The sequence below is a fragment of the Wolffia australiana genome, chromosome 5 (genome assembly GCF_029677425.1).
Source record: "Wolffia australiana isolate 7733 chromosome 5, ASM2967742v1".
NCBI lineage: Eukaryota > Viridiplantae > Streptophyta > Magnoliopsida > Alismatales > Araceae > Wolffia > Wolffia australiana.
The window spans coordinates 11,232,933-11,305,021 of record NC_135839.1 but is presented as its reverse complement, the minus strand read 5'-3'; the positions used below and the strand labels follow the sequence as shown (position 1 = coordinate 11,305,021).

The following is a 72,089-nucleotide window of genomic DNA, read 5'->3' as shown; positions in this document are numbered from 1 at the left end:
AGAGTGGGCCGTAGCCATCAAAAGGGGTTGCACTCGGTGTCCAATACCTATACCTATACCGAAACTTCAGTACCATCTTGATTCGGTCAGAGTTGAATTTCAGTTCGGTAATACCTATAAGTTTGGTCACATGCCTCTAAAAAAAATCATATTAAAATTTAAAATCAAAGTAAAAATTTTGGTAAAATTCTAACTAAAAGAGTTAAATAAATGTACTAAATGAAGATTTCATTTTTTGCCATGGATTCACCATATAATGAAAGGCAAAACTGTATTTGTGGCACATTTTTATAAATTTATATTTGAACTTATGTATTTACATTGTGATAGATTTACATATTTAAATTCTCATAAATTGATACATTTAAATATTTAAATATTAAGGTCTTTGCACAATTACATATATAGGTGTTTACATTTTTGTGTAGTAATGTATTTTCATATTAACATATTCATGATATTTGTGTATTTGTATATTTATGTTATTTTTGTATTTATGTTATTTGTGAATCTATGTTATTTGTGTATTTATGTTATTTTCATATTTATATATTTTGAATATATGTGATTAGCGCATTTATCTGATTTGCTTGTTTATTTATGTTATTTGTGAATCTATGTTATTTGTGTATTTATGTTATTTTCATATTTATATATTTTGAATATATGTGATTAGTGCATTTATCTGATTTGCTTGTTTATTTATGTTATTTGTGAATCTATGTTATTTGTGTATTTATGTTATTTTCATATTTATATATTTTGAATATATGTGATTAGTGCATTTATCTGATTTTCTTGTTTATTTATTTATTTATATTTTATTTGGATATTTATGTTTTTTTTATATTTAAGTATTTTTTGTGTTTGTTATTTGTGCGTCTATCTTATTTTCTTATTTATGTTTGTTTTTTCTTTATATTATTTACCTAAAGATGCTTAATATTTTATGAATTTATAATAGTTTGGTTAGCATTATGCAGTGTAAATATGAATAGGGCAGTTGGGACAAGATCTTTGTGCACTCGTGACCAACCCAGGTTCACATCCATTTGCCAACACATAAATATTTTTTTCTCATACAATAATGGTTCAGTTTTTGGTTCAGTTTTCTCGTGAAACCAAACCCGATACCAAACTTTCGATAAACTCAATATTTCCAAACTGGTAGTACTGCTTCGGTTCAGGTTTACCAAATTTCAGTATAAAATGGTGAACCCAAGTTGCATTATGCCTGCAGAATCCCTGATCATATATCACTCTTCATGAACCAGCATAATTTGCTTTAACGCATTCACTGCCCTGACATCAAGAACATCCCTGTTATCGATGCTTGAAAGAAGCATCTCAGACTTGTTGAATTCTTCACTATCATTGGTGATAAGACTGTTATCATTATCAAACTGACCTGCTCTGATGGTGCCTCGGTCACCCATAATGAGCTCACCCCGCCTGGACTACAAGGTTGATAATGTGTGCCATGCATAACATGTGCCTACTTGCCGTGAAATAAAGTTTGAGTGTGTTCATTTATCTTCTAGAATAGTAATAATTCTTATGTTATTTCAATCATTGACCGTGGTCACTGTGCACACATGCATAAAATTAAATCATAACAGAGGAAATGAAAGAGTATAAACTATTATTGATGACAATATGATGCATACCTTTATTTTCAATTCAGATTATGCCTAAATTTTGAGTACAGTCACGCTCATGTTTTCCCCATCGTGGGGGGTCCTTTAAATTGGTATACCCCATGCACACGCTCGTTCAGTTTTCATTTTGTGCCCACCCAATGCACAATCATCCTTAAGAATGCAACGTTGTTCTAAGAAGTCCATGCGTCAAGTGTTATTGATACACGGGCAACATAGGCCAATTTTTGCCATATTTTTGTTTTGATATCCTTTTATAGTGCATGTGCTTTTGGTTTGATAGCCTGCATTGATGGGATAGATGTCTCTTTCTGTGCGATACAATGAAGAAGTTTTATGAAGTTCTTCTTCCTTACAATTATCCATGGTGAGTCGGAAAGACATATGAACGACACCAGTTCTTCCTTTGTATTCTCTAGCATAAGGCCAATATAAAACTGCTTATTACTACCTATGACATGAAAATATTTGGCTACTGACCTCACACTTGGAACTCGTGTCCCATTGCTCATCAAAGTCGCAAACACTTTCCAATGAAACCCTTCCAGATGTCTCCAAAGAGGAGTGCTGCTTAGATATTTTGGTGCCCTACAATTACACTGCTAAGTCGCACTTGAATTTCTGTCACCCCGCAGACATGTAGCACCATAGCGCATAACATGCATAAGGCATAGTTTTTTCTCTTTCTTATTCGCACCACTATCATTCAACTCATCCTCCATAGACAACTGCAAACTCTGGGATATGTGAGGACCCAATGTCGTCCATCCTAACAAGAATAGAAAATGAGATGGGTTTCATTATCCATGGGGGGGTAACTCCCTTCGTCAAGGTGCTTATTGGGTAAAGCTCTATGCTAAAGTACTACTCATTCATAACTTAAGAAAGTTCAGAGCTTCAGGAAGTCACAAATTCAGAAATTCAAAAGCTCAAAATTCACGAAGTTAAAAAATCCAATAATTCCATATGAGTTTGAATGAATTAATGAATTCCATAATAGAAGAGAGATCAGAAGAAGACAAAATAAGATATAAGAATAGAAGAAAGGTTAAGCTCGTGAGAGAAGAGAAGATAGAAAAATAGAAGAGAAGTGAAGCTTGTGGGAGAAGAGGAGATAAAATAAGAAAAGAAAAGAGCAGAGAACATAGGAAAATAAAATAGAAGAGAACCTTGTGAGCGAAAAAAATATATGAGAATAGAAGCGAAGAGAAGCTCATGAGAGAAGAGAACAGAAGAAAATAGAAGAGAAGATAGGGGCAAAAAGAGAAGAGAAGAGAAGCTTGTGAAAGAAGAGAACATAAGAGAATAAAATAGAAAAGAAGATAGGAGAATAAAAGAAAACAGAAGCTCGTGAGAGAATAGAACACAAGAAAATAGAAAAAAAGATAAGACAGTATAATAAATATAACACAAGCTTATGAGAGAACAGAAATAATAGAATAGATGATAGAAAAAATAAAAAACAATAAAAGAGACGAGATGATTGATAAACCAAAAAAGGGGTGAATTTTGCAAAAAACTTTAATCATTGTCGTTGTTAATTTAGTTTATACATTTGAATTACCTTATTAGCTACAATGAAGATCAAATCACCCTAATTAAAGGAAGAATTTAGAAAGGGGGGTAAAAGAGATGAGAAGAATAGAAGAAGTAGGGACCTTTAATTTGAATTCTTTGACCCAATTAAAAGGATCAAAGGACTCAAGTAGAGGGATTAAAAAGAAATTTTGATTTGGTGTTGGTTGATTTTGGGAATTTGGTAATTCAAAATTTACTAACTTAATGGGAAAGTTAATCTCCTAAAAATTAAAAAAAATTAGATTTTTATGGCCCAATTGGAATAGCTAGATAAATCTCACAATCTCACTTCTCAATCCCAAAAGGGGCTTGTGCATTCCGTTCAAGCCTAGCGATTTAGAAGTTCAAACTAAGATTGACAAGAACGACAAAGAAATTTACTAACAAATCATCCAAATTACACTAAAAATTCAAATACAATGAAGAAAAAAGTACCAAACAGGGTTGATCTAGGATGAAGCTCCTCTCTCTCTTGCAGATCTTAAAGAACAACCTCAAGAATGACCTCCTCCTCTCAAAAATTGGCTTTTATACTTAGGTTACATTGTAAAAACTTCCATTTTACCCTCATTTAGCAATTATTTTTATCCATCAATGTAGGCTTGATCTGAATAATCCAACCGTGATAGAAAGAGAAGGTTGAAACGAGCAAATCCATATAAAAACATCTCAATCGGACTTCAGGATCATAAGTTATGAATGAATGAAATTTGACCAATCATAGTCATTGGATTGAAATTCATTTAGTTAATTATTCAATTTCTTCACACACAATGATGTGTCGATCTCTGATTGGCTGGAAGAATTTGAATTTGCATTTTCAGGTTGCTTCCTTGAATGCCACGTACCCCCTGGCAGTAATAAAAACAAAGAAAAAATCAGAAAAACATTAGTCGTACATTTAAAATGCAATCAGCTGTGTGTTTTTCACAGCATTTCCCAATCAGATGTTGCCACGTCACTGCTCGTGCGCACGCTTCGTGTGCGCTGCGGGGGCGGTGAACTTACCGCCTAGAGGCATATTCCTCGAAGGCGGTTGGATTCTCATCTGACGAACGATATTCGTTCACATAGGTTGCCCAAAAATCTCCTTTGGCAAGTTTCATTTATGTCCTTTTTAAATCAGTTATTTGCCGCGCCCAAAAGTATTTGTGTATATGCCCCTTCGTGTTCTCTCTCCTCCAATTTTTTACTGAAATCATAAAAAAATAATAATGAATTTCACTTAAAACCTGTACTTTTTTTAATCGTATCTTTACGCCTGCCATCACGACCAAGAGCTGTTTTTAAGGCCATAATTGCAACAAAGCATTAAGAAAAACCCCTCGAAGTCTAGAAAGTACTTTAAAACTCATATTCCCCTTATAAATATATATTTTTCCTCTTTAAAAATTCATTTATTCCTCAAAAAAATCCCAAAAAAATCCAATAAAATCCTAGAAAATTCTTTCATTCGTCCCCACATTCATTAAGATGTGGGGACAAAACCACACAACTAGGTGTAATATTCCCATTAATCATGAAAGATCAAATGACGAGAAAGATAAACAATGACAAAACCACACAACTAGGTGCAAAACAACCATATGTTTAGGGTTTCAAAATACACATATTTACAAGTCAAACGTATTATAGATTGGGAGATGATTACATATTATAGATTAAAGTTGGGTCATTCATGAGGTTATAGCTGTGTGGTCTTGCGACCAAATTGGGAGATGATGGCAATGTCTTGGGCAGCACTACTTCCCTACCTGTTAGTGATGGCATCTAGAGAATCAAAGGATAAGTCAGTGGGGCTCTTGGATTGTCTTTAACAGAAAATAAGAGAGACAGAGAGCTTCTCACTAAAAATGCTTTTTTATACACACAGAACTCACACTAGCATCAATCTCATGGAAAACAATTGGGGGGGGGGGGGGGGTAAGAGATTAATTCAAGGGATAGATTTTAATTCTGAAGCACCCTTGTGATCATGACGCCTCAAACCCTGATCTAGTTGCTTCTCTCTCTACGTTGCCATTGTCTGACTCCATACATACCATTTTAAGCCCTTATTTTCAAACTCTCCGTCTCTTTGGTCTCTGAAAAACAAAATCAAAATGCAAGAGAGATATTTCACTGCTTTGGCGCAATTTTCAAGCCATTGTTCAGCATTTCTTGAAGACAATATTTGTTGATAACATATATCTGAGTCCCAGGGATTTGGAATCATGTTTTTCGATGTAGGGTAATTGAAGATTGTGAGAGAATAAATCCAGCGTCAAATTTCGCACGCCCTTGACCCTTTTGATAAGCTTGAAATCATTAATACATGTTTTATGTTGATTTTGATACTTTGAGATTTTGTAGAACTTATAACTCGCATACAACATTCACAGAAATCCAGATGTTTTGAAATCTCATCTTTGGGTTGAATTTTGTAAAATTTAAAAGGGTTTGAACTAGGATGCTGTCAAATCTGAAGGCTGATTCAGAACATGGAAAGATCGACCTCTAGCGATCCATTCAATTTGATTTTGAACATCCTGTCTGAGTTAATAGTTGTTGCTAGTTATTTAATTAATTCATAGAACTTGGAATCTCATCTCTGGGTTAAGTTTTGGAAAAGTTACAGGGGTTTGAGCTTGGACGCTGAAGCGGCTGATTAAGAATGTGGAAAGATCGATTCACTTCGAGTTTGAACTTGAGTTTGAACACCTTGTTTGAGATAATAGTTGTTCTTAATAGTGTAACATATCTGTAGAAGTTCAAACTGAGCTCTTTGGTGCACAAATGAAGAATATATTTTAGTTTTAGGCAACAAATGGGGATCAAGAAATGTCATCCAAAGAGTGACCATGAATTAGATATATTTCTGCAGGGAAAACATAATTTCCTTTACTTATTTATATCTCCAAAATTACAAATTAATGATGTGAAAGATTGTATCTGTTCAATTACATGTAGCTACAGCGTGTCTTGAATATTACTTAAAGAGATTGATTATCTACTAACTCTTGTTGAGGATAAATCTATACTGTTCACAAGTATATCATTCTTGTTATACCTTTTTGTTCAGTAAGGTTAAGGCTTTTAAGGCCACAAGAATAATGCTTTGAGGGCCAGAATAGAGAAGGCTTATGGGTCAAAGTTTAAGTAGGCCAAGCATAGTCGCTCTATGCAAGACATTGGAGATTGGTGTGCTCACAAAATATGTGTTTAATGGTGTTATTTAAGGGTTTTCAAACTTAACCAATATAATTATTTATCCCTTAGTGCTCAGGTAAGGGGTCGAACCCTAGGGAGGCGATGTTAGCATTACTTAGATTGACTATGTGTCCCTTTGATCTTAGATTTTTGGAATGTTAGCATTACTCTTCACTAAATTGTTTTAATCACTAAAGTCTAGATCAGAAGTTGACCTTTGACAATCATCATTTATTTTACCCAAAAACTCAATTCGGTTTAAATTATGTTTTAGGTTATTTAATGAATTGGAAATCTTTTAGAAACTTTATTAAATTCTAATTAATTTATTAAATATTTTGTTAAAACATGCTCACTGGTTCCTTAAGGATTGTGATGCAGGACGGACGTCTAGACGTCGTCCCGTCGTCACCGAGTATGATGGCTCGGCGACGATAAATGATAATGTATCGGATAACGGCGGTGTCGTCGTCCGACGGTACCCTAACGGGTATGTAACTACGTGAGTATGAATGCCCTATGTGTTGTACGTGCAGGCTCCGACTCGAGGACCGCCGAGCTCCTAGCTTGGACAGGTCACCGAGTGATGGCGACGGGGGCCTCTTGGAGCTCGTCGGAGCGTCGAAGGCGTCTATGGCCGAACGGACTCAATCCATTGGACTCACACGTAACGGACGTGCTCGTCCGTACCAGTAAGACACTCGCTAGCCTAGTTTTCTCTCGTTTAACCTCACTCACCTACCTAGCCCGAGCGCGGTGGTGTCGGAACGAAAATACACTGCGAGGAGTAAATAAACGAGCGACAGAGAGTACGGAGTACCTCGACGGCGGGGCTCGTAGTGCAGTGATTTGTCGACGGTCGGCGTCGGAGCGGGTTGGGTGGGGGCGCCAGAGAGATCACGGCGGCTCGACGGACAGCGGATGGCGCCAGAGCGTTTCGTAAAGGTCAGATGTAGAGGAGGTCGTTGGCGGCAGCGTCGGCAGCTTGAACCAGTGGGCAGATTGGCCGGCGCGGCTCGGGCAGCACGGCACTCACAAGATCAGGCCGGATCAGTCAGATCGGTCGAATGGACCGGGCAGTTTGGTCGACCGGATTGAATGGTTCGATCGAGTCGGACGGCAGGGTCGGTCGGACCGGTCGACCCTGTCGGGTCGATCGGATGGCTCAAGGCCGCCGGTTGGTCGTTCGGTCTCGGACCGATCGGATCGGTCTGACTGGTCGGGTCGGACCATGCTATCGATCGACCGGCTGCCTTGAGTAGCCTGGTCGATCGCGGGTTGGTCGACCGCGAGTCAAACGGTTGGGTGGCCGCCGTTCGGGTGTCGGTTTGCCCGTCGACCGAGCCGCCGGTTGGACCGCAGTTCTCGGGTGGCGGCCTGACGGGCGGTCGACGGAGTCGTGAGCTCGAGCGGGGGGGCCAGACGAGTAGGGGGGGGGAAGGAATCCCCGGTGTGCAGAGCCGGCGGCGGTGTCGGGCCCTCACGGCGTCGGTGCACGCGAGCAGCCGGAGCGAGAAAGCAGGCCGACGAGGCGGCAGCGACTAACGGGGTCGCTGCAGTGCACCCCGTAAGCGGTTGGCGTCCTTGGCCGGGGCGGTGTCGTCAGACGGCGCGACGCCGGTTCCCTTCTTCCTTTCCCTTCTGTCCCTTCTTCTTCCCTCTTCTTCTTCCTTCTCTTTGTGTTCTTTTCTGAACGAGGAAGGAGAGACCACAATCTGCTCGATGAAATGCCTCTTAGAAAATATGGTCTCTAAAAAGCCTATGGCGCCCTCTCTTCCATTATAACGGGGGAGAAGAGATGGGCCCTTACATGGGCCTTAGGGAAGTCCATTAGGGGAGCCTTTGTAAATGGGCTCCCCCAATTACAAACAAAGAAAAGGACATTAGATAATGGAAAGAAAAGAGGGGAAATGGGGGGGAAAGAAAGGCGAGGGAAAGGGGGACGGGCAAGGAGAGAGGGTCATAGGGTGGCCCCTCAACCTTGCCGACAAAAACACAGACAGATGAATGTCGCGAGCGTGACAAACACGATGAATACTAGACGGACGAGAACGGGATAAAAGCAAAACACGAGAGAAAGATAGACGAAAGCGGGAAAGATAGACGCAAGATCACCCGGTCTTCAACGTCGTGGGCGCAGGCACGGATGACGTCGATGACGATCCTCGATTGCGTGCGCCATCAGATTGGAAACCATAATAATTGTTTATGTTGTTTTTTAATTTTTATCCAAATTTAATCTCAAAATTGGGGAAATACCTGAAACTAGAAAATCGTGATTACGATCTGCTGATTAAGGAAATTGGGAACAAATGTGGGTGATTAAAGATTCAGTTGGATTCAAAATGGTTTAACCTACACTAATGAATAATAATCTATTTTGAAAACAAAGGAAAACTCGAGAATAAATGGATTGAAATAAGAATTTAAGGATAAACTTTGAATATCAGCGAAATTATGCAATTCGTAAATGAGGTAAAACGACGACCGGCCCGGAGCAGTTCGTGTTCCACTAAAAGGATCGAACAATAAATGCGATGAAATACAACATAACAATGCCTATATTTAAGAAAAATTATCGAGAAATACGACGGTCGTCGACTGATCCAAGAGGCAGATCAGCGATATGATACATGACGGTATAGTCAGATCAGCGATATGATACATGACGGCATCTCAATGACCCGTATAATCAGTTCGAAGCCAACGGTATAGGGGACGTCTCGTCCGTGAGCGTCCACACCATCGCCGAGAACGAAACTGATCCAACACCGACAATGATAGACCCTATCTCGAAGAACAATGGCTATTCTAAACAAGTTTAAATTCACTCGAGGTAATGAGCACTTGGAGATACTCACTGAAAAAAGATAATTAAGCTGTAAGTGAAAGGAGAGTGAGGAACAGGATCCTGAGGGCTTATCACCCGAGTTGATTGGAATCTTCTTGTGCTTGAAGAAGGACGTAGGAGGAATCCAGTTGAGACTCAACTGCAGGCCACGCGCTTGAAGAATTTGAGCTTCACGGAAAACAAAAAGGAATTCCGTGCTGGAAGAGGGTCGTCTGTGATGTCGGTGAAGGATCTATCAGATCATGGAGGGAAATTTCTGATTGTCAACTTCCTGTGGAATTCTCCCCTTATGATTGTGAAATATTCACGGTCAGCCTCAACAGACGCAGCTTGGATGCTGAATAAAGGAGCAAATTAGGACCTCCAATGGTCACCGAAGTTCGCCCAATTTTAGAAGAATCTAAATTAGCGGCCGTTAGCAGAGTGGAGGGCAATCGATTAAGCCTCCTAGGATACCGTTCAACACCGTAGAAGAGGAGAAAACAAGAATCGTGTTTGTAGAGGGACTCTTGTCGCGATGATCCAGCGTCGCCATCATATATATATATATATATATATATTACGTCAAGATCATGACTGTTCTTGGTGCCAACGTCGACTGAATACAAATCTATCGATTCTGCCGTAGGCGTGAAGGATAAATGAACCGAGGATCCAATCCGGGGATGCAGCAACTTGATACGGAATCCCTCCCCAATGATAACAATCAAACGTGAATTCCTCCCGTAGCAAGAAGCCCTCTTCTTCTTTGATGAGTTTCGGTTTATTCTTGTATGCTTTCTTCTTCAGCAAACAAATTCGATGAACAAGGGAAACAAAAACTACTGCCAATAATGGAGAGTGTGACGACCAACACCCGGGAACTGACGAGAAAATTCCTCTTCTTCCTCGATGAACCATTCTTATCTATGATGTCTTCTTCTTGAATGCAAACAGGAGTTCTTCGTCTTCAGAGGTTAATCACCATGAACAACAAAATAACTGCCAATGAACAAAGGAGATCTGGAATTGTTTCACAATGACAGGCCTTCCCTGCACGTCCACTCCTCCCTCTTCTTTATAGAGGGGAAGTGGCAGTTATGGGAGGCCCCATTGGGCCTCCTTTTAAGGGAAAGCCTATTGGGCTTCCCCTTAAAAGGGCTCTTTAGGGGGAGAACCCCAACATGGATTTGCTCCCCCTGAAGATGAGAATTAAGCATAATTAACATAAAAACACGTACGAGGGGGGAGGCCGGTACTCACGTAGGAGGGACCTCCCGATAATCCAAAGACAACATAAAGAAGAAACGAACATAAAGAGACGACGACACAAAGCGAGACGACGACGCCACTTCTCAAACCTGATAGTGGAACTGTAGATTCTTCATGTCGGCTTGGGCGCCGCAACGTGGCTACTAATGGATTGGGCCACGATCAACGAGATGGTCCTCCATCACTAAAATTGAACACGAAATCAAGCGTTAATTTTTTTCAGATTGAGCTTTGAAGTACCATGAATGAATCGGCTTCAAAAGATTCTGCACACAAACCAGCAGATTCTCCACGAATTGATGCTTGAATTTGGGGGAGAATGTGGCACCAAATCGTCAAAATTACAGTCCAAATTGAGATCCAACTCTAGGCTGTTCTTGAGTCTTTAAGGAAACTAGGCTAACTCTCCTCAAGCTTAGAAATCAAGAACACCTTTTAATTCCTTATTTTCCCCAATTTATCATCTGCGGAATTGGAAGAACGAGTTCTTCCAATTTTGTTACTAACCCATCTTCTTTGCTTTGTACGCAGGTGATGCGGAGCGGGTCGATTGGACCACGTGGCGCTGGTTCCCGTCGAGCTTCGTCCACATGGCACTGCGTACCTGTGATTTGCAGGTATGAAGCTTCAAGGTCAGAATGAGATCTGAGACCCTGTTGGTCCACGCACTGTTTCGCACGGCCTTAACTCGCTGCGTCACACATAGCAAGTTAAGTCGCACGGGATTGGTCCACGCAATGCTTCACATGGGGTGTGACACGCACATTGTTGTGCACATGTGTGTCACACACCGAAGACATTTTCCTCTCTCCTGATTGGCCCGCGTGTTTGTTGGTGTATTTCATGCGCACTTAACACTCAATTAAAAAAGAATTTTTATTTTAAAAAAAATTAAATAAAGTGTAAAAACAATTACTAATGAAAAAAATGATTTATTAATTTCTTTGACATGTTTTATTATTGATTTCTTTTTATCTATAGAAATAGGTCAATTAAAGACATTTAATTTCTTATAAAATTCAATTTTTAAACGTTTAAACTGTGTTAATTGACCTAATTATTTATCAAAAGTACAGTTCCACTTGAAAATTAAGAAAAGTGTTGTTTTAACATAATATTATGCACTAGATTTTTATCTTCTTAAACATTAAAAACCGACAAATATGATAGAATTGACATTTTATTAGCTCTTATTTGCATGTTATCTTAACCCCCCCTGATGTCTGACGTCATCGAGGACGTCATCCAATAGGTACTGAGGATGATGGCTCGATACCTAGAATGGGGGTGGGACTCAACGGTGTCATCGTATGACAGATAGATAAACCCTAATGGGTATATGTAACTACGATGCAATGTGAATGCGTCCTACTTGTCCTACTTGCAGGCGGTGACTCGAGGGAGATGCCGAGCTCTGTGCTCTGAAGGGGTCACCGGGTGACGACGACAGTGGACTCTCAGACCTCCTCGGAGGGGACGACGACATCTACGAGCTGAACGGAATCAATTCGCAGGGTTCGCACGTAATTGACGGACTCGTCCGTATCGGTAAGACGCTCCAATATATGGTAGTCATCTCTCAAACTTTTCTCTCTCACCTATCTAGCCCGAGCGCGGTGGAGTCAATAAAAAATAAACTGCATGAAGTAATGTAATGAGCGGCAGAGAGATGGCGTACCTCGTCGGTGGTGGCTCGATGTGCAGGCTCTTCGTTAACAGTGGCCACCCACGGGGATGCGGTGGAGAGGGGCCGGAGAGGGTCGGCGTGCTCGACTGGCTACGCGGCGCAGGAGCAATTAGTGGAGGTCGGAGTCGAGAGGGAAAGTAAGTAGCCGAAGGGGCGATGGCAGTTCGGCTCGAGCATTCGGTCAGGCACAACAAGCGCGTCCAGAGTGGAGGGATGCGTTGAGGCCTGGTAATCGTAGCGAGAAACAATGCGTGGAACAGGCTGGGAGCTCAGAGGCTCAGCGAGGTGACGGTTGCCTCACCTTAGACAAGGCACTCAATCGAATAGGTGGAGTGTGTGAGTCGGTGGCTATCGTGTCATCCCTTGTGTCCAGTACGAGGATGTGAGGCATGGACTCTCGGTTGGGAGGGTGCCCTGATTCCTTGCAGTTCCCAATGATCATGCATCCATCGGTCATGTATGTATGCACCCAAGGAGCGTTGACCGCCTGGTCAGCGCCGGGTAATGCGCGTGGCGTCTAGCCGCTCCAAGACGTGTCATCTGACGATGGATCTCCATGCAGGCTCTTGGCGCGGGCCATCCTCTAGGTTGACTATTTAACCCCTCTTCCATGAATCGTCATGGAAGCCCAAGGGGGTCGACCCGTTTCATGTGCGGGGAGAATAGGGTGCTCCCTTCTTCTTGTTTTCTTTGTTTTGAACGACTGTGGGAGTGGACACTTGGAGTATTGCACCGACGCCTGTGCAATGACGATCTGCAAGAAGGGAGGGGGCGAGACTTAGGCTTGATTCTAGTGGTCCGACCTTGCCTCGGTGCCCTTGAGCCGCGATGTGAATGGGGACGATGACCCCTTGGTGGCATTCCCCTCCTCCCTGCCCCTTCTTTCTCCTCTCTTCTCCCTCAACTCCTCTCTCCTTTTTTTTCTTCAAGGTGAGATCTGAACAACGTGGAGTAACTGCAACAAACTGAAATCAAGATCTGCAGAACATGGTGCCAATTATGGCCTTATATAGGGTCATGATGGGCCCCTTATAATGAGTCCAACAAGGGGGAAAGGGCGGGTAGTCCAACAAGAGGGGCCTTATATAATGGGCCCCCATTACAACAAAATAGAAAAACATAAAAAGGGAAAAGGGAGGGGGTACAAATAACTAAGGATTCCCTTCCAAAATAACTACAAAGACATGCAGAAAAATAACGGACAAAAATGACGGACATGATATGACGACGGCGACTAGACGAAGGGGGAAAAATCAATCAAAACACGATAAAGATCGAGCAATATTTCACCCGAGATGTTCGAAGCCGGGGGTCTTTGTTGACGCCTTGGTGTGTCGATCGGGTGGAATGCTAACCGGCGGGCCACCTATGACGAGAAGGACGGCACTGAAGTCGTCTTTGAGGGAGCAAGCTGGCATGATCCATCACCCCCGCTTTATCTATTTCTAGTTCCTTAGCAATAACTGAGGTATCAACAGTGAGACGAATCCAAATTTCCTCGGTGCATCATCATATCGGGTAGTTTAACTTTCCCCTTCGAGTGCCATGCGAATTGTTCTTTTAGAAAACAGACCTTATAAGGAAAAGATCAAGTAGCTCATAAAGGGTCCTTGCTTTGTCAACAAAAATAATAACAAATAGAAGAATTCTTCCTTTCTCATGATTTTTCACCCTTATCCTTTAGCAATAATAAGTGGCGCCAGCGCCAAATAAGTGCTCTACACAAAAGTCGGCAGCAGTAGTGAGGCATTAAGTGATCAGCACATAGTTAGTGGCTTAAACAAAAGCGGGTGGTAGATACCAAATAGTTGCAGCTCATATTAGAACAAAGGGTACCTTAGGATAATAAATAAATAAGTAAGAATGTTGCATAAATAAGTAGCAAAACTTCATCTTACTATGCCATAGGAATAATTGAGACTGAGAAACTAAGATAATCCTCAAGTTTTGTTGAATAATAGATTGGGTAACCTTTTGTGCCATTGAAGACCAGTATAGGAGTAGCTCTATAGGCGAGTCCCTTTGGGATTAAAGCTGAACATAGGTTAAAGGGTCTCAACGCCTACCTCTCCCTCTTTTTAGTCTGAAATTCTTCTTCCTATCCAATTGTTCTTCCAACATGGGAGTAGCCTATAACCAATGGTAAATGTAAAGGGTATTCTTACTCAAACTCTATTTGTGTCCTCTAATGAATGTAACTACATGATAATCAACCAATAAGAGCATAAAACAAAAATGGAAAGTTATGAAAACAAACCTTGGTCGTAATTGTGTGCTAGCACTTAGCTACTTCTTGATTTTTCCTCTTCCCTATTGATTACAGTAAAGTAAGCAAAAAAAAAAACAAAGGACAAAGTTATGCATAACTTGGCCTTTTTTTACTCTCCATTAAGCTCTCGGAGAGTATAAGTCTCTCGGAGGAGTCTCTAATTCTATATAAGGTTTTAGTCTTAGACCGTTAACTTCAAATTGAGGATTAGTTTGAGGATTTTCTACAAGCATTGATAAATTATCATAGAAGTCTTTAATGATCAAAGGACCATCCCATTTTGATTTTAGTTTATCTGGAAATAGTTTCAGATGTGAATTGTAAGTGTTTAATTAGCCATTTTTACCATCCCATAGTGACCATCCCATAGAAGTCTTTAATTAACCATTTTTGTTTGGGCCAATAAGTGTCCGCATGAATATAGGGCACATAATAATCTTAAAATATATTATATACACTGAAATGGGTATCATGCACACAATAACTCTCATTCACTAATTTCAACATCCAATTCATCAAGCAGATAATGCAAATGGAAATTACATAATTGAATTGAATTCAGAATGTAAAAATGGTTCTTTTGCATAAAAAAAAAAATTAAAGTTGATGAGAATATGATGATTTATGCATACTGAGCTACCAATTTTTAATCTTCCTCTATCCCTTAATGGGCCTTTCGCTCGTCCAGGTTTTTGGACTCAATGGGTGGTCATACTGGCATTTTAAAGTATTGAGCTTTCAAAAGAATGAAAATGCAGCCCATATTATCTTTTAAAAAGGAAAAAACTGGCCTATCGGGCAATTTTTTAAGATTCATATTTTGGGGTGACCTTAAGCGACCCCTCACCCAATCCATTGGTGAGTTTGACCCAGGTGACCAGTTCCTTAAAGTGAACACCCCTTTTTTATTTTCATTCCTTCTTTTAATTTCGAGGTGGTAGCTTTCAGCACAACAGATGGTAGCTTTTTTATTTTCATTCCATCTCCTTTTTTTCTTCTTCTTCTTTGGGTGACAGTTGTGAAAAATCTGTTTCCCTCTCATGCAACTCAGCAGTGAACTTTCACCATAGTCCTGCCACCAACGGCTTTGAGCCGCTGTCGTCGCCATAGCCGTTCTGACCAGAATGTGATGTACGACAAATCATGCATGCAAATAAACATATTTTAAGGATTTATGAAGTCATATAATGAAATGAACATGCATTTTTATGTTAAATTACATTTTATGCAATTTTTCATCCATTATGCAACATGTCCTATTTTTAATGAGTTTTTGCATTGTTAGAAAATGTTATCAAATTCTTTGATTAATAGAAAGAAGAAAAATAATAAAAGAAAATAATAATAATAGTAATAGCAATAATAGTAACGATGATAACAGTAACAATAACAATAATGATAAGAAAAATAGTATACATATGAAACAAACAAAAATATAGGCTCTTAAGAATCCGCCAAGGCACAACAAAGGAAGGCGCACCGCAGGCGCCATCCACAACCACAGCCATGGCCCCAGGCGGCATGTGCAGCGCAGGCGCATCCAAGGCCAGCGCCTCAGAGCGACACCACAGGTAACATAAGTTAGCTCCCAAGGAATAGAATTGTGGAATAGAATTGCGGCTTTTCACAACTGAATAGAATTGTGCCTCGGCTGTGCCTATTCATATGGAATAGAATTGTGGAATTTATATACCACACCAGATCTTTAAAACCAGCAATATGGGATTTGAAAGCCACACTTCTCAAACATGAGCGGGCCCGACCATTGATCATAAGAGAATGATCACGACCCATTGGGCCATGATCTTAAGAAAAATACACTTAAATTCTATCGGGCTTTGAGCCAACCCGGCCCGAAGCCCGTATCAAGATGGGCCTCACTTAAAAGCAATGTTATAATCTTGACTATCGATCTTCTTTCGGAAGATCAAACGGTCAAGATCATCTTTTTATTTTATTTATTCTTCTTTTACTTCCAGGCGACAACTCAGCCTGGAGTGCTGACTTGGACGAATGACATGTGAACACTTGGACAATTGCGCTAACATGGCGTGCCTGACAAAGCACGGATCTACCAGAATAAACGGGGTCCATGGCTCTGATTTAATCTTACCTGCTGAGCCCCACCACTTGGATCTAACAATCTAATGTCATCGTTAATTTTGTCCCATTTCTGCCATTGCCTCCATCACCAGAGCCCTTATTCTGGGGACGAGAAGGTGGATTTCCGTTGATTCCTTAGCGGATACGATGGCGGAAAGATCCCACATCAGTCAGGAAGGTCTTTGGACCATTCTTGACCTATAAAGTGCCGTAAGTCACCGAAAAATCCATCTTTCCACCAAATTCTCAATCGTGTTCCACCAAATTGTCTCGGTCGACAGCAGTGACAGTGCCACAACCTGAAGGGAGAACATGAAGAGAGTGATAGAATAAGAGAGAATTAAGAAGATTTACCAGGAGGGAATACTTTGACCAGGAATGGAGACTGAAGCCAACAAGGACTCCAAGATCGCGAGGAATTTTGGATCATCCATCTTCTGCTCATCTCTCTTGGGTCTCTCCGTCAACAGCAGTGACAGAGCTGCGACATGAAGGGAGATTGACGAGGGAGAAGAGTGTAAGAAGGAGACATTCAAGAATGCATACCTGAAGGACAACACAGCTAGAGATGGGTCAGGAACCGTCAGCAGACCCGAGCTGGTGTAGAGTGCAATAAGTAATTTAATTTTATAGTAAATACTATTACTAGAACATTAACCAAGGATTGAGGAATCATCATCAATCCATCTCCTCGAAATCAAAATAAGTCAATTTTGAGCAAACTATCAAAAATCCAAAAAAATTCCCATTAAGGCATTTCTACAAACACCTTTCGTGCAAATTCTTCAAACGATCATTAAAACCATTTAAAATATCTGAAAACCAATTAACAATCTTAAAAAATATATAACAAAATTAAGGAAGAGATACTTCTTGTTCTATACGTGTTGAGATAAAATACTGTAAAACCATTTTCGTTTATTATAAAACTACATATAGACACACTTTCTTCTTTTAGGCATTATATCAAACACCTTTCCTCCGTACATTGATTCTCAAAATTCTCATTAAAAAAACATGTAAAAATTCTACAAAATCCTAAAATCACTAATATATATCTTCTACATATATATGAAATTTGAGGTCTACATAAAATCGGTAGGGAGGACTTCCTTTATAAATCAACATTAAATACTTCAGTGTTCTCTCTTAGACATTACAACAAACACCTAGTGGTGTTTGTTTACTCATTACTCTTAGAGCCAATCCCTGTGGAGACAAGCTTACTCACAACTATACATTCCTGAGTAAGTTTACAAATTAAAAAAAATATATTTGGTTGAAGCAAAAATAACAATGACAAAATTACACCAATTTTCGCCTTTGTCAGAATGCCAATTGTCTGACGACAATGCCTGATAAGCTGAATAACCTTAACAACAATGTCTGATGAAGGTGAAAATGGGTGTAATTTTGTCGTTGTTATTTTCATTTCAATCAAATATTTTTTTTTAATTTTTTAATGACGTAGGACGACTAAGGAATGGATGACTGGAGTACGGGGAATGTTGCGGATGGATGGACGGCAGTGGATGGGTTGGGTACTGGAGGGATAAAACAGCCCATAGAAATACATGCGGTCGGATTCGAACTTTAAAACTGATGAAAAACTGGTGGTGCAGCTCCGACCCTTGTCAAGGGCGGGAGTATTGTCTTCACCCACCGCGATGATGCCTACGCACCGAAATCAATATCCAAATTTGCGTCACGAAGAAACACTCGAAAGAGAGAGAGGAAGTGGGAAATCCAAACCAAATCTAATTCTGATGGCGGTGGAAACTTCTCGAGAAAGTACTGGACGGAGAACACTTTCGACACCAAAGAGTTCAGGAGTACCTCGGCACTGTAGTGCATGAAGAGGATGCGGGAAATTATGATCGTGACGAGGCTGGGCGAATCCAAGCGTTGAGCGGCCCACTAGACGAAAGAGCCTGGGATTTTTGGGTGTTGAATGGGCCTGGTAGTGAGTTGATGTCATGGTGAGGTTTTGACAGAGGGCGAGGCAGGCGGACGGGAACAGCCGGAGGAGCGAGTACGGCCCTGGTAGGGGCAGCCTAGGGCGGCCTTGGGGCGGCCCTGGCAGGGGCGACCTGGGCATGGCCTTGGGCTGCCAAGCAAGGGCGGCCTGGGCGGCCTAGGGCGGCCTGGGCGGCCTAGGGCGGCCTGGGCGGCCTAGGGCGGCCTGGGCGGCCTAGGGCGGCCCTGTTGGGGTGGCCTAGGGCTGCTCGTGGGCGGCCCTGGCAAGGGCAGCCTGGGGCGGCCTTGGGTGACACTGGCTGGGGCAGCTAGGGCGGCCATGTTTGGGCGGCCTAAGGCTTTTCTTGGGCACCCCTAGCAGGGGCGGTTAGGGCGGCCATGGGCGGCCCTGGCAGGGGCAGCCTGGGCGGCCTTGGGTAAACCTGTTGGGGCAGCCTAGGGCTGCTCGTGGTGGCTTTGTCAGGGACAGCCTGGGCGGCCTGGGGCGGCCCTGGCGGGGGCGGCCTGGGTGGCCTTGGGCGGCCCTGGCAGGGGCAGCCTGGGCGTGGCCTTGGGCGGCCAGGCAAGGGCGACCTGGGCAGCCTTGGGCGGCCCTATTGGGGCGGCCTAGGGCTGCTCGTGGGTGGCCCTGGCAAGGGCAGCCTGGGCGGCGTGGGGCGGCCCTAGCTGGGGCAGCCTGGGCGGCCTGGGGGCGGCAGGCCTGAGAGAGAGAGAGAGAGAGAGGGAGAGAGAAGAGAAGATGAGGAAGTGGAAGAGACGGCCGACGACGAAACGCTACAGCGACGGTGGTAGCGGCGATGGCAGCGACGACTAGGGTTTGATGGGGGAAGGAGGCTGGGCAGTCCTCCAAGAAAAGTTAAACAGAAAACTCAATTCTTGAAATATGACTGCCTAATTGTTTCTTGAAACAATGGCCTATACATATAGGCCTTGGAGGAAAGAGAAAATACAACTAAAGACGAGAAATTAAAAACGAGACGTGCTTCATGTCACGCCAAGGGGCAGTTGTTGATCTGCCATTGGCGATGTGTCATGATGCGCGAAGGGCCGTGTGTGCGTGGAGACGTGCATAGCGGAGACGGTTGCGGCGTGTCCGTAGCGGGAGAGTTGACGTCGGTTGATTGTGGCAGCATATCCGTGGTGGAGACGTTGACTTCGGTTGACCGTGGCGACGCGTCTGATAGTGATGTGTTGGCGTCCTCACCATCAGTTAACTTACTCGAGAATGTAGTACCTTGTTGGTATAGAATGATTCTGACGACAATCTTATCTTCTCACTTTCTTTCTATATTTTTTGTTCTCATAGGTGGATTGATAAGCTTACAAATTAAGGTTGTAGTATGTAATTGGTATTTTTGAGTTTTTCCAATAAAAATATAAACCTGAACTCACTTAAATAAATTTATTCGGTGAAGAGTACAGATCGTCTTCTTATATAATTGTAATGAATGATTTGTTATTGTTTAAATTAGGATTAGTGAGATGGGATAAGACATGTATAAAATATGGGGTCGAGCGACAAGAAAATTTAAGGCAAGACGGTGATAATTGGTAATAGACTTATAGTAGATAGTGGATAGTTATAATCAGAATATTGAAAGAACGAGTGAGAACGAGAATGGAGTGATGATAACAAGAAAACACGCAAGCGACATGATGAAAATAGTGAGCCATGTAAGGAGGACGGCGACTGAGATAAAGATGAAATCACGACCTGAAAGTGGTATAAAGTAATTGAAAGGTATAAAGATGTAATGCGATGGTGGAACATGATGGTGAAATTATATTATGATATTTTAATTATTACCATGACATTTTAATAATGATTATTTTTTACATTATTGTAAGTAAATTATATTGTCTTCTTTCATGTTTCACAGTTCTATGGACAAACCATTTGAACTTGACCACATTTATTTAAGTCAGTTCTTTTTGGAATTAAGTGAATGAACAAGAAAGCAAAGAGAAGAAGGCAAATTTTAGAAGAATCAAAATCAACTTTCAAATGTTTCCTAATGATTCATGTAAACTAATCCCTTTGTTGTCTAATTATTTATTTTAGGCGGCATGGGTGAAAAGAAGAATATTAAAATGACAACATACATGTCATTAAATTGTCGGACACATTAAGATATATAAATTTTCTAGGATGTATTATTTATTTCAATTTTAATAATTTTGTCAAACAATAAAAAGCAGAAAACATTTAAGGATGGGCCTATGATAGCAGTTGATGTGGGGCACCTATGAGGAGGTGTTTCAACCAGCCAGCGCAAATATACGGGTCCAGTGCATTAGTGCATGGTGCAGGGTGGCCCATAGGTGGTCAAGAAGAGTTGTTTCATAATAATAGTAAATATCACCCTTGTACACCCTTCAAAGAGTTTAAATATTTCCATATGGGATTACTATATTAGCGTTCTATCTAGGGACACATAAAAAAACATGAGTCATTGGATGAAGATATAACGATCAAGACTTGTTTGAAGAGGCAAACCCCATGGATGCCACAATATGCAGGATGTGGCCTCTCCTGTGATGCCAGGTGGCATGAGCTTGAACGTCATTTTTTATTAAAAGACATGGATGGCCGAGATCTCTCACGTTCATATGAATTCATTTAACTTTCTTTCTCACCTCATAACAAATATACTTGAGAAATCCACTATTAATCAAGTGTGTACTAGTGTTTCCTTTTTTAGAAAATGGTATGCATTTCATTTTTCCTTGGTAACACCCATCTTAGTACATAAAATGGTCAATCCTTCAAAAGAAAAGAAAGACTCATCACCAACATGTCCAGTATACTCGGAAGGCCAGGAATGATGTCATTATTGAACCTTAAACTTGTTTTAAGGCCTTTTTTAAGGACTTTGGCTAGAAAGATGTAATCCTTGTTTATTTCATTTATAAACAGCTAAATTGTTTTTTATATCAGAACATTACAGATATTTTGATTGAACCCTCGCCATTTTTCCTCAAGTTACTCCTAAAGTTTTTATGGTAACTTCAGTGACATTTATCGGACATGTTCCTCAAACAAAACCTAGTGGTTTTAGTGAAAATTATTTTGGGTCTCCTTCCTGTTGGTACATAATGATTCTCTATTTGGTTGAGATTTTGACCCGTAAATATTCATTTGACCGCTGCATTCTCGTACAAGTCAATATTTTTGGGAACTGAAGTTTAAGATCCAAATCTCGGTCCATATTTCATGACTTAGTATCATCTCATATCTAAAAAATCCAATACATAAATAATAATTATTGTCAGTTTCTATTTTCTAAAACTCTATTTTTTAATAAGTTATGGCTTCGTCAAGGCGAATGATTTGAATTGTGCACGTATTTTCTTCTTATTTCAAAATTATGGAAAAGAGAAACAAATAATTCTGATAATCCTTGAATTATGCTATGTTTAAAACTACACAATCATAAAAATTTTGTCTTAAAAGCTAATGAGCTGACATGGTCATCAGTGGCTTGAATTGACTTGATCATTTACTTTTAATCTGATTGTGATATTTTTAAAATTAATTGGATCACAATATTGCATAAATATAATTATATAAATATTATTATAGATATTATGTTTAAAATTAAATATATAATTATTTACATAATTATATTTATCTAAAAATAAAAAATAAATATTAGTTTCAACCAATTTGACCTAGTTTGTCAAAGGTAACCATTTATACAATTCCAGCCTAGGTCTATATGAATTTGACTCATACTCATCATTGTTATTGTGTCTAAGCATTTCATTTAGTTTGTAGTTTTAGTTTTTGATTGAAAAATATGTTCTCAAAATGAGCGCACCATTTGGTGACATCAGTTATCTCTTCCTCAGAAGCAATAAGTGACTGTATACAACAACTTAAAAAGAAGGGAATCATCATTTAACACCATTCCCACTATAAGATAGACCCCAGAGTCACGAAACGTTGAAACAATACTAAAGTTTTCCAAATTGTTTTGAGTCTAGAGCCATTGATTACCTAGATCGAGATCTCCCTTCCATCCACTTGAGTTATCAAGTAGGCCAATCGAGTTATCAAGCACAAACTTATACCTTCAACCGGGGGCAGAAATTACAACAATGCAAATGCCATGTTATCAAGTACACCACTCAATTTGAGGAATATCACATGATATTTAAGATGAAGGATGATACTCGATTCGTCATTTCCAAAATCCAGATAGGACTTACTTCCTATCATGGGATAAAAATCCTCATTCACAATGCCGCCAAGCTGGAACAAGCCTACCAAAAAATTGAGGATCTTGAGCTGTGCCAGATTAAATATTTTAAAGTGACCTGCCATAGTAATGGAATTTCCCCGAACATGCACACCTATCCATCGCCTTTCACTAGCAACCTACAGACAACCTTCCACTTATAATATACCTTAATACATATATAAGAACATCATGGGTTGTTTAACCGCCAAAATATAAGTTAATGAGTTTTTTAAAGAGCCTAATTCATCCCCTCGTATTTCATACCATATCCACTCAACCAAAATGTGGTCAGGCTTCTAAAAACAAGTGAACTATTAGGTTAGTAGCATTAAGTTTAAAGTTTTTTCTAAATTAAACTAATCAGGCCTAAAAGAGCAAATCAAGTTTTTTTTTCATTTTTTTGGATTTATTGGTATTTAATGGCTTTTTTAAACATCATATTCATAAAATATTTTTTATGAGACTAGGTATATTCTGTATATGTTGTTTGACATTATTTCAGAAAACTATAAATAAAAATTGTTGTTTGACATCAATGATTAGTGCATTTAATTATTAATAAAAAATGTGTCAATATGGCATCGTAAATTGTAATGCTATAGCGAGGAATGATTAGATGTCACATTTTTATTTTTTATTCCATATGGAGATGCGGACCAAGAAAAATGTTATTAAAATTGCAATAAATTGGACTCATTAGTGACAGAAAATGAAAATGACACGTTGAAGTGCCATCACAATCTGCATTCATTATCCAATTTTTTTGTTTTCAGATGTGAACTTGCATCTGCGAGTCATTATAGAAAAAGGGAAATGTGTTGATGTCACGTGCGGTGTTGCACCACCATGCCATATGTTAATTTTTCATATAAGGTAGCTTCTCTTTTATCTCTTTTTATTGCAGGACAAGTGTCATTCTAAGAGGTACTGGTCACAGATGAGCAGGAAAAGATGCCAAAACTTGAAAAGGGTAGAGAACGAGTCGAATACAATAATTAACGAGTGAGTTAACGGTATGAGAATTGTATGAAGGTGGCAAGACATAAATTTTTGGATGTATGGAAGTGGTGTGATGACGAGATGTGATTGTGGAAACGAATAAAGCTACCAACAATGTCGAGAAAGAGGAATGTAAGGTGAAGATGCTTACCATGGATCATTAGGTTCCACTAGGATCGTGACAATTTGTGAGCCCACGTAAGCTCCCCCTCTTCTTTGTTGCTTCTTCTCAGGCATCCATGGCACCAAGAACACTCTTGATGGATGTGAAAAACTCACTATTCTTAAAGCAGCCCACAAAAGTAGGTATCAAGTTTAAGGATGATTTTGATAGTCATCTATACTTCTATTTATATATCAGAGGATATGGACAGAAAGAGGATGGGGTGAAAAGCAACCCTGAAATTCTCAACTCAATCGGACATCTAGATTGTTGGGTATCGTATTTTGAACTTGGAGTAATCCTAGCCATTTATTTCTTCTCTCCTCATCATCGGCACCTACGCTTCCTCTTTTTCTTTTTTGATTAAGTGGTCCAATTGTCAGATATCTCATGAACGTGATTGCCTTGTCTTCTGCGTTCATGCCCTTCAAAGTTGCCAAGTGTACGCGTAGGTAAGAAGACAAGAAATATTTTTTCTTCGTCTTTGTATAATCGTGATGTGTCGACATGTTGCCATGCCCCACATCACTTCCTCTCTCTATTCTTCTATTTCTCAATGATTGACACTTTGATGTGTGACATTCACATCAGAAACAGGGGAATATTGCCTTACGTGGAGTGCATTTCCGTATGGCACGTCAGGATCATCACCCGTTTCTTGTCAATCGCGATTGTACATGTGTGCACCACGCGTGCAGTCACGCATTTTGAATTTTCTTGAAAATGTTTGTATTATACATCTTCTAGAGCTGAAAATCACATTTATTGCAATTTAAATTGTTTCATTTTTCTATTGCTCCACATTGCCTCCTGTGAAAAACGAGTCAGTTTGACAGATAATGATTGGCGCATTATGGCACCGTGATTCGTGATGCCATAATTACTTTTTTGCAATGATTAGTGCAGTTAATCATTGGAGAAACCCGTGATTGGTCACCATTTGATAAATCAGATGGCGACCCGTGGTAGACACATTAAAGCTGAAATAAATGGATTATAAATCCTTATAAATTAAATACTGAGTCATGAAATATGTTAAGTATGTAGTTTGACTAAGAAAATTCATATCTATCTGAATATTAGCCCAATATATTTACAAAAGATATATTCTGAATCAGACGATTAATTTCTTTAAGGATTCGATGTCAGAAAAATTATTTAAATCCGATTAAATGCACATCACAGTATCACCCCAAAAATAGATTTAATCATTTAAAATTTGAAATCACACATTTATATTCAATTTAATGCATAAAAAGGGAGTATGCGTCTAGATCTGCACTTTATTTTTTCCATTTTTCATTTTATGTAATTTATAATATGTAGAAATAAAGATACAAAATTAAATAAGACAATCATACATTTATAAATATATTTATGACAACCTATTTGATGTTATGATGAGGCAAGGAGGTAATAACTTTAAATAGGATTAAGATATGATTAATATCAATTGTAGCCAAAATGATATAATGATAACTATTAAAAAAATGACTCACACGGAGTATGAAGTGGCTCAAGTTTTACCACTAAAATATTTAAGTTGAAGAGCGAGACTCTAAAACAGTCCATATGATTTTGTAACCATATAAACTATCTAACTCGTACTCTTCCTCAATATATTTTCCAACGTGCATTCGTATTGAGTTAGATTCTCCATGTGTGGAAGTCATAAAACAACGTGTGAGTCAAAATGAATATCAGATCGATATATTTTCTTTGACTACATCTCCATCCACGTCAACTATTAATGTCTCTCCAAAAACGTAAATTTGGGCAAATTCTACGAAACGTCACGAACTCCATTTTTCGTTCAAAAAGTAGCACAAACTTTTAGTTTTGTTCAAAATATAGCACGCGCCAATCAGAAGACGCCATTTGGCGTCTTCTTTTTTTTGTTTGCCAGCGATGGTCCAGAAGCTGATGTGGAGTCCACCTGGTAGCCAGGTAGACTCCACGATGGCATCCACGCCAGGTGAACTCCACGTCAGCTTCTGGACTTCGCTGGCCGTTGCCGCCGCTGCCCGTCGCGGGCGGCCACCGGCGCCCGTCTCTGGCGCCGCCGCCGTCGCCGCCGCTGCCGCCACCCTCGCCGCCCCTCGCCGCCCGCCGCCGCCGCCGTCGCCGGCCGCTGCCGCCGCCGTCCGTCTCCGGCCACCTCAGCCGTCGCCGGCCGTCCGTCTTTTTCTCGCCCTCGCTCACCCTTCCCGTTTTCTCCTTCTCATCGTCTCTCCCTCTCTCCACTCGTTCTCTCTCTCTCGACCTCTCTCCCCCTCTCCTGCTCCTTCTCTCTCCCTCGCTCTCTCTCCTCTCCGTCTCACCCTCGCTCCCGCTAGTTCTCCGTCTCTCATCCCTCTCTCGTGCTCCCTCTCCCCCTTCTCTTTCTCGTTCTCTTGGTCTCCCGCAGTCGTTCTCTCCCCCAAACTCTTTCGTTCTCTCTGTCTCTCATCCCCTCTCTCTTTCTCGTTCTCTCTGTCTCTCATCCCCACTCTCTTTCTCGTTCTCTCTCTTTCCCCCCCTCTCTCTTTCTCGTCCTCTCTGTCTCTCATCCCCTCTCTCTTTCTCGTTCTCTCTGTCTCTCATCCCCTCTCTCTTTCTCGTTCTCTCTCTTTTCACCTTCTCTCTCTTTCTCATTCTCTCTGTCTCTCATCTCCTCTGTCTCCCTCGCTCTCTCTCTTTCCGCCCTCTCTCTCTCTCTCTCGACCTCTCTCCCCCTCTCCTGCTCCTTCTCTCTCCCTCGCTCTCTCTCCTCTCCGTCTCACCCTCGCTCCCACTAGTTCTCTGTCTCTCATCCCTCTCTCGTGCTCTCGTTCTCTTGTGCTCCCTCTCCCCCTTCTCTTTCTCGTTCTCTTGGTCCCCCGCGGTTGTTCTCTCCCCCAAACTCTTTCTCGCCCTCTCCGTCTCACCCTCGCTCCCGCTAGTTCTCTCCCTCTCTCTCTGTCTCTCGTGCTCTCTGTCTCTCTCTGTCTCTCTCTCTCTCTCTCTAGCAGCGGAAAGTAAAATACAAGGTTTTCGCTTTAGATAATCCCGTCGTCTCTGATATTCATTGTTATTTGTTTCTTTTTCTCATGCGATTTCCAGCTCTGAAATATCGACGCTCGGAGGCCTTTCCAGAAAGATTTCCTTTTTATTTGAATTGGTTTCGCAGATCGATCTGTAGGAATCTCAAAAAGCTGAAATGAGGGCCGTGGGTAGCCTCCAAGGCTTGGATTAAGATGAATCTTTCGCTCAGACATGATTTGGAGATTTGAGTTATTTAAAACTTGTAGGCTACACAATCTCGCATCGGATTGATCCCTTAAAATCATGACTGATATTGTCGAGAGAATTGTGTTTTCCTCATCTACATCGTAAAGTTAGTTAGATGCTTTCGCAGAAATATTTTAATCATTCCAAGAACAAATTGTTCACTTATATGATTATCATTCATTATAAAAAAACCAGAAATGTTCTTAAAATCAACTAAAGAGAGTTTAATTAGGCCTATTGAAGCCCTCAATGGAGATCATCTTGACTTACCACCTTTCGTATGCAGAATTCTGAACTTTATGTTGCCCAGGTTTCTAAGATCATTCGTTGCATCATTGAGTGTATAAAGGTCTCTCCTTCGGTAATCTAAAAAATCTTAGACTCACCCATCAGGATTTATGTTTTCAAGACGTTACCTGAGATTCCACCTCTCAGTTCTTACATACTTTATGAGATACATCTCCTTTGCAGTCCAACCAAAATCTCAATAAAACTCGAGGACAAGTGCGCAATCGATAAAGACATCCTCGGCTACAACAATCAAACAATGGGTTTCTATTTTGCAATAACAAAGTTGTATGCCTATGATGGTCTCGAACTTAACGATCGCTATGAAACCTATGGCAATAAATCAATATTTCCACAAATGAATATCATCCCTCTCTCGTGCACTCTGTCTCTCGTGCTCCCTCTCCCCCTTCTCTTTCTCGTTCTCTTGGTCTCCCGCGGTCGTTCTCTCCCCCTAAATCACTTTCTAAATCTTGTCTCCCCATCTCTCTCTCCCATCTATCTCTATCTTTTGTTATGTCTTGTCTCTCCATCTCTCTTTCATCTATCTCCATTTCTTGTTATATCTTGTCTCCCCATCTATCTCTCATCTTTCCCCATCTCTATCTCAAGGTATATCTTGTCTCTCCTTCTCTTTCTCTCCCACATATATCCGTTTCCATAAATCGTTGCGTACTGTCTCTCCATATTTCTTTTGTCTTCCTCCATCTCTAGTTATATCGTGTCCCCTCATCTTTTTCTCCCATTTATCTCCATCTCTTGTTATGTCTCCTCTCCATCTCTCTCATCTATCTCTCATCTATCTCAATTTCGTGTTATACCGTGTCTCCCCATCTCTCTCCCCATCTATCTCCATCTCTTGTTATGTCTCCTCTCCATCTATCTCATCTATCTCTCATATATCTCAATTTCGTGTTATATCGTGTCTCCCCATCTCTCTCCCCATCTATCTCCATCTCTTGTTATGTCTCCTCTCCATCTCTCTCATCTATCTCTCATCTATCTCAATTTTGTGTTATATCGTGTCCCCTCATCTTTTTCTCCCATTTATCTCCATCTCTTGTTATGTCTCTTCTCCATCTCTCTCTCTCATCTGCCTCTCATCTATCTCAAGTTCGTGTTATATCTTGTCTTCTCATCTCTCTCTCCCATTTATCTCCATCTCTTGTTATGTCTCGTCTCTCCATCTTTCTCTCGTCTACCTCCATCTCTCGTTATATCGCGCCTCCCCATCTCTCCCTCCCATCTATCTCCATCTCTTGTTATGTCTCGTCTCTCCATCCCTCTCTCATCTATCTCAACTTCTTCTTATATCTTGTCTCCCCATCTCTCTCTCTCTCTATCTATCAGTCTATCAATCTACGGTATCGATGTGCATCTCTCTCCCATTTATCTGTGTCCTACAGGGTATGCGATGGAGGGCGGCATCTCGATGAGAGGTGAGTGGATGGAGAATATCGGATGGTATAAGCGGACAAATAAGTGAATAGAGGAGGATTGACGGACTTGGAATTGAATGGTATCGCTGCAGGGACGGCAATTCGGCTGACCAAGGCGGGATACGCGGTCTACGGCGTAGAGTACGAAGGCCATGGAAAGTCATCCGGCCTGCAGGGCTACGTGGACAGCTTCGATGCCGTTGTTAACAACTGCGACGAGCATTTCGCCGGCAGCTGCGGTGAGATTATGATGATAATGATTGATGAATGATGATTATGATGGATGATGATGGACGAGACTCCCTCCTTCTTGCCTGCTCTCTCACTCTCGCTCCCTCTCACTTCTTGTCTCCGGCTCTCCCTGTCACCCCCTCTCTCTCTGTTGCTCTCTCCCGCTTCTACTCTCTTTAGCTACTCCCTCTATCCCTCCATAACTCTTGCAGTCTCTCTCTCAGTTATTGATATCGATATTCCGCACTATCAATATTCGATATCGATATCGATATTCCCGGAAATCAGTTTTTGGATATTGATATCGATATAACTTGATATTGATATTCAATATTTCAATAGCCTGAAATATATAGGGAATCCAATATTCCCCTGTACGACTTGTAACACTCGAGAACAAAGACGGGTGGCATACTAATACCTATAAAATATGCTGACTGATTAATATCTGAGTACTGACCAACAAATATCTGAGTAGCGAATTAAAATGAAGAAACAGTCAAACTTGGAACTTGGTCATGCTCTTCAACAATTTGCTGAATCCTCCCGAAGAAGACTGCGATCCCTGTATGATTGTTCAAGATGTGCTTAATATCTCAGGTTTACGGAAAATCGAGGATATAATGGAAGTTCAATATAAAACTCAATCCATACCTCGTATGCAGGTTGTGGCCTTGTATTGTTGCATGTCTTTCTATTGTGGCCGCCTTGGTTGTAGAGAGAGCAGTGTATTTGTACGCCTTTCTTGGTCAATCGTACACCACTGGGACCGGCTTCACTAGCGTCAATTCTTCTTCTGCGCTTTGGCCTTCCCGGTTGTTTCTTCGCCAATGGGGGGAAGAGGTAGCTTCCCTCATTTTCCCTCCACATGTTTTTCCCATTCATCGGCGGAATACCATAACTGTAAGCTAGCTGGTATGAATCCCTCTTCAACCATTCGTTGACGTAATTAGTAGGGTCTGCTCGGATAAAGTGAATGCAAGAAATAGAATGCGGGCATGGAATGCCCGTGATAGTCCAATATCTGCCGGTACAGTGTTGGGCACGCAGGTCAACCACGAACCCTTCTCCGTGTGTGCTAACCTCGAACTTAAGATAGCCTGCATGAATAACACTGCATGTCCTACACTTGAGTCTATTATCTTCGAGTACCCGTCTTATCTGAGGGCATAAGGAATCAGCACTCTCGGAGAATAACTCCCTCTTCTTCACTATACGCTCCATGACTGCCCTTCTAATGTATTCCAACATGTCGATGATAGGTTGAGACCTACTCGGCAAGATGAAGCTATTGAAACACTCAGACATGTTGTTATCAATAACCTCACATTTTGGCTTTTCAGAAATAAAAGCCCTGCAAAACTTTTGTACGCCTACGTCTACAAAATCTTGTGCAGCTGCTTCTTTCAATGTCTCCATTTGTCCGATAACCCTCTGGAATCCTTCACGGGTTGTGCACTTCACTGTTTTCCAAAATAGGTTCCTCAAGATGTCACTGGAGTGTCCCTTCTTCTTCCAATTTGAATAAATATGTCTTGCGCAATTCCTATGCTCTGCATGAGGTAACAAGCCTGCCACTGCATTTGCTAGACCCTGCAAAATGTCAAAGCGTATCAGGTTTTTAGTGCACAACATTGGTTCTACCTTAACCAAGTAAGTCTTAAGATAAGTAGAATACGGCGAATGAGAAAGTTAAATACCTTTTGCTGATCGCTTATAATAGTCCAACCGTAGCCATCAATAATTCTTAAATCAGTCATCAACAGGCTAATAAATCAAGTCCAAGAAGCTTGATTTTCCCCTTCTACCACCACCCAAGCAATAGGAAACATCTGGTTATTTCCATCCCTCCCAACGGCGCTCAACAACTGGAAGGTACTGTTCCTACCCACTTTCTGTAACTCGGCCACATAGCAGGGTAGCCTGTGATAATGCTCATTCAAAGAACCATGAAGAATCTTGCGCGCCCAGGACCTTGCATTATAACATGTGCCCCGCGAAACTATGATTCCATACTTTTCCAGCAACTATTGCATCATATGATCTACCTTATAGTTCATATCCCTTCGAATAGCATCTAAGAAGTGTTCCGCAATCCAACGATAATCGGCTTGTATGTTCGTGGGAGCCCTATTGCACCTATGTTCATTATTTACTGCCTTTATGACAAAGGCCTCCCTCATAGGACCCCAACTGGCATATATCCTCCATGGACAATGTTCCTGGCATACAACTTCCACTATATTCTCCGTAGACCTTTTAAACCTAAAATTGAACCCGTTGTATACGGCGTAGTTCTTCACGGCTGCTTTAAATTGTGAACCTGATTCAAATGTCATGCCCAATTGCATTGTAATTTTATCGTTGGGGCACCTAGGATCATATCTTCTACCGCTGTGTGTGCTCAAAATAATTTCACCCTCATCATCACCACATAGCTCTGCTTGACGTTCTTCTCTTCTACTTCTCTGCCCGTTACAAAATTCTTCATTCCATTCTTCACTTGAATATCCATCGGAGTCACTTGAGCACACATCACTTGAATCCGAACCAAAAAGAAAACTTCGGTCATCGGCCCTATTTGACAAACAGGTACAGAAGCATAATGTAAATAATTATACAGAGGCAATTTGGTAATCAGTATGATACTTACATTCTCTTTTGCTTTGGCTGAATATCTTACAGCTGCACGACACAGGAGGATCCTTATGGCCTGCACTAAAATATCCATGTCGAAGTCCAAATATGAAAATCTAAAAGATCGATATCGATATCCAAATATGGAAATCTGAAAAATGGATTCCAATGTCGAAATATGGACATCGTGGAATGTCGATATCCATGTCCAATTATCCAAATCTAAATAACCGATATCGATATCCATGTCCCAATATCGATAACGATATCCAAATATGGATATTGGAGTATCCACACTGAATATCTTCCAAGTGGATGGAAATAGAGATTGCGGCGTTGAAAAGAGAGAAAGAGAGAGAAAAAGGCTGCTATACCTGGCTGAAAGTGGCTAAGAACACCTCTCGATCTTCAATAGAGCGAGACTGTGAGGGAGAGAAAATCGATCTCCAATAGAGGGAAAATGATGCGGTGTTCTAGGAGAGATGGACAATCGAAATTCAGTCAGAGCTGGAGACAGGAAGTGAGAGGGAGAGAGAGTGAGAGAGCAGGCGAGAAGGAGAGAGTTCAGTAGGGAAAGAGAGCGCGAGGGAGAGGGAGCAGGCTAGAGGGAGAGAGTATGAGAGAATATGAGAGAGAATGAGAGAGAATGAGAGAGATTGAGATAGGGAGAGAAGGAGAGCCAAAGTGAGGGCGAGCGAGCAGAGAACGAGAGGAAGAGAGAGGTGAAGCCGGAGGGAGGTGGACAGAGAGAGTAAGGGAGAAAGTGAGGGTGAGAGAGGAGGAGAGGGTGAGCAGGAGAGACGGTGAGAGAGAGGGCAAGAGGGCGAGAGTGAGAGGGCCTTGCGAAAGCAGAGGGAGAGCCGGTGGCAGAGAGAGGAAGGGAGGGAGGAATGGGAGAGTAGGATAGAAATAGGGAGAAAGAAAACGGGAGGGAGAGAGTGAGAGCGGAACGAGAGGGAGGGTGAGACCGGAACGAGGGAGAGAGCGGAAGAGAACGAGCGAGACAGAGGGCTACATCAGTAGCGGGAGAGAGAGAGAGAGAGAGAGAGAGAGAGAGAGAGAGAGAGAGAGAGAGAGAGAGAGAGAGAGAGACAGAGAGACAGAGAGACAGAGAGACAGAGAGACAGAGAGACATAGAGACAGAGACAGGGAGAGACAGAGAGACAGAGACAGAGAGAGACAGAGACGGAGAGGAAAAGAAAACGAGAGGGAGAGAGCGGGGGAGAGGGCGAGAGGGAGGTGTTAAGAAATGTGGGGAGAGGGAGAGCGAACAAGTGGAAGAATGAGACAGAGAGCAAGAGAGACAGAGAGAGAGGGAGAGAACTAGCAGGAGCAAGGGTGAGACGGAGAGGAGAGAGAGCAAGGGAGACAGAGGAGATGAGAGACAGAGAGAACGAGAAAGAGAGAGAAGGCGAAAAGAGAGCGAACGAGAAAGAGAGAGGGGATGAGAGACAGAGAGGGCGAGAAAGAGTTTGGGGGAGAGAACAACCGCGGGGGACCAAGAGAACGAGAAAGAGAAGGGGGAGAGGGAGCACAAGAGAACGAGAGCACGAGAGAGGGATGAGAGACGGAGAACTAGCGGGAGCGAGGGTGAGACGGAGAGGAGAGAGAGCGAGGAGAGAGAAGGAGCAGGAGAGGGGGAGAGAGGCCGAGAGAGAGAGAGAGAGAGGGCGGGGAGAGAGAGAGCGAGGGAGACAGAGGAGATGAGAGACAGAGAGAACGAGAGAGAGAGAGAAGGGGAGAAGAGAGAGAACGAGAGAGAGCGGGGATGAGAGACAGAGAGAAGGAGAAAGAGAGAGGGGGGAAGAGACAGGGAAGAAGGGAAGGAGAGGGGGGGGGAAAGAGAGAGAACGAGAAAGAGAGTGGGGATGAGAGACAGAGAGAACGAGAAAGAGAGAGGGGATGAGAGACAGAGAGAACGAGAAAGAGGGGGGGGATGAGAGACAGAGAGGACGAGAAAGAGAGGGGAAAGAGAGAGAACGAGAAAGAGAGTGGGGATGAGAGACAGAGAGAACGAGAAAGAGAGAGGGATGAGAGACAGAGGCGAGAAAGAGTTTGGGGAGAGAACGACCGCGGGAGACCAAGAGAACGAGAAAGAGAAGGGGGAGAGGGAGCACGAGAGAGGGATGAGAGACGGAGAACTAGCGGGAGCGAGGGTGAGACGGAGAGGAGAGAGCGAGGGAGAGAGAAGGAGCAGGAGAGGGGAGAGAGGTCGAGAGAGAGAACGAGTGGAGAGAGGAGAGATGATGAGAAGGAGAAAACGGGAAGGGTGAGCGAGGGCGAGAAAGACGGACGGCCGGGCGACGGCTGAGGCGGCCGGAGACGGACGGCGGCGCGGCAGCGGCGGCGACGGCGGCGGCGGCCAGAGACGGGCGCCGCGGTGGCCGCCCGCGACGGGCAGCGGCGGCAGCGAAGTCCAGAAGCTGACGTGGAGTCCACCTGGCGTGGATGCCATCGTAGAGTCTACCTGGCTACCAGGTGGACTCCACGTCAGCTTCTGGACCATCGCTGGCAAACAAAAAAGAAGACACCAAATGGCGTCTTCTGATTGGCGCGTGCTATATTTTGAACAAAACTAAAAGTTTGTGCTACTTTTTGAACGAAAAACGGAGTTCGTGACATTTTGTAGTAAGCGCCCTGTAAATTTTCATTGTCTTGATGTTTTATTCAATCAAAATATTTTCTTTAAGATTTGTCATATGTTAAAAACCAATAAAAAAATTGATAAGCCATTAAGCAACTCCATAAATCCTTATTATTTCACACCCGCTTACTTATTCAAGACCTAGTAAATGCACCCAAAAATAAAAACGGCGAATTATTCAGCGTTACATACTCCTCCGGAGAGAAGGTAATCTGATGACGCAACCCGACTGAGCTCCGGATCCAATTCGAGCAGGGCCATAGCTTCGGGCGAAAGGCTGACCTCGAGGTCGATGCTGCCGCCGCCTTCCCTGCCAGGATACACCAAAATCATCCCATCGTACTTCTCCGCGTTGCCGCTGCGCACGGCCACCGCCTTCCCCCACCCAAAGTCGCACCCGTACTTGTCAAACCTCGGCGAGCTTCCCATGAACATGCAGAAGTTTTCCATCAGCGAGAAAGGGTACACCACCGGGGCTTCCATCCACGTTTTTCCCTTCTCCCTGATCGCCTCATCCGTATGGCTTGCCACTGCGTCGTGGATCATTCGCGCGGCCCAGCCAACGCCGCGGCTCAGAAGCTCGCCGGCCTTGGCTGAGGCGGATAACGGGGAAATCGATAGAGACGAGGTGACGCGTTCGACGATGGCTTCCGTGGGAGCGCCTGACGGGAAAGAAAAGAGATGGCCGTACTTGATGTTGCGAAATGAGAGCAGGGCCAAGTCCCACGGAGACAATTCGCAGCGAGACTTGCCTCCCGCGGGTGGTCTCTGAGAGGGGCAAACGATACTCTCGGACAAGATGCGTATGGGGGACATGGCGGCGAAGACTGGATGCTCTCCAAATTTCATGCTATCTGCTATGTGGGTTTATAGGGGATGAGCGAGGAACGTGAGGGCATGTGGCCGTGAGGGCGCCAATCTTGAATAGATCCCAACATGAAGACTTGAACTTAGTCAAGGGTTCATAAAAGGGAAGAAAATGCTACCAGAGGGTCTGTGGCGTGCGAGAAAAAAGGAAGAAGAACAAGTCAAACAAAGTAGCGGGAGCAAATGAGAAGGAAGAACGGGGAAAGAAAGTGAACGGACGAGATGGAGGAAAGAGGAGAAAAAAAAGACAGATAAGAAAGTCCGCTGATCCCCAAATCTCCTCCTCTCCCGCTCCCAGCCGCGTTCTCCTGCCCTACGATCTCCGAGGATTTTGAAATCCGATTTCTCTCTTTGATTGAAAGAATTCGAAAAATCCAATTTCTTGATGCGGCCGTCTGACCCATCTTACAAATTCCTGTCACCGATCTGACGGTAATTGTTACCGCTTGATCCAAATTGAATATGAGCGAGAAATGCATTCATCCGGTTTTCTCTGAGCTTCTATTACCTGCTTTCGTTCCATTTATCGGAAATGTGATGAATAATCTACTCTCGATTTCTTGATTTTTATCAAAACTGCGCAACAACTTCCTCCGTCATTGGTTGATCTATGCAGATCTATACTTCTTAACGGCAGATCAAATCTTTGTCGTAGACTGAACAAGAAGACTGGATTCACAAATTTTATACCACTGCGTAATCATCGGGAATCATAATTACATTGCGGCATCGCATTTGGATTCGGAGCCTAATATCTATACTCCGTGGTTGATATTTTTGCTTACACTATCAAACAAGCATAGTTTTTTTTTCAGGACAGTGCCTGATTACATTCCAGGCTTTCAATCGGACTGGGTCCATAACTGTACACAGAGTAAGCCAGGTTTTCGATTGCATTATTCATACTTTCCATTCGCATGATTATAGAACAATTCTGAGGTAATCTGGGGCGATGCTTTCTTGAAAATGATTCTTTAAAGAAGAGATGTTTCGTTACCACAACCGAATGGGAGGCTCCACCGCTCTGATGAAAACCAGCCTTTGCTAATGTTTGGAACGAGCGGTGATATCTTTAGAACTTTGACTGCAGACCATCCTTCTTCATCAGTGGCCTGTCTGTTTATGCTCAAACGATCTGACACCCTCGGAAAGCGGTCAAACAAGGCCCATCTTAACGTTTCTCTCGCAAATTCTCTGAGACCATGTCCACATCATTGACTTTGACTCTATCCCTTTCTATCTCTCTGTCCAGATATCTCCATTATTTCACTTCTATATCATTTTTTATATGTTATATATATTATGATGCATATATCTCAGCTGAGCGGTGTAAGCTTCTTTGCAGGAGGAGCCATCATCTACTCCGAATAGCTTTCGGCTGGCGCGTGACTGTTTTGACGCAGCCTTTTCCTGTCTCGAGGAAAAGGCTGCGTCTGAGTCATCTTATGAGTGAAAGAATTCTCTTATGAGCCATCTTATGAATGAAAGAATTCTCTCCGGAGTCCGTCGATTTCTCTCTCTGATTGAAAGAATTCAAAGAATCAGCCGCCGAAGATTTTAAAATCTTCCGAAAAATTCAATATCTGATTTCTCTCTCTGATTGAAAGAATTTGAAGAATCGGCCGCCGAAGATTTCAAAATCCTTTGAAGAATTCAATATCTGATTTCTCTCTCTAATTGAAAGAATTCGAAGAATAGGCCGCCGAAGATTTCAAAATCCTCCGAATAATTCAATATCCAATTTCTTTCTCTGATTGAAAGAATTCGAAGAATCGGCCGCCGAAGATTTCAAAATCCTCCGAAGAATTCAATATCAGATTTATCTCTCTGATTGAAAGAACTTGAAGAATCGGCCGCCGAAGATTTCAAAAACCTCGGTGTCGATTTCTCTCTCTGATTGAATGAATTTGAAGAATTGGCCGCCGAATATTTCAAAATCCTCCGAAAAATTCAATATCCGATTTCTCACTCTGATTGAAAGAATACGAAGAATCGGCCGCCGAAGATTTCAGAATCTTCATCGTCGACTTTCTGAAATTAATGTATTTTAATGAAATTAATAAATTTTGAATCTATTTCCCGCTGAAAATGTATTTTAATGAAAATTTGAATGTATTTTAATGAAATTAATGACTTTTGAACTGCATCAGGAACTGACGAGAAATAGGGCCGCATACTCGCGAACGACGATCGACAGAGATAGGGGAAGAAAGAGGTGGGCGGGCATAAGCAATGCGTTGGATTGATAAAGCATTTCATCTGTTCTTTTTTTCTTCTCTTCTCTCTCTCTGTCGGCCCATGTTTCATTTGGACCATCCACATTTCTAATCATCTTTTCTTACCAGGTATAATCATCTTTTCTTACCAGGTGTTCGATTTTGCTAACTCCCTTTTGTATTCAAAGAAAACGCACAACGAGTTGTCCTGTTCAGGGCCGTCGCTGAATATATATTCAAAGAAATTTGGCTCTTCGAAGTCTTGATCCAAACACTTCGATCAACAGAAATTTCTACATCGACCATCTCGATCTAGCCAAGGTACAATGGGAGCAAGAATGGTGTTCTGAACAACAGCCCGTTTGGTTTCACGTTAGTCTAGCCAAGGTATAATCATCTATTCTTAATAGTTGTTTAGATTTTTTCATTTCATAAGTATATTTACCATTTTTATTCAAGAAAACCGACGGTTTTCTTGGTAAAAAAAGAACATACGATGAGATCCAAGTTTTTGGCGTATGTTCCTTTTTTTGCCGATTTTCGGAATACAAAACGATGTCTGATTCCCTCTTTCTATTCATATGATCCTTTCCCGATTTTCCAAATTATGTTCCTTTTTTATCAATACAAAACCAAAGTCTGATTTCTTTTTTTTTATTGAGTGTTCCTTTTTTAATCAATACAGAACTGAAATCTTACTATTTTAATCCGTATGATCCTTTGTCGATTGTTGAATGTATGTTCTTTTTTTTACCAATACAAAACCGAAGTCTGATATCTTTTTTGCATCTATGTTCCTTTTTTTTATCGGATGTTCCTTTATTAATACAAATCAATACAAATCCTTTTTTATCAATACAAATCCTTTTTTTGCCGATTTCCGTAAGTATGTTCCTTTTTTTTTCGTACGTTCTTTTATCAATACAAATCCTTATTTTGCCGATTTACGGAAGTATGTTCCCTTTTTATTCCCTCTTTTTATTCGTATGATCATTTGCTTTGGGTGCAGAATATAAATGTATTTTTAGGGACCAATTCATAGCGGCTCTTCTTCCTTCATAAACTATATAAACTATATATAAGCCTGTTATATTCTGTACTGAAAAGTTCGTTTATATTCCAGTACGGAACCCAAAGTCGTTCCCCATAGCAGGTTCCGGAATTCAGAACCAAGCTTTTCGTTTATATAACCCGAAGTCGTTCCCTTCATAAACTATATAAACTATATATAAACCTGTTATATTACGTACGTTTATATTCAGTACGGAACCTGAAGTCGTTCCCCATAGGGAAGCAAGGGTATATAAACCACTGAAAATCACATGTATTAATTAAGGAATTATCAAGTATAAATTAACTCCTTGCTATATAAAATATGGGGAACGATTGAATTATAGAATCGAGAACGAGAAGCACATGTATTTTCCTCACTTGGATCTGAATTCTTTGCCGATTTTCAAAATTATGTTCCTTTTCTATCAATACAAAACCAAAGTCTGATTTCCTTTTTTTTATTGCGTGTTCCTTTTTTTATCAATACAAAACTGAAATCTGACTATTTGAATATGTATGTTACTTTGTCGATTTTTGAATGTATGTTCCTTTTTTTATGAATACAAAACAGAAGACTGATTTCCTTTTTGAATCGTACGTTCCTTTTTTTATCGGATGTTCCTTTTTTATCAATACAAATCCTTTTTTGGCCGATTTTCATATGTTCCGATTTTTTGTATGAAACTCCAAGTGATGATCATGATGGTGGTGTATCTGTGAACGAAAATAGTTCAATTTGCGGTTCGTGAACGAGGTGTAGAAATGATCTTAGATCGGCCAAATTCTATGAAACAGACTAGAAATTCAATTTTCTGGACGCAACATATATGTTTCTTACAGATATCCTTAGTCTAAGTGTTCTCGGAATAAATTAATTTTACAATTTTTGTGGCCATTTTAAAATAATTTCTCGCTCAACAGGAATTCCGTGAGTATGATAGTATGTAGGCAACGATCAATATTGTTTCTACAATATTTTCTGACGGAATGGTTAAACAGCTACCATAATTCGTTCACTAAGACACAAAATTATTGTGATTTTTTCAGGTTGACGTAATTGGAATCGGTGAAGCTCAATTTTTCACGAACCTTATAAATTTCTGCTCGAAATCATCCGATCATGATGGAAAGATTGTGATTGTTCCAGGTTTATATGGACATTATCGAAGGTATAGTGAACCCTCCACATCAGTGTATGTCTTAAGAATTAGAGCTGAAGTTGTCGCTGATTGGAACTAAAACAATATGTTTTCAGACGTAGCTTTGGTTCTGTGCTTGATATCATTCCCATAGCGGAGATGGTGACCAAATTGACTGCCCGGTGTGAGCTCTGCGGCAATAAGGCCTTCTTCACCCTTAGGAAGACAGATGAGTGACAGACTGAATAGGTTGGGGGACCAGATGTCTACATGCCGGTCTGTCGGCACCACTACGTGAGTGCACCTGGCTGATCTGTCATCAGGTATGAGAATTTGTACTGAATATGTAGCGAGATTAATCCGCTATGGCCTTTCGTGCAGAAAAGTTCATCTCTTCCCAGATTATGATAGAAAATAGGATAAAAATTGGAGAAGAAAACAGGCCAGATTTTGCAAGTATAAATTACTGAGAGTCTGCAATTTTCCCTCTTATCTTTCATTAAAAATGGAAACTCTTCTCTTCTTCTCTTCATCCACTCTCTTCTAGGAGAGAGAATATAGAGAATAGAGAGAGAGATTGAGAAACAATTGAAAACGGTTGAAAACAGTTTCATCCGATAGGGAGAAAAGAGAGTAAGACAACCTCTTCCACGGTCCTTCTCTATCTTCCCCTTCTTGCTTCCTCCCTTCCATGCATGTCCGACCGACCAAACGATTGAGTGAGTCGAATGTCAAGGGGGAGGGCTGCAAGACGGGAGGACTCACGACAAAGGCATCTGGAATCTGAAGCGTTCCACGAACGTCAGGATCGACGTTCATGGGGGCAACTAGCTGTAGAGTCACCGGCTGAGAAAATGAATCACGGGCTCAGGACAGTGCGCCTCTTCCACCCATTCCTTGCTGTACCAACAAGCCACTAATCAAGTTGATCGAGAAAATTAACTTTTCTATCAAGAAATTGGCCTCCTTGAATGATAAAATATATTAAAGAATAGCTTCCAATCTCCCGATAATTTGTCTTCCCTTTACCATAACAATTTTTGAGAAGTCCTATGTTTATTTGTTTTAGAATTTCTATTTCATCATGTGTCCAATTTCAAACGAATTTTAAAATGGATTTCATGGCCTTATTCTGATGTCCACTACTAATCTCTACTGATAATTTTTGGAATTCATGTGTCCTTTTGTACGCTGATTGCGTCCACCATTGTTTGCAACTGTATGGCTGAGAGAATTGCATATCGTCGCTCTACAAGTGCAGCTAACTTGAGGACATTTCTTGCAGCTACCCATAGTGTGGAAAATGTTCAACCGCATTCTCTTGGAGGCATGATTGCAACATGCAATGCTTCCAATCAAAGATGTGGATGCAAGAACACAAACATGGCTCCAGTCAGCAAAACCCAGTATTCCACTTATGCTGTAAGGATGGCGGGATGATGCTTGCCGCATTCCCCAATCCGCCGGCACCCCCTTCTTGCTCTGTTGGAGGGGACGACAGAGGAGGCAAAGCACTACCGCAATTTTTTACGAGCCTACAATTCAGCTTTCGAATTCACGTCCAGTGGTGCAAATTTTGACCGTTCTCTCACTGACAACAATGCCGGCATGTACACGTACCGCATACAAGGAAGCGTCTATCATCATATCTCAAATGCTCTGCTGCCCCCTGTTGGTCAAGCTCCCTGTTTTGCTCAAATCTACATATACGACACGGACTACCAGATCGAACGATGAATCTCCATCTTCCCCGATCTGCATCGCAGCATCCTTGAAAAAATCCACTATAGTTTGAGTGAGGCCAATCCCTTTGTTTGCCCATTTCAAGCAAACAACGAAGAAGTGCTTCTCAATGCATCCACCGAAGAATTTGAGCTATGAATTGGTGAGCCTTCTGCCCCCGACCGCCGTTATGACCAACCCACAGGCTCTGAAGTCGCTGTACTTATGTTTGGAGATGGTAACGAAGGAGATGGAAGGCGCAACATTGTTCTTCGGAAACGTGGGGGGGAGCCTACAATTCGTGAATTAGCTCGACGGAAATGATGATCCGCTCTACTTTGTGCTGCTCTTTCCTTATGGTAGTCAAGGGTGGAGCTTGTAACTAAAGGAAAGAAGCAGGGTAACGATGAACCAGTTTTATGCCTACTACTTCATGGTTCGAGACTCATCAAGAGTCCTTCATCTTTCTGGCCGGCTTTTTCAAGAATATGTTGTGGATGCTTACGCCAAGGTTGAAGAATCTCGCTTGCACTGGATTCGCTGCAACCAGGTGATGTTGCGTGCAAGCCTCTACCGAGGGTTGATTGATCAAGTTGCCACCGACGATGTTGTCGTGCGTGCAGGGAGGATGATCATTCTCCCACCATCCTTTACTAGCGGCCCCTGCTACATGCAAGGGCTGTACCAGGATGCCATGGTCATCGTACTAAAGATGGGAAAGCCAGGTTTGTTCATCATGATGACTTGCAACCCAAAATGGCCCGACATCATAGAAGCTTTGCTACCTAGCCAGAAGTCGCAAGAGCGATTCGACCTATGTTGTCTCGTTTTTCGAATGAAATTAAATGAGCTCCTCCATTTGATCATTGACAAGGAAATATTGGGCAAAGTGAAAGGCCGTGTGTATATAGTCGAGTTTCAAAAGCGTGGTCTCCTACACGCTCACATGCTCAGGATACTAGATGATCCGTACAAGCTTAGAACCCCTAAAGACATTGACAAGATCGTGTGTGCCGAGTTACCAGATCCCAGCGACAAGGAGTTATTTGATTGTGTGGTGACACATATGATCCATGGCCTTTGCGGTTTTGCAAACCCAAGATGCTCGTGTATGAAGAATGGGAAGTGCTCCAAGAAATTCTCCAAGGAGTTCATCGGCTCAACTCAAGTAAACAACGATGGGTACTCTCTGTACTTGCACTGTAATAATGGCCGCGACATCCAAAAAGGTTCGTATTTCATCGATAATCGTTGGGTTGTTCCGTACGACAAGTATTTGTGCAAAGTGTTCAATTGCCACATCAACGTGGAAATCTGCTCTTCCATCCAGTCAGTGAAGTACTTGTACAAGTATGTCTACAAAGGCCACGATCGCATTCAAGCAAAAGTATCTTCAAAGAATGTTCCAATGGACTCCTCCAATGTAGGTGCAACTCAAGACACTTCGTTTCGCGATGAAGCCCAACAATATCTGGATGCCCGATACGTGTCTGCATCATAGGCTTTGTGGCGTATCTACGAATTCAACATGTAGAAAATGTGTCCAAGTGTGTATGCCTTCCAAGTTCACCATGAGAATATGGAATCCGTGGTGTATTTAGAAGGCGAAGCAATCACTGAAGTCATGGACAGGTCAACACGCATGCCCCTCACTGAGTGGATGCGGTATAACATAGACCATCCAGAAGACGAAGTAGCCAAACAGACGTTGTACAGTGACTTCCCATCTTACTACACGTGGAACGATTCCACTCGACGTTGGGCACGACGTCATCGACTATAGTGTATCGGAAGGGTGCACTTTGTGTGCCCTCGTGATAGTATGAGATACTACCTCCGGTTGATGCTTCATCATGTTCCAAGAGCAAAATGTTACGAAGATTTTCACACCATTGTAGATGTTATCTACGACACGTATCAAAGAGCTGTTGAAGCGCATGACCTACTCCACTCCAACACACGGTTCGAAAATGATCTCGCTTTGGCATCAGGTGTTGCTTCTCCCCATCAAGTTCGCGAGCTCTTTGTGATGATGCTACTCTACTGTGAAATATCCCAACCAGACGTGCTTCTTGAAAAATACCTTGAGGCCATGTCAGAGGACATCCATTTTGAGACCTGCGCTTCACACATGACCAACTAGATACGGCAAAAAGTGTTGAGCGCACTCGAGTCAATTATCTACCACAATGGATCTTCGCTCGCAGCATTCCCAGGGTTGCCCCAATTTCAATTGACAGATACAAAATACAAGCAAAGCCAAGGAAACAACATCTTGAATGAGATCCTTGCGGTAGAACATCGACAAGGCATGCTAAATGTAGAACAAAGACAACTTTATGATGCAGTATTGGAAGCCATCGAATCAATAGAATGCGCTAAGGAGGCCAAGGTCTTCTTTGTTGACGAGCCTGGTGGATCTGGTAAGACTTTTCTCTACTCAGCTATTTTAGCAAAGATCGAGGCCTCTCGCCACACCGACATATCGACCACAACAAGTGGTATTGCGGCACTTCTTTTAGAGGGAGTTCTTAATTGCCGCCGGAGAAGGACGTGTTGGCCCTGATGTCTATCTTTCACCCGACATTCAGCGCGTCTCCTCTCTGTTTGATCTGATTGCCCAGGTTTATGGTACCTTTAAAGATGGCGCAACTCAGTTGTTAGCAAAGATGATTTTGACGCCTCTAAACAATGATGTGGTATAGGTCAACAACATCGTGCTTGACGTCTTTCCAAGGGAAGTGATGGAGTACTTCAGTTTTGATGAAATCCATTCTGGCGAAGTCAACAATGAATCCCTTTACCCAACCGAGTTCCTGAACACAATTGATGATGCCACAATGCCACTCCACAAGTTCCGACTCAAGATCGGATGCATCGTGATCCTTCTCCAAAACTTAAATACATTGCAAGGTCTATGCAACGGGACTAGGCTTCGAGTGGATGGCTTTTTTCCGACAATGCTACAAGCCATAATCGTCAGCCAAGGCAATTTCTACGGTGAAGTCCATCTCCTACCACGGATTGCGCTCTACCCGTCTCAATCAAGGCTTCTGTTCTGATTCAAGTGCCTTCAATTCCCAATTCGACTAGCCTTCACGATGACGATTAACAAATCCCAAGGTCAGATTCTCGACACAGTGGGGTTATATCTACCAAACTCACTTTTCACTCACGACCAACTCTACGTCGTTCTCTCAAGGACGCGGATTGGTCCATCACGAATCGTGTTCTGCGATGGCCGCACAAACCGCTTACCTGTATAGAGGTTTTCCATTAAGAGATGTTGAGTAGAAGGCTGTAGAAGCCGAGCTTCTACGTTCTCAGGTACAACCTCAAACTCTCTCTCCACCTTCTCATTACCATATTCTTCCAAAACTAAGATCAATCTTAATTTCAGCTTCCAGGAAGGCATTCTCTCATTTGCGCTTCACTAAATTGATCATCATCATTATCATCGTCGACATCATCGTCGCCATCAACATCATCATCATTGATAACACCCTTATTTTTGTCTTTATTTCATGATTTTAGCATGATTTTATGCATTTAAAGAGCTTAAAATTGGGCTGTTATCATATATTTACATGAAAATAATGTTTTCAAGTAATCTCTGATTTTTCCATAATCTTCTGTTAATTATATGAATTTTTAAGGATTTATTGAAGCTCGAAATCATTATTTTTGAATGAAAGTGGCATATTTAATATTTTATTTTGACATTTATTAGCATGGGAATGAATCAATGAATTTTCTAGAATTTTCTAGAATTTTTTACGAATTTTTAGGATTTTTTTGAGATTTATTTGAAGAGAAAATGTATTTATTTCAAGGAAAAAAGTATATTTATAAAAGAAAAAGAAGTATTTTTATTATTTTGAACTTTCAAGGGCCTTTTTGCAAACTTTTGTTGCAAAAAGACCCTGAAAACAACTCTCGGTCGCCATTGCAGGCGTAAAGATCCAATTTAAAATTTTACAGGGTTTTATTGTAATTTTTAATATATATTTTTAATGTTTTTAGGAGAAATCAGAGAAGAGAGAGTGCGCCAGGGGCATATACGCAATTACTTCTGGGCGGCGTCCAAAAGCAATTCCAGGCTTTTTAAGGACTTTTCTGCAAAAAGGAGGATTCAAAATCCGCCAGCCAATGAGAGAGCGACACGCCATTGCGTGTTTAAAAACGAAACTAATAAATAAATAAATTTTAAATCCAATGGATTAAATTGATTTAAAATTTATTTATTAATAACTTTTGATCCTGAAGTTCGATTGAGATGATTTTTTTATAGATTTGTTCGTCTTGATCCCCTCTTTCTATCTGTATGGTTGGATCATTCAGATCCAGCCTACATTGATAGATAAATATTAAGTACTAAACGAGGGTAAAATGGTGATTTTTACCATATAACCTAAGTATAAAAGCTAAATTTCGAGAGGGGGAGCTCATTCTTGATGGTTCTCTATCACAGCTGCAAGACAGAGAGGAGCCCCAGCCTGGATCAACAGTTTTGGTACTTTTTCCTTTCATTGTATTTAAAATTTGATGCATTTTGAATGAAATAGGTTAAGTTGTTTGTTTCTTCATCTCTATTCTGATATGAACTTCTAAATCTCTTGGCTTGAGCGGCATGTACAAGCCCTGATTAGGATTAAGAGGAGAAATTGAGGGATTCACCTGGGCATTCAATTGCATTCCAAAAGAAAACTCTAAAAAATTTAGTGTTAATTCTTAGGATACTCAATTACCCCATTTTAGTTCTAAATTATCAACTTGCAAAAATCAACCAAACCCAAATTAAAAATTCCCACCAACCTCTCTAATTGAATTCTTTGATCCATCCAATTGGATCAATTAATTCAATCTAGAGCCCACATTTCTTCCATTCTTCTCACCTCTTCTACCCCCCTTTCTCAATTCTCATCTAATTAGGGTGACTTGATCCTCGTTGAAGATCAAATTCACTCTAATTAGGATTAAAACACCAAAAAGATAATCACATTGAACTTCCTACTTGGTTCCCTTGGACGACACTCACACTTATCACTATACATGTTAAGTAGAGTTTTATAAAAATTATTGCATAAGCTAGAATTCACAACGACAAGGGCTAAAAATTCATAATTTTCACCCCTATTTTCGGCTTATCAATCACCATCCTAGCAGAAGATCCAATTTGTGAAAGAGGGCCAGGCCGAGGAGTTCTTCACCGTGACAAGCCAATACAGGGTTGTAATCTTATTGATCATGTGGCCAAGACAGCATGACAATGAATCTTCGCCATCTGAGCTTCTCCGTTGTTGCAATGCAGCACTAATGGCTACCAAGGCAACAAGTCATACAACTTCTCCCTTACGTTTTCCTCCTCCTCTCTCTATAAAATCTCATATTTCCCTACCAGGGCGCATCTCAATCACCTTCTTTCTTCAAACTAAGAGCCTCTGCTTTGTTCGCTGCTATGTGTCGTCCAACGGGGTCGTAGGAGATGATAGGTACTGAAACTGCGTCGCCGCCAAGATGCTGCCTGCATCTCGATATTTACGCCTACCATCTCTGGTGCACCTTCAATCTCTCTATCTCTCTTCTCATCGCATAAATCCCCAAAAACTAACATCCCTTTAGTTTCAGCTGCGAGGAAGCCCTTCTAACATCCGCGCTGCACTGAACCAATCATCATCATCAGCGATTCGCTAAATCAAGACACAAACTACACAAGACATAGAACGTAATATTACACTCTACTCTATTTGAATTACTTTTCTTACCATAGCAGTCAGATAATTATATTAAAGGATCTGAATTACAGAATTTCGTTGGCAGCGGCGTAGGTAATAAGCTTCGATGCAAAGAAGGAATGGTCAAATTGTTGCATAGGGATTATGTAAGGTCTGCTCAGCTACCCGTTGTCTATGCTATTCAGCATGTAATCCAATCGAAAGAGCCTTCGTTTTTTTCTTCTCTGTCATCTGTCTATGAGCTTCAGATCTGCGATGTTCGTCTGAGTTGCTAAAGATGGGATTTTTTAATCTCAAAATGAGTACTGCCCCGCTTTCCATCTCTTCTCTTCACCCAAAGCGAGCATTGCCACCGGGCCCCACTAGTGTCTAAAATCATTGTATTAATTTTTAATCTATTTTATAAAATTAATGAATTTTAATGAAATTAATGAATTATGAATCTACCCGAAGCGAGCATTTTGAATGTATTCTCTCTCTTCTCAAATATTGAATGTATTCTCTCTCTTCTCTCTCTACCTGAAACGAGCATTGCGAGCAGGCCCTACTATTCTGAGAAGAGACAACAAGAGAAATGAGATGGATGGGGATATAACAACTTGACTATTTTTAATCCCGTGACGGTGATAGAATGCCCATGATGGGTGACGTGATGGTGAGGAAAGGTCTCAGACGTGTAACATGACAAGATGTGTATGGGGGACATGGAGACGAAGGTTGGACGCTCTCCAGATTCGTGGTCTATGCTATAGATCTACAGGGGCTTGTGGCTCTGAGGCTGCCAATCTTGAAAGATCTCACAATGAAGACTTAAAGTTGGTCAAAGGGTTCATAAAAAGGGAAGAAAATGCAACTAGAGAGGCAGCGGCGCGTGAGAAGAGAAGGAGAACAAGTCAAACAATTTGTGTGTGTGGGGGCACCCCATAGTGATGTAAAACAACACGTCACAGTCATCGTGTCGCATTACGTCACAGAGTCGTGGAGTGATATGCCAGATAATGAAATGATTAATTAATTTTATGTAACACAATGCGACAATTTTGTCGCGTCCATATATGCCACATTGATGGCAAATAATATGCGAGGCGAAAGATGTGATTATTTAGAAAATTAAACGATAATACTCAGAAGTCACCGACTAGGACAATAGGAACATTATAGATACACGAGAGGTCTAGGGCCGGACGGCTCCCAATGACCCGACAGATCAGTTTGAAGACCGACGCAATGGGAAGGCAATCACTGCCCGTAGGTGTCCACAACTCTCGTCGATAACAAGTCTATTCCGACACCAAAGAAAGAAAATAAATTTTGCTCTGGATGAAGCGGTGGCTAGTCCTAGTAATTTCAAATAAAATTCTCTCCGGCAGGGGAATGATACGAGTGGCACTGAAGCAAGTAATCAAACTGAGAATTTAACGGGATTTAGAGAGGAGATAATGACTGTTCATAAGCTCAGTATGGTTTGAGGCACTTGATCAATCTGTGAAAGGAAATCCTTCTGCATTTGTTTCTCATTAGAAGATCGTCTTTTCTAGGTTCAGAAGTTCAACAGTTGACCAGTAAAGGATCTGGCAGAAATGGCTCAAGAAATCCTGAATAGGAGAAAGTGATTCTCAAGGTCAGGGCACAGCTTGGCGAATGTCAAATAGCCACACGGCAGTCTAACCGTCAACAACCGTCGGCTTATTTCCTTTCGGTTGAAAAGATTTGATCATTGATGGAGAACAAGCAAAATCGCATCGGAGGATGCTTGTGCGCCTACTGAAAATTCCACCGGACCAGGCTTTCAGATTGGAAAAAAATATTTTGAGAAGAGTGGTGTCGTTTGGGCATTCTTGACATTCATTCACGATAGAATAGATGACCGTGATAACGGAGCTGAAAAACTCGGCAGCAGTCAATGCGAGGACGGAGGGGATAGCACCGTTGAGATTGTCGTCCACTGCCCCGTCGTTAGTCAACGCCACACCAACGACATAGGTTTTAAATAAGATTAGATAGTAAGAAACTGGAACTATATAAATACCCGATATGGGATTTTAGCAAGGATTCAATATAGGAAAATCTAGTGTTAGGATTAAACATAGACAGGCCAAATCTAGCGGCTAGGATCAAATCTAGATAGACACATCTAGCAGCTAGGATCAAATTTAACATAACTGTTATATTAAGTTATAACGGCTAGGATCAAAGATCGACTAGCCTATCCAACGGCTAGGACTTAACTAAACATAGCCGTTGTATCTTCTGTTACAACTGCTAGATTAGTTAAATAAACTTACTATAATTAGTTAGTATTATCATATAAATATAATCACCGACTGTATTGAAAGATGATGAATAATACAATCTAACTTCCACCTCTCGTGTCCCTCTCTCTTTCTGTCTCTCTTCTTCTCTCTGTTCACTCTCTCTCTCAATTCTTGAGCACGCTGCGAGCAGGAATTCACGCTCTTTCAAACCGAAACCACTCAAGATAATCACCACCGTTGAATTCACGTGGACAATCCGTGGGAACAGGCGGGGCTTTGTTGGGCGCACACACTCGCGGAAGCGTACTTGGACGTGAACCAATGCAGAAGATGTCGAGGAAGATCCCAAGACGATACGAGGAGAAACACCGAGGCGTAGTCATTAGCCTCGTCACGTCCCCGTGTCGTCATTGTCAAGAGAGCACCAACTTCAAGAGTAAGAGAGAGAGAGGAAGGGGAAGAGACTTCTCGTTCAAAAGAACTTTCAAGAAACTCTACTCAACTCAAAGGGAGAAAATAATAATACATCAAGGGATGTTGGGGTGAAGAAAACAAGGGAAATTGGGGGCCTTTTATAGGCACAGCCCAAGGCCTAAATGCCCCCTAAAAATTAGGCTCGGTCCTAGAAAGTAGGCACAATCCTATTTTTAAGGATGTGCTAGGTCATCCTACTTTCAAGGATGTACAAGTCCTCCTACTTTGTAGGATGTACCAGGTCAACCCTACTTTCTAGGATGTACCAAGAAGGGTTTGACATTTCCAACAGGCTTGAATATTCAGGACGGCACCAGAGTTATGCAACAATGTGATACACAGAGTCGGAGGTTTAATGATTCCGAATTGGCACCATCGTGATTTGACAAATACCCGTGAATTTCACATGAAGTATTCACCAACAAAACTTTCCCAACTCTGAACGGCCGTCGTCGACGTCAAGAACAATCACGTTCGTATCGGCATTTACAAACAATCAATTTCGCCCTATGAATATCCAGGTGATGAGTAACAGATACCGTAATATTGAGAGGATCAACAACAGCCCATTCTTTTTTTTCACACAAAAAATGCAACCCGGTGGGGATTTTGGCGACAACTTCTTTAACCGTAATCTTCCGAGCAAAATACCCCCAAATCGCAAATTGCTGTTCAGTGTTGCCGCAACTGATAATCCGTTCTCTTCCACTACAATGCGATCGAAATAAGAAACAAACTGGTGGGACTACGTGAATACAGTCTCTTCACACGGTGACATATTGATGGTACCGGTCCCCGTCCACAGGTCTGATGATTATCGAGTCATTGAACAGACGAAAAATGCCCGATCGGCAGCAATGAAATTCAAAGAAAATAAACTCGAAAAGCAAACCGGTCGTCTCCAGCCTGCAGATTTCTAAAGGCTAATAAACAATGAACCAGAATAGAAGTTCACTTCAGGAACGATGAAGATCCAACAATTTCTGATCTTGTGCGGCCGCTCCAGGAGTTCAGGCGACGGCGATCTCTTCTCGCCGGTGTGATTCACCGGTAATCGCTTCTTCTTCGCTTAGAAGAAAACAAGGGACAAAACACTCCAATTCAAAATTTGACTTTTTTTTTTCAAATGACAATCTGGTACTCCATTAAGGCATTCCCTCCTATATATAGGTGGATACCTCAATGGGCCCCAAGGGGAAACGTCCAAGTGAGAGACCTTCCCCTAATGGGCCAATTAACAAAATTATATCAAAATAAAACAAAGGCCTAAACAAGTGGCTCCTTTGAAAGTCATTACACACGAAGAAATACTTGAAATAAGATGTGTAATTTACCCGATCGATGGTCAAGCCGTGTACTTGAAGGTAGGATTATTCGTGTTGGCTCAGGCGTCATGTCACGGTTGTTGGGGGGCTTGACAAGGAGCTTCTTGATGGTCCTCCATCACATAGAAGACGTCTTCCGAAAGACAAGACCCCATAGAAGGTAGGGCCTTCAATCTCAGAAGAGAAGACAAGAGAAATGAGATGGCTGGGAATATAATAATCTGACGGGCAAATGTCATCCATCACACCATTCATCAAGGTGACCTATCTGTAGCGGATGATGTGACAGAGAGGGATGACTTTTTTTAGCCCATGATGGGCGATGTAACGGTGATGGAGGGTCTCAGATGTATAACGTGACGGGATGGCCATCTCGGATGATAACGGTGATGGAAATTTTAAAGTATGAAAACAGAAAGAAAATGTAAAACATTAATATTGAAATGACTTTATGTTTGGTAGACAACGAAGATACCATGAGAGCAATATAGAGAGAGAGACAGGGAGATTGACAAAGAGAGATAGAAAGTGGGAAAGAGGGATTGATTGACTAAGGGAGAGAGAGATGGAGGTCTAAAGAGGGAGCTAGTAAGGTTGACAAGGAGAGAGGGACAGGGAGGGAAAGAGAGAGGGAATTTGACAAAGGGAGGTAGAGAGATTGACCAAGAGAGAGGAAGAGGGAAGGAGATAGAGAGGTAGATTGAGTGACAGAGAGAGAGAGATTGAATGAGAAAAAGAGAGAGGGCGAGGGAGAGCGAGTGACGGAGAGAAAGAGAGAGGGACAAAGACTGCCAGCAAGACTGATAGAAAGAGAGGGAGAGCAAGAAAGACTACCAAAGGGGAGAGAGAGTGTGTGATGGAGAGAGAGGGAGAGGGAGAGAAAGAGAGAGAGAGAGGGAGATCTAAGGAGGGAGTGACGCTGCCTTAGTAGACGAACGATGTAGGAACATGATTTTAGTCCACAAGCCTTGCTCTACTTGAAGGAGCTAAGTACTGAATCCACAAAACTAACCTCTCGAACCCTTGATCCACAAGGGGTTGTACTTGAATCTACAAGCACACAAGCACTCTCTAACAAGGAGAACACTCAAAGGGGAGAAACAACAGTTTCAACAAGACAATAGATTTAAAAAATGCTCATTTAGAGGTACATGGGGGCCTTATATAGGCCACAAGAAGTGCAGGGTCATCCATAATGACCGTACCCATGACAAGACAAGTCAAAACTAACAAGCTAAATAGAGGATAAGAAGCCTGACAGGCCTGAGCAGAGATATCCTGTAGATTATGGGGTCTGTAGAAGCTGTCAGGAGATTTTTGTGTGGCTCAAGAAGATCCTGATGGGACAAAACAGAAGATATGCAGATCTGACAAGTTAGAGTAGAGATTTTGGCAGAAGAAGAATCTGGGAGAGGATTCTGTCAGAAGATATTGTCAAAGAAGATCCTGTTAGAGATTATCCTGTCAGAAGATATTGTCAGGGAAAATCTTGTCAGAAGATCTTGTTAGAGAAAATCATGTCAGAGGATTTGACGGGCTCTAGGTATATTTCTGCAGATAGTTCTAGAAAGATCTCCTTCTTGGGCCACAACTTGCTAATGGGCCTCAGAAAATGGGCTTTCTGGGCTACATAAGGGAGAGAAGGGGATATTGACAGAGAGAGAGGGATATAGAAGTAGAGAGAGAGATTGTCCAAGAGAGAGAGGGAGATCAAAAGAGGGAAGAGAGAGAAAGAGATTGACCAAGAGATAGAGGGAGAGGGAGAACTGATGTAACATGACGTGCTGATGCGACGCTCGTGTTACAGCACAGGGGCAAGGGAAAAATTGGGTTCGAGCGAACAAGGGTGAAGCAATTAATCCACGAATAAATGAGTATGATAAGCACAAAGGAGCTGTCGACCATTAGTAGAATCTCGGATGACACTTAAGGAAATTGGGGAGGGACGACCAGAGAGAAGTTGGACCAGAAAGTCGGGGTAGGGGCAGCCTGGACAACGGGGGCTTGAACACGGTGCTTGATGATCCCTTTGTCCAATAACCAGTCCATTAATGTAAGCAACCAATGTGAAAAAGACAGGGGTCCGTAGACCCCTCGCGAGCAGATCCGACATTAAGGAGAGGGGTTGATCAAGATTGGCCCTTCCCCGATTCCCTTGCGTAGGGAGGGGATGGGATAAGTGGAGGGGATCTGAATCACGGCAAAACACCAGCGTTGCCGAGCGGGTCTTCTTGACAAGAGGGCAGACGGCGGCGGTGGGAAGAGAATCCTCCAGGGGATGTCGCAATCTCACGCAAAGGACTCACGACCAGGATTCCTCCAAGACCTGACGCGGTCAACACCGATCGTGGTCAGCAGTAGAAGATGGCTCGACAGGCGATGAAACAGAACAATGACAGGAATGTCGTTCAATACTTTCCTGGCAATCGATCGGTCAACGACAATCATAGATGACGAGTGAGGATGCTCTGACGATTGGCGGAAGTTGTAATCGGTCGAGAGGGGAAAAGAAAGGAGCGGCGAAGGCGTACGAACTGGCGGTCTGGCGAGGGTAGAGTGTTGTTCCCCCAGCGGAGGCTTGAGATATGGTGGCCACCTCTTTTTCAGAGATCTAGTTTCCTAGGGTGGATGGGACGACTCCATGCAATTTCTAGGAGCAAGAGAGAACCACGGGACAAGTAACAAAAAACAAACACTTTTTTTAAAAAAAAATAACTCCAAGGGAAAAATGTCCAAGACTTGAGTTTCCCCTATGGATCCATACAGAAAATTTAACACCATGCGATTGTTCGTAAGAAATACAAATGTGGGCCTAAATATTGGGGGCCCCTTGAAAACTCACAAAATATAAAATGAAATAAATGACGGACTAGACGTCGTCAAGCCGGATACTTGAAACTCACATCGCTGGAGTCAGCTCAGGCTTCTCGGCGTGGCTGTTTTTGTGCTTGGGCTTGGTCTGATTGATGGTCCCCCATCAAGAACGAGAAAGAGGGAAATTAAAAGAGGGAGATATAGACATTAACAAAGAGAGAGAGGCAGAGGGGGAGAGAGAGAAATCTAAAGTGGGAGTGAGAGAGATTGACTGAGAGTGAGGCAGAGGAGACCATAGGAAGGCGAGCAAGTCTGAGAGAGAGAGAGAGGGAGGGTTACAAGAGAACAGAGAGGGAGTACAAGAGAGAGAGAGAGAGGAACTTCGAGTAATAGTGAGAGAGAGTCCACGAGAGAAGAAGTTTGAGAGAGTGTGAGAGAGGAAGTTCGAGGGAGATTGATAGGAGTCAGGAGACAGGAAGTGAGAGAGAAAGGAGTGATACGGACAAAAAGGAGTACGAGGGAGATTAGAGGGAGGGAGAGGGACTCCGAGAGAAGCAGAACACTAAAAATGCTAAAACAAGGTAATCCTTTCATTACCTAAGATGCGGATGCCATCTAGTGACGTGACAAGAACTAGCTGACAACTTCCGTCGCGGGTGATAATTATGCGATGAAAATTTTCGAAATCAGGGTATGGGTGACTGATAAGTCCAAATTTAAGGATTTAATGTCATTGTTTAAATCCAGACTTTAACACCAATATTTTTTTCCACTGAAGTACTCTATAATTAATGTAGGGCAAGTACGGGGTCGGTCCATGAAGAGGGAGAATTTTAAGTTAAGAATTTTTCATCAGAGCTGAAATGCAAAAAAATGAGTTTAAGATTGAGAAATATAATTTCTAGGATTTTATTGTGATTTTTCATTAATTTATGTATTTCTATGATTTGAATATACACAGAAATATAGAAAACACTAGAGATATTTAATACTAATCTTTTCCTATTCTAATTAGCACCATGAGTGGGCAAAAATATTTAGAGTTTTTTAGAATTAAAGTCAGACCAAAGACCACTAGAAATAAAAATGAAAAAGTTAGAGTTTTTAAAGAATATTTTAAGCTTTTAAACATAAATAAAAATTGGTTCTATTAGTTTTAGGATTTATACTGATTTGTTCATGATTTTAAACACTAAAAAATTTTAAAATACATGAACTGGTAGACCCGATTTTGACTGGTTCGAACCTGGTTGAGGCGCTCCTGCACTTAGCCAAAAGTCAGTTATGTAATCAGAGAGTGAGAGCCTCTCTATCGACTAGGCATGTTGTTGTGTGCATGTGCGATGGGCGGCAAAAGGGTCGCATAGTCATGCGGTGCACACCACCGCACAACAAGGGCGGTGATGGGAATCTGGCGTCAAAGTTCAAGATAAATGATTTTCTTTGGATATGGAATGGAAAAAGGGAGAGATGATGGAGGGTCTAGAGAGAGATAAGGATTGACTCTAGAGAGAAAGATGGATCTTAGAGAGAGAAACTAGCAGAAGTTAGAAAACGAGAGAGAAAATGAAGAAATGATGTAGGAGAAGGTTGGGGGGAATTTAAAAGTAATAAATGGTAAGTTTATTTACAAACTTTATGGAAATGACTAGGAGGTATGGACGAAGATTTAGAGAGAGAAACAACTGATTGTAGGGAGAGAAAGTATGAAAAAAAGTATTTAGGGTGAGAAAGTGATAGATTTAAAGATGAAATGGATAGATGGGAAACTGGAAATCTATGTTCCTAAAACCTCAATGCAAGTCTATTGAGAGATCAATGCTTTCTCTCAAATATGGATCCTCATATTTCTCCAGAATCAGGCGTTTTTCAATGCAAGGGATGAGATTGAATGAAAACTTCAACAAACTTACATCATGCAGGTTGAACAACCTATATTCTGAAAATACCTTGTCCTACTGGCCAGCCACTGGCTAGAGCACGTCTAAAATGATGAAAATGAGGGAGAAAAATAGTATTTATACATAGGAAAAATTACTAAAATATGCATGTGGGCATTTTATGTTCTCTTTTCTTTCTATTTTGCCTCTATTCCTCCATTAGTTGAGAGCTTTGTCTTTTAATTTTCAGCTTCTTTTTTTGGGAAGGTATTTAAAATTCCAATAGGCATGTCAGGTCGTGTCCCAACCTCCTCGGAAAGTCCTTTTGGTGGCCCACAACAGCATTTGATCACTTCAAAACCATTTGTAGAGTCATTAAGCTGCCAACAGTTCTCCAACTCTTTAAGAGTTGTATCTTCTCCTTACTGTAAATTTCTGCACTTGTGGAAGTCTAAAATACTAATCATTAACAAAACTGCTTGACTTCAAGGAAGTCAAGGAGATTAGTTAAAAATAACCATAATGTGCAGAAATTGAAACTTATAGCTGACGCATAAGTATTCAATTAATTTATATATTAACATGATACATTCCAGATTAATAAGAATAAAAATAATCCACAACATATGAAAATAACCATGTTTCTATCATCTTATCAGTGACGTGATGTGAGGCATTGCAAGAATGGCCCCAGGGAAACATCTGAGAAGAGAAAAACAGAAAAAAAGATGTGAACCAAATAATAATGAATTAATAGTAACGATAAATATAGCGGCTGGGTGATGATGGAGAAATAATAATGAATTAGAAGAAAAAGGGAAGAAGAAAGGAAACGATAGGGCAGAGGAAAAGTCTAAGATTGTGGTTAAGACGAGAGACACAGAGGGAACAGAGAACAAAGAGATAAGGGAAATGGGATTAAAATAGGCTTTAAATATTTCTCATCAAAGAGAGAGAGAGAGAGAGAGAGAGAGAGAGGGAGAGAGAGAGGGAGAGGGAGAGGGGAGAGAGAGAGAGAGGAGAGAGGGAGAGGGGGAGGGAGAGGGAGAGGGGGGAGAGAGAGAGGGACACAGAGAGAGAGAGAGAGAGAGAGAGAGAGAGAGAGAGAGAGAGAGAGAGAGAGAGAGAGAGAGCAAGATACATTTCTCATCAAAGAGTGTTTTTAGGTTTTGGAAATGCACATATTTATGGGATCGGATGTGTCGTAATGTAGATAATAAGATGTAGAAAATGAGATAATTGATCTCAATGTGTTTAGTTTGGACATGAAATATTGGGCACATCATTATCTCGGGACGGAAACCCCCAACAACATTAAGAACAAGCCTAAGTTGTGTAAAAAATAGTAATTGTGTCTCCTATTTCCTCTACCTCATTTCTTGTAGAAAAATATAATTTAACCCCCCTTTAGGTAATTCCTTGGCCTGTTAAACTAAGATCGACCATCAAGCCCCTTTTAAGTCCTGGGAAAGACTTCTCAACACACCACATGGCGTGGGGTCCCAATTTCTACGTTCGGACTCATCAATTGTGTGGGCCTGCCATCCTCATCAGTGGTTGTGTGCTGTCAGACACCTATAAGAGAGAAATAAAATACTAAAAGATTATGTGGAATTCAGATCATATAATATTCATTTAGGAGGTCAGATGGGCAAGATCATATCTAAACACTTAAATCGTTCTATTATCAACCTGCCTTCGGGCCAAGTCGACTCAAAGCCTATGCATGACTTTTTTCATATTTTCTTAAGACCACAGTCTGTTGGGCTGCAATTATTCTCTCGTTATGTCAAAAAGGCCTAATGTGAAGGTGAGAAAAATCTGTTAGACGCAAATGGTATATGAATCCTATGTGAAATTTTTGGTTGACTAAATTAAATACCTTTTCCTTACCTACACAGTTGTGATTGATCTATCTGTGGATTAGGCTTTCTGTATGGGCAGCTTTGGAAAACTTTACGGGGCCTCCGGAGGGCTTGCCTTGTAATTTTCAAGGCTCTGCTTATGTGCCAGCACTTTCCAGCTGTGAGTGGACTTGAGTGCTCTTCGCTTGTCTGCTTATGGCTAGCTTGCGCGTTTCTGCGTCAAGCTAGTTGGCTTGCTTAGCTATTGAAAGAAAATATATTATATTTTCTTCTTTATTTTTTCTCCCTTATTTCTCTATATGTATTTATTTATTAAGCCCAAAAAATTTAGAATAACTAGAGAAATTAATTAAAACCATTAAAAGTAAAATGCATTTTGTGTGAAATTAATATGACATGTAAAATACATAAAAGTTATAAAAAATGTTATTTTACCAATTGGATGATTTCATGCATGAAATAATAAATCACACCAAAATTGAGATACTATCAGCTGAATGATGTCAAAATGACCACATGATACATAATTTTTTGTTCCTCCCTTTGGGTTCACCGATGGTCTAGTTTGTCGCATATTTCACTAGTTAGCAGTATGTCCTTGGTCCATTAAGGCTAGTTAAATCAAGTATGAGCGAAAATTCTGCACTAATGTTGTTGCGAAAAGGAAGTTATCCAACTCATCAGAGATTTTATTTTTAGGTAAATGTAAAATAGTTTTTTTCAGAATGAGTCCTTGTTGGTGAGTCGAGTTCGCATAGTTACCAATCAATGAGATTGGCAAACCTAAGCCGAAGTCAGCTAAGATTTCCACCATTACGGATTGGCCTCAAAGTTTAGGTCTGCAATAATGTGATGCATGGCTCCGCTTTCTAGACACCAATGGGGTTGTGCTGGTGTGGCTGTGATGGAGGACCATCTGGTTGAATGCGTCTAAACTCGTCATCAGCCACTTCGCAGGGCCTGAGCGGACGTCAAGACCCCACTTGTACTCTACCAGGTTTGAGAAGCTGCATTGTGTTGACTAGGTATGTGTCGTGTCCCTTCGTGTTCTTTTCTTTTCACGACTCAGTACTCGTGTAGGGGCCCATCTTTGGTTGTTTTCATCGTCTTTGGATTGCAGGGGCCTCCTGCGTGAGCACAGGCCTCCCCCTCGTATGTGTTTGTTTGCTTGATGTTTTAGGTTGCCTCTTTAGGAAGGGGGGAGTCCATGTTTAATTTTAAGGGGGAGCTAATAGGCTTCCCCTTAGAAGAGGCCCATTAAGACCCCATAAGTGCTCTCTCCTTCCTACAGGAAGAATGGAGGGGGGTGGACGTGGATTCAAGCTCGTCTTCTTTCAAAAAAGTCCAGATATGTTTCACTGAATTGGTAGTTATCGTCTAGAAGAAGCATTCTTACTCCTTTGGAAAGCACAAGAATAATGTGGGGTGGACGTGGAGTCAGTCTTGACTCCATCTACAAGAAGTCTAGGAGAAATGTTTGTTTTTGACGAGACTGCTTCCCACTCGATGGCTCTTGCACTGCTCACACGGGTCATTGGGAGCTTGATCATGGCGCAATCATTCTCCGTGCAGTTATCTGGTTATGTCACACATCGTCCGGATAGACGTACTCTTCTCATTGAATTTTCAAACATATGTTGCATTCCTCTGATTGACTCACATTTCACTTTTTAATTACACCCTATTTCTTGCTCATTTCCCTGAGCCATAATATCACCCCTAATGTCGGATATTGTGTTACATCAGGCTGAATTTGAAGTAGATCGGGGTAAGGAAGTATGCCTGCACTAGAGAATGATCAAAGTGGATTTTAGATGTTGGAGAAGTGACATTACCTTATTCTCTTGCACCAAATTGATCATAGCACACATCGGCCCAGGTTCCAACATGAGAGCACATTTGACAATCTGGTCCCATTCTTCGTTGTTGATTTTGATTAGCAGATCCTTGATGACCATGACATGAGCATCTCCAACATGGCCTATGTTTGACCCGTTATTGTGGTTATGGTCTAACTTAAACTTGATTTGCTACATGGGGTGTGTCTCTCCTTATTTGTTTTTACCAAACATGAGCATGGTTTATTCTGATCTTAGCATAGCAACCATAATATTGAGTGTATACTAGTAATAAAAGCTGATATGTTCATTTTAATAATATTTAATGATATTTTGGCCCAAGTCCAGGGAGTAGGATGAGCCACAATGTTTATTCGTGAGCTTTGCATCCTACTGAAATGAGGTATATGGAAATGTCTCATATTTATTGGACCAATGTTTGGTAACTTCTTGAAGATTATATGGGATGCTAACATAAATCCAAGTCCAAGGAGTTTGGAGATTTTAAGAGAACAATTCCCGCCTCAAAATTACACATCCTCGACCACTGCAATAGGTTTGGCATCTTTAATTTATGTTTCAAGTCAATTTTGATATATTTTAGAAATTATAACCAGTGGTTATCTTTCATCGAAATCCAAAAACTTGGAATCTCATCTTTGGCTTGAGTTTTGACAAGTTGCAGGGGTATGAACTTGGATGCTGAAGAATCAAGCACACATATTTAGAATGTAGAAAAAATCTTCACCTAGGGATCAATTCAATTTGATTTTGAACACATTCTCTAAGGTAATAGTTTTTGCTAATAGTAGAACAAATCAATATAACTTGAAATCTCATCTTTGGGTTCAGTTTTGATAAGTTCAGGGGTTTGAAGTTGGACAAAGAAGAATCGAGGGCCGATTAAGAACATGGAAAAATCATCCTTGAGAGATTGATTCAATTTCATTTAAAACATCTTTTATGATATAAAAATAGTTGTTCCTTATTGTGTAACAAATCTACAGAGGTTGGTATCATGCTATTTGGTCCACTACTAAAGAATATAGTTACGTGTAAGCATTAAAGATCAAATGTGGATGAAGGAATTTCATACAAAGAGAAACGTTCATGGTAAGAGGGCTAGAATAAAGGGCGACAACAATTTGGGATGTATCTATGCAGGAGGTCATAATTACACTTATTAATTGTTATCTCTAAAATAACATTTTAGCGATCTGAAAGAATATTCCACTTCAAGTACATGTAATTATGATACGTCTTGAATATTACTAAAAGAGACTGATTACATTCTAATAACTGCCTAGAATAAATCCATACTCTTCAGAAGTATATTTGTCTTGTTGGATCTTTTTTTCCAGTAAGGTTAAGGCTTTGGGGGCTAGAGTAGAGAAGGCTTATGCGGCAAATTGAAATAAGTTAAGCCTTCTCACTCTGTAGAAGACTTCGGGGGTCATGGGTGACACATCTTCACTGAGTTTTTTTGGGGTCCTTGTTCAGCCCTATTTCCTAAGTGATCTTTTCAGGGAATTACACAATACACGGTTAAGGCACATCATCACCTTAGGACAAGTACCAACAAAAAGCATTGAGGATTATACAATATTTCCTAGAAAAAAATATCTTTGTTGTCCATTCCTCTCACTCATTTCCTATTTAACAAATTCTATGTTACTCAAGAAAAATATAATATTGATGGATAACCTAATTCAGCCTCCCCTGAGGTTGTTCCTTGGCCACTTTAACTAACATATACTATTTAGTAATTTATTATCAGTTTAAAGCAACCGTTCTAACTCTCGTATCATGAAATTTTGTCTTAAAACTTTGGTTCTAGTTAGAAATAAAGAAATAAGTATTTCATAACTTGCAATGTGAAGATATATCTAATAAATGTTGTGCATGTCATCTTCTTGGGAAATTCATTCTGAAAGACAACCTATTTGAGAAGCGTGAACCAGTAAGAGTTTATAGATGTACATTTTGATAAACAAATAGTTAGACATAAATTTTTTCTGGTGTATACGATATTTGAGGAATTAACACATTGGTAGGTCAGCATATATCTCAAAGGATTTCATTTATCTTGATCTATTTTCATGGAGACGTCCGTAAACTATACCATGGTATGTATTGCATCTATATGATCGATGGCATAAATGCAAAAATGATTTCTTCTCAGGTTCAGCAGGTCTAGATGCATGTGTGCATGGTTTTAGGGTTAAGGTTATTGAGCTAAAACTTGTGCATTGAGTAACATACTGTTATAGCCATCCTAATTATGAGCTATAGTAATAGCCCAAGCACCAATATGAATTTTGATATCATGTTGATATGCATTAAAAACATATGTAACTGAAATCCCCTTAAAAATTTTATGCCATTCAAGTATAATTCATACCAGAAAAATTACTTCTGTCAGAGCTGTTTGGAGAAAATATAGTTATTCTAACCCGAATGCACACAAATCATTCTATTTCAAAGCAAGGTTGATCGGTGTTGAAATCATTAGGATACTGACCCTGCTATCTGCTGGAGACTAGTTCCCAGCATCAATGGATTTTCTTTTAAATTAATTGTTCTGAAAATAACATAATAGTGCAATAGTATCATTTGAAGAAACCTCAATAGATTTTACCTTCTGTTCTCCACAAGTTAGCGTGGATAGAGCTCAGTAGGATTTAAGTGGTCAATATGTATCAAAATCAGTAAGATTTTTGACCATGAAGTCTCCTTGATATTAGTTCCCAAGCGCAAATAATTTCCATGTAAATTAAACTTGATAAAAAATAAGTCCAAAATAAATAGATAGTTGATAACTTGGAAATTATAATGTTTAATTGATAAATATTTCAGTACATTAATATGTTTTAATGGCCATATTTACATGTTAACATTTATAAATGGAGATAAATGACATGCACTTTGATTTTATTATTGCTTCAACCTTTTTAGTATTTTTTTTAATGGTATTTGACCTATTTATGTTGAATAAGTATTTTTTTCAGGGCTTAAAATACTTGGCTAAAGGCTGGTAAGGGTTTTAGTAATTTTATGGAAAATTTCCAAATTTTTTTACGATTGTCTGATCAGTATTTAGCCAAGAAATGATTTTTAAGAATTGAAAGAATATATTTTATTATTTATTGAGTTCTTCAAATATGATATTTATTAAATTTATGGTGTCCACATCATTCGCCCAAAAATTTGGGGGAATGATTGGAAGTGCGAAGTTAATCAATGATAGGCTCATTATGGCATCGCGCATCACGATGCCATAATGAGTGAATCATGTACGTTGAAAAGGAATGTGGCTCAGTGGGCGAGAGGAAGAAAAAGGTACGTTTTTCTTGTTTGATTCTTTTTGAGCAATAAATGCACACAAAGAATCGACCCCCGCATGCATTTATTGGAGTAGAATCCTCCTACAATTGAGTAGCCATGTGCATTGAATGCACGCGGCTACCGACACATGCATTACTAAAAAATGGGAACTTTGCGCCGTATTTAATACACTCCCGCAGTCGATTCGGTGTGTGCATTAAATGCACATGGAAATTGATTGCGTGTTATTAATTTTAACGAAAAGAAAAAAGGTGTCTTTTGTCTTTGTATGTTTTCTTTAAAACAGGGCTACGTGGCATTTTCTTATCCATTCAAATGAGGCAATCATTTTGCAATGATTGCGGCCTTTTGAAGCGCACATAAATGTGGCAGCGCACGACCCGAGGGCGGAGAAAACATGAAAAATGCCGCGACGAATCAGAAAATACAATTTTGTACCTTCTCGTAGGAGAGAGAAAACTAATCTAATGGCTAGGGTTAATCCTGAGTAAAATGGCGATACCTTGAGATCTAACCGTCCGATTAAGCTGAAATTTTGACTTTTCCTCCTCTACGATCCTTACGATGGATCTTTAAGTAGAGGTAAGGAAAGACTCGAAATGTACTGTTTGAAGCTCTCCCCAAGGATTTGGCAAAGAAGGACACATAAGTTGCTTTGGAAGTCGACAGTTCTTGGTTCATCATTGAAACTTGTAAATTCTATTTTGATTTTTGAACTTATTCTTGAACGATTCTAAAATGCCAAGGGATGGGCAAAATATACATGCCCTTAAAGTTGTTTTGAAATAAAATTAGCAATGCATTTTGATTTTGATTTGAGATCTGATTATTAATCTTTAGTTCTACATTGATTTGGAATATTTCTGCAATTTTAGATTTTTAGATTAGGGTCGGATTTCACTTTTTCCTCAATTTATTCTACTTTCTCTCTCTAGGGTTAGATCTCCTATTTTCTCCTTCTAGATTTAAAAATTTATTGTTTAGAAATTTAATCAATTATCTTAAATATCTAAATCTAAAAAGTCATAAAACAATTCGCCCATTGTCAAGTCCAATTTGAAAACCCCCTTTTGTGCTTATTAATTCCCAATTTTTAATATATAAAAATTGAGTTATAAAAAATATTTTGGTTGGGAAATTGATAATACGAATGGACTTCGTATTGTAATCATAATTATCCCGACCAAGTGTCTGAACCGAAAATAATAAAAATCAAAATTAATTTCTACTTCAATTTGTTTAATTATAAACATAATTGAGGTCTATTAAATGCAAAAATAATGCAAAAATAAGGTCTATTGAATTAATTGATTTACATTTGATAAAATTTATTGCTTAGTGCCTCCTTGTGGTTCGACCTCATGCTTGCTCTATACATATTATTTAGTGAATAAGGGTTATTAAAAATTTTATTGCATAAGTCTAAAAATTCAAACAACGATGAAATTACACATCACTTTTTAAGCTTAACTCTAGTATCATCTGAAGTCATCTGAATAGAGTTAAAAAATGGGATTTATCTTCTGTTCCCTATTATTCAAAATAAAATGTGAAAATGTGCCTTTTAAAATATCAAGGCCAACATTCTCAAATTTAGTAGGATTTCGGCCGTGCACTCTGTTGGAGAGGAGTTCCCAAGAGCCAAGAGATTCCATGTAAAGTTATTTTGCTAAAAATCTATGACCGTAGTAAAGACAAAATATCACCTAGAAGCATCTGAATGGAAATAAAACTCTGGTTTAGCTTTTATTCTATATCATTTAGAAGAGGAAAAAAAAATATGTATCTTTGAGTATCAGGTCGAATATGAGCTGAAACAAATAGTACTTGGACCATGCACTGTACTAAAGTCTAATGCTCAAGTGCAAAGAACTTCCATATATTAATTTTTTTTTGAAAAACAAGATCCTAAGGAGGAGATAGTAACATCTGAAGTCGTCAAAAAAGAATAAAAAAGTTATGTTTACCTTATATCTCATAAATATAAAACTACATGTTTTCTCAGCTTGCCCCATCAGCGATGGCCAACACATCACCATCGGACGCGTCGCCATGGACAACCAAAGTCAACGTCTCCACCATGGATACGCCGCCACAGTCAATCGACGTCATCACTCCCGCTACGGACATGCCGCAACCGTCTCCGCTACGCACGTCTCCACGCACGCACGTTCCTTCGCGCATCATGACACGTCGCCAACGGCAGATCAACAACTGCCCCTTGGTGTGACATGAAGCACGTCTCGTCTTTAATTTCTCATCTTTAAGTTGTATTTTCTCTTTCCTCCAAGGCCTATATGTATAGGCCATTGTTTCAAGAAACAGTTCGGCAAGTTTATTTTAAGAATTGAGTTATCTTTCTCTTCTTGGAGTGCTTGGCCCAACCTTACCCTCCTTCTCGCTATCTCTGATCTCCACCGCAACCGCTGTCGTCACTGCCTCGCATCGCCGGCTACCTCTGCTCCCTTCTCGCCGTCGCTGCTCACCCAGGACAGCCCTAGGCTGTTCGCCCAGGGCCGCCCGAGGCCATCTCAGGTCGCTCGCCCAGGACCGCCCCAGGCCGCGCACGTAGGGCCACCCAAGGCCGCCTCAGGCTGCCCGCCCAGGGCCGCCTAAGGCCGCCCTAGGCCACTCGCCTAGGACTACCCCAGGCCGCCCACGCAGGGCCGCCCAAGGCCACCCGCCCAGGGTTGCCCTAGGCCGCCCCAGGCCGCCCACGTAGGGCCGCCCAAGGCCACCCGCCCAGGGCTGCCCTAGGCCGCCCCAGGCCACTCGCCTAGGGCCGCCCCAGGCTGCCCTCCCTTGGCTGCCCCAGTCCAACCTTCCTGGGCAGCCCAAGGCCACCCAGGTCGCCGCCTAGGGTCGCCCTAGGCTGCCCCTGACTGCCCACCCAGGGCAGCCCTAGGCCACCCCAGGTCGTTCGCCCAGGGGTCGCCCCAGGCCGCCTGCCCAGGGGCGCCCTAGGCCATCCGCCCCCAAGGTTGCCCGTGCACGCCGCGTGCCCTTCACCCGTGCTTCTGGACGCCCTCGAAGCTTCTTACGGTGGCGCATACCATTTAGGTTTTGGGGCGCTACCCCAAACCCCGCAAGGGGGAGACTCCCCCCTTGAACCCCCCCCCCCGCAACTGACCGCGCAGTTGGATCCGCGACACCCTGTCATAGTGCACATCAATCGTCCCGCTAACGACGCCCCACGGCCACGCACTCCCGCCACTGAAGCACGGAACGTCTCATTGCCAGGGCTGCTCAACACTCGGAACTTCTAGATCTTCTCGTCCAGTGGGCCGGTCAACGCCCGAAACTGTCCAGTCTCGTCACGAATCTGAATTTCCCGCATCCTCTTCACGCACTTCGGTGCCGAGGTACGCCTGAACTCTTTGGTGTCGAAGTGTTCCCGTCTAGTATTCCACGAGAAGTTTCCACCACCGTCGGATTAGATTTGGTGTGGATTTCCCCACTTTCTCCCTTTCTTTCGAGAGTCTCCTTCGCGACGCGAATTCGGGTATTGATTTCGGTGCTTAGGCATCATCGCGGTGGATGAAGACAGTACTCCCGCCCTCGACAAGGGTTGGAGCTGCACCACCAGTTTTTCATTGGTTTTAAAATCTGAATCCAACCGTGTGTATTTCTGTGGGCTGTTTTATCCCTCCTGTACTCAACCCATCCACCGCCATTCATCCATCCGTAACCTTCCCCGTACTCCAGTCATCCATTCCTTAGTCGTCCTACGTCAAATATAAAAATACATGTTTTCTCAGCTTTATTATTCATATACTAACACTGTTATTTCCCAAGTTACCATTTGTAGTTTAAAAATGTAACTAATATATTTTCTTCTAAGGAGTGCGTGTAGTATTTTGGACAACAAAAATAATAAAATGTTTTTCCAATTATGAACTTATTGTTCAATTATTTGGAAAAAATAATTTTGTTTAAATGATATTTTTTTATAATCATGAATATGGAATCTGGAGTTACCTCTTTTGGTTTCCATACTTAACTGTTATTTAAACCTGAAACACATTCTTTGACAACTTCAACTTATATGTTAAACTTGTTAGATATTGTCTATGAGAAATAATAAATTCAAACAGGTGGATTTTATGGACTTGATTTTGATAAAATTAAAAATATTCCTACAGCCAAAGATCTTTGAATGAACTCAGAAAAACATTTAAAATATGATTGATCATGCCAAGTATTTTGATATTGGACCTGTGATTTCTCAATTTCTCTAGTGAGACATGTTGAATGATGAACTCAAAATTAAGGATAGATTTATGTGTATTGAATTTATTTTGATCAATAATATTTTTAAAATTTCAGCCATAAAATATTTTAATTATTAAATGATGAGAAAGTGTCATCTCCACATTGAACATCTATTAGGGTTAAATACTCTTTAACTGAAGATTCAAGAGGGGTAGGAGAAGAAACTTATAGAATAGTGGACTAGAATGTGATGAATAGGAGGTGATTATATGATGATCATAATTATTTCACAAGAATGGTGATAATAATAAAATAAGGAATATGTATGATGAAGTGGATAGATAAATGGAAATGATAGAATACGATGGATGAAGACATGAAGTGAGGATGAAAGTAGAACATGAATAAGAAGGTAGTATGATAACATGGTGAAAGTATGCAAGTGAATGTGGATGTTAGATGGTGAAATAGAATGGTGGAAGAACAAATGATAATGATATAACAAATTAATGTGATGGAAGAAGGGATTTGGTGTTGTTAGATGGACAATAAGATGGACTAGAAAATTTATGGTTTTTATTTAGGATAAAGGTGAAGAGATTAAGATCAGAGATGGATGTGGTATGGTAAGATGATAGACGATGGTGATGAGAGTGAGATGATGAAGAAGGCAAGGTTTAAGATTGACCTCTCCACTTCACTAGTATTCTTTCCCAATCACTCATAACACCAACAACACCTTCATTTACCTTAAACAGACTCACTCTCTTTCAGTCAGCCCCTATAAGAAAAAGTGAGTTCAAAGATAGGTGATACAAAACTCTGAGGCTTTATTTATAGGCCCAGAAATTGATGGAAATATATGTGGCCAGCAAGCCAATCACACGTTCCATATCTCATTCCATATTCATTAATAGAAAATATTCATTATAGCGCACATGTGATGCCTATAATGAAGTCCATGAATACATGATCGGACTTAGTAAAATAGGATGAGATCATAAGATGGAAAGCACTAGTTTTTAAAGCATGTGTTCCAAACATTCCTATTCCAATAATACTCAATATGGAACTTGAATTTTCTAGATAGAATAGCACTATATTGCCTTACTCGTATAATGTATAGCCATAGTCGTAGAAATTAACGTAGAAACAAGGATAGAAAATGGGTGCTCTATAGTGGAAATAGTCCACTAAATTGATCCATATGAATCCCTATATGATATTATACCAAACTGTCAATCAGGTTGATCCAAGTCATGGTTGTGTAAGTCGTACTTAGAATCGAGACACCAAAAAGATGTCTAATTAGATGGACAGTTGCACTTTGACTATGATATTAGAGTCTCTAATCATGGTAGTTTGGGTGCATAAAATAGTTCAAAAATATGATTCAATAGTCAAGATGGGATTGACAATCTTCGGTATAAGAGGTGACATCTAAAGGAATATGACGCAATGAAGCATTCAACCAATGTAGTGAAATATCAGAGAGGAGTTCTCCGATGATTTCTAAACTGATCAATACTCACTCAGATGAACGACTAAGGTTTGACAGTTGATCAACCTTAAGTCGCCTTAGGTGCGTCAATGGGATGAGAGACTATACATATACAATAACCCATGGTGCACAGGTTCTATTAGTTAGTTGATGCATACTCCTTTGGATCTTTTAGTGCATGCGTGTAGCTTGGCATCCCACGAGTTGGAAACAACATATCAATTTGGTCAAGTATATTTGACATTAATTAATCTATATGATGATATAGGTAAGTACTTTGGAATGCTGATAAAGGTTATTAGATTGTTGGAGAAGTTAACTAGAATCATACATGAGCCGAGACGGATCACACACAAACGGTTTTTGGACATCAGAAGGTATACTTAAGTTTAGGAGGTGTTTATGAAAAGTACCCAGTTAGTATAAATTGGGGAAGGCCCTGAACGAAATTCACCCATATAAGAATTGTTTAGGGCCCTTCCCCATGTTCTTGAGTCTCCCTGTGAATCCTCTCCATTCCTAATGTGATCGGGATGGCATAACAATGACGACAAAGATTGAACCGAGCTTGAAAAGGTGGAGGGGTTTTGAAGTGTTGAGGATGGCATAGATGTCTAGAGGCTGCACACATAAGCAGCTTAACTCCACTCACTCTAGGATCTAAGAAATCATGCATGTGATCCGTGCAAATGTGATTTATTCCCTAATTTTTCTAATACCATTACGACTATATTTTAGTCTTCCAATGGAAGAAATTATGTTCATCCAGATAAGGAAACAAGAGCCAAAATATGGATAGAAAGAGGTGTAAGAAAATAAGCTTCACCAGGATTTTACGCCAAATACTCCTGGATTGTCCGATATCGTGATTTGGATTGTCAGATATCTGGTTTTCTTGCTCCCCTGATTTTCTCTCTCCCTCAATTTTGAATAACTCAAAGAGCATTAAATAGTTAAAAAAAATCATATTTTGTTTATAAATTTTTAAATATGTGTGTGAATTTAAAACATGAAATGTCTTCAGATATGATGCCAATAAATTCAGGAAAAATTCCAACTCAAAAAATTATGTTCCTTGAGAATTTAGAGCCAGAAAAAGGAAAAAAATTAATAAATTTCATACATCATTCCAAAAATAAATTCAAACATTTTAGGCTTGATAAAATATGTAAATATGGTCGTATAAACCTACTAAAATGTGTTTCATCGTTGAGACACTCAAGTGTGTAGCCTGTCGATGTGTCTAGAAATCCCAGGCTCAGCAAATCTCCTTCATCTTGACAAGCTGAATGAGTTGCAACACTCTCCCCATCATATCGGAATGGTGAGGTGCAAAAAGGGAGAAAGGAGAAGATGGGTAAGGCCCTAAATTTTAGCATGGGTTCAAGGCCTATTGTATTTCCATCTTTGTCATAAGTGAGATGTTTCATAAAATATATAAAATTTTAAATATCTTATGACATCCAAATGATAATTTCTGTGTGACCATGTAGGCCTAGTGTACTATTTTAGTTTAATCATTCCAAGTATCATATATCCTTCATTAATCTTTCAAATCAAAGGATTGTATTGACTTACTCATGGAATCTATCGATCATCGGGTACCATGTATGTTTAGCCCCTTATCCGCTTGAAAACTTCTTGGATGACTTTGGGTATGGTCAACTGTCAAGCCTTAATAGGTCAACCAAGTACTCCTGTGATATTTGAAAAAGCTTGACCAATAACTTATTCTCATTATAATTCTTGAGCTGTCTCCTTCTATATGAAGGGCGGGTGGCGCTATCTCAATCATTCAGTCATCTTCAAAAACTTCTTGTTGCACCCATTTGAAGTCCTATTAAAAGAAAATCATAGGTCAAAGTAAATATACAATTGTCAATCCACAACATGGCAATAATGCCTCAAGTCTAAGTTCCACTTAGAAACAATGATGTGAATAACCTGATTGGCATTCTGATATTATACTATTTAGGTATTCTTATGGATCAATTCAGTGAACATTTTATGCTATAGGCATCCACTATCTATCTTTAGTGCTTTTACCCTAACGCTATGTGATTGACCCTACTCATCATATGAATGTCAGCACATAGTTTTATTTAATCCAAATACTTTGGTGTCATTCTTGAGTATCCCTGCAATAAAAATATTTATAAAACATGTTGTTTTTAGCAAAAAATACGGTGCCGGGTACGTCCAACCCGGCGGTTGTGCACGTAGACCAATCCAACTGTCCTTTGTACGCCACCTAGGGGGATTTTATGTATAAAATGGAGTGTTTATCCGCGTTCATAGGTGTGGAGCGAGTATAAATATCCCAATTACACTCGGATCCCACTCATCCACGCCCATGTGCAGGAAAGGAAAGGATACATACGTGATACCTAGCAGGTGCTCAGAGAAGTTCTCGTGTGCCGACGTCTCACCCGTCCGTGATCCACCCAAGCGAAGGTGGGGAGAAGAGTGTGTGGTGCCCGCGAAGCAGGGGCATTGGTGGAAGTGTGCACGGTCCACCCCCCTGTCGTGTGACCTCATAAATTGTCCGATCAAACAAGAGGTGGCGCACTCCCACCTCGAGTGCTCCACGCAATCCACCACTCCCGCGGGCCCTCTTTCAATAGGGTGTGACGCGTACGAAGGGTCGAGAAGACGAGGCGTTCCATGCGATAGCTTCCCCGAGCGGTCAGAGGGAGTGCCTGCCATGAAAGAAAAAGAGAGGAAGGGTGTCGTGTGTATCTGCTATCTGGTTGCCTTCTCGCAGCTGGTGACGAACACTAGTTGTGCGAGGGCGACACCGCATGATGACCTGCCATACGCGATGTAGTTGCCATTGAGAGCATGTACCTGCAAGAAGCATATCAACTAACACTTGTGAGACTGATTCTACGATGATGTGGTGAAGGTTTCGTTCCTCACAGAGAAGTAAACCATCACATATCGCCATAGCATTGGCATAGTTTATAGGCCATAGAAAGAGAAAAAACGAAGAGAATACTCCCTGTATGATCACGGAGGATACCACCTCCCCCTACTAGTCGCGGGTTCCCTTTAGCCGCACCATCTACATTCAATTTGAGGATGCCGATTAGTGGTGGGTGCCAACAGACGACCTGTAGCTGAACGCGAACAAGAGGAAGGGTCACCAGAATTCCCCACGAGCGAAGGAAGCTGCATGTGAGGGCTGAGCTGGAGTCGCGAGGTGGAATAAGATGGTGGGTGTGCCGTATCCATAGCTTGACTTGATGCATGATATCCACGACGCGCATGGGAGTTCCTACAAAACGAAAAGAATTTCACCATTTCCATATCACCCATAGTAAGTAAGCTATGGCAATGTGTAGGATAGGGCTCAGTTTGGAGAGTGTTGGCCAGAAAAACATCTTGCCAA

The 72,089-nt window shown here is 41.2% G+C and overlaps 1 protein-coding gene and 1 long non-coding RNA gene across 12 annotated transcripts; one reads left to right on the top strand and one right to left on the bottom strand.

Moving 5' to 3' along the window:
- Positions 1–35,615: 35,615 nt before the first annotated feature.
- LOC144703147 (uncharacterized) lies at positions 35,616–45,742 on the top strand. Of its 10 annotated transcripts, none has more exons than XM_078575249.1 (8): positions 35,616–35,756; positions 36,140–36,198; positions 37,475–37,539; positions 37,693–37,927; positions 39,641–39,762; positions 39,849–40,055; positions 41,018–44,781; positions 45,478–45,742. In XM_078575249.1, the coding sequence occupies exon 7, from the start codon at positions 41,861–41,863 to the stop codon at positions 42,953–42,955; it is 1,095 nt and encodes a 364-aa protein (XP_078431375.1). In that variant the 5' UTR covers positions 35,616–35,756; positions 36,140–36,198; positions 37,475–37,539; positions 37,693–37,927; positions 39,641–39,762; positions 39,849–40,055; positions 41,018–41,860; the 3' UTR covers positions 42,956–44,781; positions 45,478–45,742. The 10 variants fall into 10 exon arrangements, with proteins under 10 accessions (XP_078431375.1, XP_078431368.1, XP_078431371.1 ...); XM_078575242.1 differs by having other exon boundaries at positions 36,670–37,539; XM_078575245.1 differs by having other exon boundaries at positions 35,624–35,756; positions 36,145–36,198; positions 36,670–37,539.
- Positions 45,743–50,005: 4,263 nt separating this feature from the next.
- On the bottom strand, positions 50,006–52,357 carry LOC144703218 (uncharacterized). Of its 2 annotated transcripts, none has more exons than XR_013581501.1 (3): positions 52,256–52,357; positions 51,253–51,410; positions 50,006–50,986 (listed from the first exon to the last, which is right to left on the bottom strand). It is a non-coding gene; the product is annotated as an uncharacterized LOC144703218 (long non-coding RNA). The 2 variants fall into 2 exon arrangements; XR_013581502.1 differs by having other exon boundaries at positions 50,006–50,981.
- Between the last annotated feature and the right edge of the window lie 19,732 nt (positions 52,358–72,089).

Excerpts from the sequence above, each read along its gene's own strand:
- LOC144703147 (XM_078575249.1), top strand. The coding sequence starts at position 41,861 with ATGAACCAGTTTTATGCCTACTACTTCATGGTTCGAGACTCATCAAGA.